At 36.4% G+C, this 72,089-nt stretch overlaps 1 protein-coding gene across 1 annotated transcript; it reads right to left on the reverse strand.

Moving 5' to 3' along the window:
- Window positions 1-17,436: 17,436 nt before the first annotated feature.
- Window positions 17,437-54,486, reverse strand: LOC115418436 (desmoglein-2-like). The gene is given in 16 exon segments (XM_030132914.1): window positions 17,437-21,514; window positions 22,053-22,334; window positions 25,236-25,363; window positions 30,292-30,534; window positions 31,833-32,054; window positions 32,676-32,818; window positions 32,921-33,507; window positions 36,811-36,999; window positions 37,738-37,872; window positions 38,682-38,728; window positions 38,731-38,841; window positions 42,033-42,174; window positions 44,790-44,921; window positions 44,924-44,947; window positions 45,932-46,036; window positions 54,357-54,486. Coding segments are annotated over 16 exon segments (3,888 nt in total). The 5' UTR covers window positions 54,402-54,486; the 3' UTR covers window positions 17,437-20,161.
- Between the last annotated feature and the right edge of the window lie 17,603 nt (window positions 54,487-72,089).

A 72,089-nucleotide genomic window follows, 5' to 3' on the forward strand; every position in this document is an offset into this window, starting at 1 on the left:
TTGTTGTGCACCTCATTTCCTTTCCCTTCTTACCTTCGGAAACTTGTATTTGAGGAGTTACGACGTTTGTTGCCCACACCAGAACCAACCCGGCGTTCACTCTGCCACTACATTCACAAGCGCAGCTAAGTAGCGTATCAAACATGCGACATTCCTGTAAATGATTCACATGCTGTGGACAAATGTTTGAGGATACTGGAGGGATTCCACCCTTTTGAAGACATGGAAGCTTTGCAAGTGTTCCAAGTAAGTGGACCTGGTGTCATCAGTTTCTGCCTCAACACCATGTTGGCTACGTTCTGACCAAAACAATGCAGCCTACACGTGACGTCATCACACATGCACAACGAAGGCGGAATCGATAAGCAGAATCGTTAAGCAGGCAGGCAAACGATTCCAAGGAATCAAGCTACTGGGAACCGGTTCTCAAAAAGAACCAGTTCTCGATTCCCATCCCTACTTCTGCCCCTGTAAACAAAGGACTAACATTTACACCGCTGACTTTCATACTTGCACTTGAACCAAACAGTCTCTAAACATTTAATGAACTTTTACAGCAGATTCTGTGAGGTCTAAATACAATACTGACCTGAAATACAGGAAAAAAAGGATGAGACAGGCAAACGTGGCTTGCTTCTGCAAAGTCTTCCACATTTATGAAGAAAACCGGCAGGACAGTCGTCTATAGAGGGTTTGCACATACGTTACCCCCCCCCAGGCCACGCCCCTCTAAGTCAGACTGAGTGGCAAAAACCAATGTGCTCAACATGACGGATAAACACAGCAAGACCAGGAAAATGTGAAATTTGAAATGAAATGAAGGACAATTGGACTGGACATGGATCTGTACGAGCTACCAAAGAACAAGTGGTCCACGAACACTGGGTGTAAAAATCCTGACATCCAGGGTGTAGGGGATCATCGCTGTTTTCACCTGAAACAAATATACATGGTTTCATCATCACTGACAACCAGGGTCCAAAACTAGGGCCCAGAACCAGCTGATCCAAAGTGCATTTACAGTAGACTGTGTACTGACTCCAGTGAATATGTGCACGATCTACTGGTACTGAGGAGATTTACCTCTAGTTCAGATCAAGTTTTCATAAATCAAGACAATATTATCTAAAGATTGTAGAATGTTAAAATTAGAATAGAATGCCAAAACAAGCAGAATACACTTGTTTATATATATATATATATATATATATATATATATATATATATATATATATATATGGTCCTTTGAAGATGTAATGACTTCATAGATATATATCGGCAGAACTGCATAAAACAAGTACAAATGTCTTGAGGGTAAATAGTATCTGTGTCCTCCATACTCATCCCCCAACAATGATGAGTTGGGGGATAAATGTTGCTTAAAATTAGTAGTAATATCTACGTGGGGTAGCTCAAGATGAAAATTATTGGAACAAGTCAAATAATCTGAACAAGATTAAGTCTCAATAAGTAAATAAATCTAAAAAATGATCTTTCAGGATAAATATTTGAAATTCAAGTCAGTTTATCTGAGTCAGATGTTTCTTTTTTGCAGTGTGGATGTTAGATATACAGTCAGCATTCACATTTAGTTGGAGTCTCAGTGTCCGTCTGCTTAAACTGTTAAATGCTCCATTGTTGTCATAAACTAATTTGCAATTGATGCTCAGCTGCGGTTCCCAGGGATTACATTTGTTTTCATTGAAGCCAAATACACCTTTCTGCCAGAGGCATTCTGATGTGAACAGTTACACCCACTATTATAAAATAGCACTGAAACCTTAACCATATTTATAGACTACACTGTTTCCCAGACAGAGAGCAGGAAATTGGTTACATTTCCCAAAGATGTCAGGTTTCAGGTCTGTTGTTCATATAGTACATAGCAAATTCTGGAAACTAAGATTAGAATTTTACCATTAATCTAAGTGGATAAAGTTAAATTGTAGAATTAGAATGGTCCCATTGGCTCTCACTGAAGCATCAGCTCTGTTGAAAATTATAATCTTTCAAAGATTGTAATGGTTGAGTGTGTGATGTTCAGTGGAATCTGGTGGTGAAGCAGCAAACCACAGACAACTGAATACCCCTCGTCTCACCCTTAACTATGGTGACCGCTAAGCACATGAGAGGTAAAGGAAATACTAACTCTGGCTGTAATACATCGAACAGGTAATGGTATGGTTATTACAGCTACAGCGATTTTGTTCAAACAGATGAGCAGAGTACCTTCAGTTTTCTCCTGAGTACAAACCAGGTTTGTGGAAATGCATTTTTATTCTATGATTGTGTTTAATTTTGTTGGATTATCCAGTGATGAAAACTAAAAGGACACTTTACTCAGTCGAGGCCCTAAAGTACAAGCACTACTGACAGATTCCCAATAACAACAGCTGACATTTCAGACGTCAGTTTCCAGAAGCTTACAACACTGTCACCTAGGACCACTGCCAAATACAATACAACAAAAATGACTGCAAACTCATACAAATAATTGGAAAAACATTGTTTCTGTTGAGCACAGATGACAGTGAAGATAATATGGACGTAGCAGACACAGAGGAGTTAATCTGTCATGAAGGTGAGCAGCAATGACAGGTTAAGTTAAAAGTTATGGTTCAGTTATCTTAAGTGTTGGTATAGATTTTCCAAGTGTGTTTTTTACATGATAACACTGGTCTGGTCCATCTCATAAAGGTATCTGTGCTGACCTCGATCTACTGCAGGTCATTTATACACCTGGATTCGATGTTTCAGGTGCAGGTTCATTGTACAAAGCAATACTACACATGCACAAAATGGAGTGTGGCACCATTGCTTTTCACACAAACCACAGAGTTCAATATATTCTTTTTAAAATTTCAGTTTTTGTAACATAAAACAAAAACAAAAAAAATATATATCTGTATTGCAAAAATATTTCAATATAAGCATCAGTGTGGACAGGGCATTGTTATATGTGAAGTTTTGACCCTATGAAACCACAAAAAAACAAAAAAAAAAAACAACTTAAACCAGAAAAGCACTCGGAGAGCGCAGACCTCCACCAAGGCTCAGGGCAGTGCCCCGCCCCCGATCACCACCAAAATTTAATAATTTGTTCCTTGTGCCAGTATCAACATTTACTGAAAATTTCATCCAAATCCGTCCATAACTTTTTGAGTTATTTTGCACACGGACAGACAGACAAACAAACCAAGGCCAGCAAAAACATAACCTCCTTGTCAGAGGTAAAAAACAAATAATCATCCTAAATGATTCTGAAATTTTTGGCAAAAACAAACACCTTCACCACATCAGAGGCTGCAGCGTCGGTAACTGATGAGACACAAATAAAGCGGAATTGTGAACTGACATTTCGTGTTTGGCCTTAGGGGGATTTGTCTTGTTAAACTATATAGCTTGAACTGTGTGGTTCACACAGGTGAGTAGTGCGGATTATCCCAAACTACATTTAATTCATTCAAATACAAATCGATGTGAAATATTAAACCTAATAAAATGACAAAGTCAATATATTTCATGTTGTCTTTACCCACATATTCATCCATCTTCAGTCATATCAACATTTTTTGGAGCATTAAAATATGGGATATTTTGTTACATATGCTATATTTTGTGGTTTTGTGTGGATTTACATTCAGAAAATTCATGCAATTTGTGTTTGTTTTTAGTTTTTTTTTCCATTACCTCTGCCAGGAGGTATTGTGATTGCTTTGCTTTGTGTGTTTGTGTGTTTGTTAGCAGGATAACTCAAAAAGTTATCAATGGATTTTCCTGAAATTTTCAGGAAATGTTGATACTGGCACAAGGAAGAAATGACTAAATTTTGGTGGTGATTGGGGGGGGGGGGGGGGGGCACACGACAGATCTGTCTTAGTGGAGGTCTGTGCTCTCTGAGTGCTTTTCTTGTTTCTCTTTTTATTAGGATTTTCCACGGTTCACATGTTTATTCATCTAACAATTCACCATTCTCATCCATTCATATGAAAATTACAAATGAATCACACAGCGATACCCCCGTGACTCCACAGACAGTAGAGATAAAGATGATTGATCCTCCCTCAGCAATACAAAGATGTAATTCATACAATACAAAATTAAGAACTAAAGTCCCTAGAACAGGAATGCTGGGGTGCACATTTGTGATATTAAAAAATTAAAAGAAAAAAACATAAATGCAAAATGGTTGAAAAGGGAAAAAGGGGTGAAATGGACGTAAGACATGGCCTTTGATAAACAATGGTTGAACTGGTGTGAGATATATATATATATATATATATATATATATATATAAACATTACGATGTTGGACTTCATTCTTTTTTGGACTTGTTCATTTTACATGCATACACTGGCCAAGAGGCTGCAACAACAACAATACAAACCATTTGGACACAATGATACAAACATTATAATACACTTTCAGCGAAGAATAGAATGTGCACATTTCTAATTCATTAAAAGAGCTTTTAATTCATCCAAGGAAATGAGTCCAGGAGGTTGTATCGAGTTTTGAATGTGGTTCCAGGATCTGAGATCAGCAGGAGAAAACTGTTCTGTATGTATCCTCTGGACTTTATCCAACATCCATGTGGAAGAGTGACAGATGTACACACTGAACAGAAGGCAACAGGCTGCACAGAGATGAGGGCAGTTTATCCATGACGGCTTTAAGACAGTTTCGAACATTTAAACATGCATCATCTCAATCTCTGCAAATATCTGTAACATTTACACATTTATATGTTTATAATTTATAAACACATTCACTACTGTGACAGTGTTTCGTTTGTTTTTTGCACAAATTGAATTAAATTTTGTGGACTGCAGTCTTCCTTTTTTTTTTTTTAATTTTTAAATATATATTTATTCACTTTAACAAAAAACAACACAACACAACCCCACCCCAACCCAAAAAAAAAAAAAAAAGAGGGCAATTTGTGTGTACTACAGGTTATGACAGATGAGCCCTGTTTACAGTTAGGGGAGCTAAAGACAAAGATCCTCTCTGGTACAGATGGGTACTCTGAGGAAAAGATCACATGTTTTAACCATGATCAGTGAGCTGTTGGCAGTACCTGCCCATGTCTTTTGTCTGTGCTGTTTTTAATCTGTCTCCTTTATGTGTCCTGTGTTTTAATGTTTGAGATGCCCTCTCTCTGGTTCGAAAGAAGAAACTCAACTGCGTGTAAAGATTCTGAAAGAGGATATGAGCACGTTTTTGGATATGAGTAAATACTGAAAGTTATTATTATTATTATAAATCAGGCTTGCTGTTACCACTGTGTCTGTTTACATGTGGTTTTTCTGTGTAATTAGGAGACAATGAAGTTCTAATATCGCCAGGATCAAACATGTCTCATTCAAAGCTTAATGGATAATGCTCTGTTATTACAGTAAATCATTAAGTCTGTCTTAATGACAGATGCCCAAATCCAAGCTGGCAGTCCTTCATGGTTTGTGGGACAGATCATAACTTCATAATGCAGTTAAACAAGACACATTACTGGTTCAGCTTGGGAGGCAGTGTGGTTGTTTACGCATGATTTGAGATTATGAATCCAGGTGTTTTTACTGACTTGATCTGTTACAGGAAAAAACAGCTACCGTACAAAAACATGTACAGCACCACTGAACCTGTTTCCAAAGAGAAGCTCAATGATAGTCAAGTGCAGTCGGACTTTTTTGGAGACAACACCTAGCATCTTGTAAGGTACTTATAGTGGGTTTGAATTTTAAGCTCCAAGTTCCTCCCAGAGGAGCACAGTGTAAATGTGAATGACTTTAAGTTTTATTTATATCACAGTAGATTCACCCCAATCTGTTCTGAATACAAACCTCAGTTCAAGTGAAGAGAAACTCCCCCTAAAAAAATCTTCAAGCAGAAAAAAATGGACTCCTTCCTCCATGAAAGACAGACAATCATACAATAAATAAGATAAAATGTGTATAGAAAATGTACAAATGTATATAAATAGGAAAGTAACACTATGGTAGAGGTTCTCTGGACTGTAGGTTTTCTCATTTTCCCTGTTGTTTCATTTGCAGGTGTATTACATATGCTGAACAACATGTTTTATGGGAAAAAAAACCCTGAATGCTATGCAGGGATGTGTTTAGTAAAAGAGCTGATGGTTCCTCAAACGCATCATGGAAGAGAAACTGAGAAGAGAAAGTGATAGAAGGAGCTTCTGTGGTTGCCTTCAGAGCAGTGGTGTAGTCTACGTCATACGCAGGTATACGCCGTATACCCTCTACAAAAGGTCCCAAATATCCGTATAACCACTGAAAATGCGCAAAAATACGTATTGGCACGGTTTTGTGACATAACTTTCACTTTACCGTTCATAAATTCCACTTCTCTGTGTTACAAAGCAGACACTTTTAGAACATATGGGGCTTTCGTCAAGCATGACGTTACCTGACGTGTACAACTAAGGAAGTAGTCCAACTGTACGGTGGGAACGACTGGTCTAACACTAGACAGTGAAGGATAGTGTTGAAAAAATGAAAAGAAAACAAAGCCAAATGACACTGTTTCAGTGTTTCAGTAAGTCCACCATTACTACTGCCGCTTCGGGGGACAGTCCAGCTGTGGGTAATGCTAATGCTAATGCTAGTATAACTGTAAGAGAGTCTGATACTGCAGAGGCCACAGCAGCTTTAGCTGATGGAACAGAAGGACAGTCTGATGACCACACCGTCCTACCTGTAAGTGTAACTGCTGTATGTTATTATAAAAGCAGTAACAGCAAGTGACTGGCACATTGAATTATATCGAACACTACGAGGGCTGTTCAATAAGTTCATGGCCTCACCCAGAAATACTGGTTGTTATAATACAGGATGTTACATTCTTTCGTGATGGGATAGTGATGCTTGAACATCGATGGACCAAGTGCATTGCTGTAAATGGAGATTATGTTGAAAAATAAAATATAAATTATCTGTGTTCTGTTCTGGGTGAGGCCATGAACTTATTGAACGGCCCTCGTAGCTAACTGGTGGTTTGGTTGAAATTAATGCAGAGGTGTGTGTGTGTGTGTGGATGTGAACTGGACCTGTCCATCCTTGTGCAGTGACAGTCAGACAAGGGAATTCTGAAACAGACATCCTTGGTTCGAGTGGAGAAATGGAAAGTTAGGTAAATATTAGACAACATATTAAGTGGAAGGAACCGCTGCCACCCACTTTTGTGCAATGGGTGCATGATTTACTTTTCTTTTTAAAGCTGGAAAAGATTAAGTTTTCTGTTCGTGGACAAATTAATTTTTTTTTATCACCAATGGAATCCTTTTTTCTCTACTGTCAACAAGAGTGTCCTGCTGTCACCTACTTCCTTTTGATGGAGAAATGTGTTGTTAGTTTGCATTGTATTGACTCAGCCCTGAGTATTGTAAAGAGAGGAGTTGATTATGTTATTTATCTTGTTGCTTTTTTTTTTTTTTTTCTTCTTTGCTTTTTTTTTTTTCTTTTTTTTTTTTTGGGGGGGGGGGGTACGTTGGTTGTGTGGTTTGTTTGTATATGTTATGTCTGTGTAGTTCCCTGTGTATGGGTACATGTTTGTGTAAATGTATAATTTGAAATGAAGAAAAAAAAAAAAAAAAAGACAACATATAAAGCTGGTAGAAACCATGTAAATGTACAAAGTTAATGCTATATTCAGATGTACATTTGTGTCATTTGTTTTCTTCTTTGGTTTATATATTTCCATATATTGTGTTTTTTGGATCTGGAATTTCTTTTACCTAATTATATTTGAGGTGAAGTCTATTTATCTATATGCATAATACAGCTATGAAATGGACAGAGTTTATTTTGATACGCATAATATTTTTGTGTTTCGTGCAGGATTGTTTAGAATTTAATTTGATGTGTAAGATTTGTCAAGTTACTTTGAGGAACTGACATGGGACTTTGTGATCAGTAGAAAAAGATGGAGTAAGGGGGCGGGTGTAAATAAGTTGTACTTCATCCTGCTCCTTTTCAAATGTTTTTTTCTACTTTAAAAAAAAAATGTCCCTGTTGTTTTGGGTTGGGTTTTTTTAATATTCAAAATAAAAATAAAATTAATAAATAAAATAAATGTTTGAAGTTATTATGTAGGAAAGCGGACGATGATGAGGTCATTAGTCTATCAGTTTGTTAAACTTAGTGAAGGTTTTCAGCCAATCTGAGATATGAGTTATATAACTTTACAACTGAGAGGGTGGTTCCCTCTACAGAAAAACCACAACAAATATGCATTAACAAAAAGCTGAGTTCAAAGCAAGTTTAGACTTTTTGTTTTTTTGGTTTTTCTTCTCGTTTTTGCTCTGGCCTTGTCCTGATTTAACCCTGCTCTGAAACTCTTTTTGTGTTACGAGAGGAGACTTATAATGATGTAAAACAAGCTCCAACAGATTTGGTTTACGATTGAGCAATATAGATTCATGTTTAGAGAACTTATATGACAGGAACAGAGCTGTATTGTGTGATTCAATGCAGAGGAATGCTGTCTTCAATTAATTACATGAGTAAGACGTTAAGGGAGTGGAGTAGCTGTTTACAACCTAACCTTTTACAGCCACTTATTTTATGTAACTGACTCATCTTTTCATTGTTTCTTTATGATTGTTACAGACAGTCTGTGCTGATTTTATGTTTCCCACCACCGCTGAACCGAACTCAGACAGAAATGTACTTTGGATGTACTGTTCTTAATCCTATGACTTGTTAAAACAAAGACATGTCACCTACAGCTATATGTTGAAGTCTGAAAATGGGAGTTAAAGTACAAGACAGATGGTGATGAGTTCTCATTTCATTTCATTTATTAAGATCCCCATTAGCAACGGATGATTCAGTTGCTATTCTTCCTGGGGTCTCCTCTACATTACAGGGTGGGGAAGCAAAATTTACAGTGAACATTTAGTTGTTCTTTCTCGGCAGGAACTACGTCAATTGTTTTGAAACCAAACATATATTGATGTCATAATCATACCTAACACTATTATCCATACCTTTTCAGAAACTTTTGCCCATATGAGTAATCAGGAAAGCAAATGTCAAAGAGTGTGTGATTTGCTGAATGCACTCGTCACACCAAAGGAGATTTCAAAAATAGTTGGAGTGTCCATAAAGACTGTTTATAATGGAAAGAAGATAACGACTATGAGCAAAACTATTACCAGAAAGTCTGGAAGATACTATTAAAGAAGAATGGGAGAAGTTGTCACCTGAATATTTGAGGAACACTTGCGCAAGTTTCAGGAAGTGTGTGAAGGCAGTTATTGAGAAAGAAGGAGGACACATAGAATAAAAACATTTTCTATTATGTCAATTTTCTTGTGGCAAATAAATTCTCATGACTTTCAATAACTAATTGGTCATACACTGTCTTTCAATCCCTGCCTCAAAATATTGTAAATTTTGCTTCCCCACCCTGTACATTACACTTTTAATTATTTTACATTAATCTTACATCATTCACACACACACACACACACACACACACACACAAACAGTACATATACAACAGCCCAATGCAATTAAAATAAACAAAATAAGTACTATATATTCATACTCCTTCACCAACCAATAGCTGTCTGATACAAATCATAACACATCTTTCAATATAAGCAATACTCATTCCATTTCATGCCTGCTGTGTAAACAAAAAAAGTTTTAATTTCTTTTGAAAAACATTTTCTATTATTTTCCAACAACAAAAACCCTGGCAATCCATTCCATGCAACCATGGCCCGATAAAAAACAGTTCTCTGTAACTGATGTGTTCTGCCTAAAGGCAGAGCACACCGTGTTTCAGTGGTTTGTCTTGTACAATAATTATGTTGATCAGCAAAAAACGACAGTTTTCTGTGAATAATTTCTGGAGTTTGTGTTGCTATAATGTTACGAATAAATGATAAAAAATATTTCAGTCTAGATTTTACAGTTAACCATGTCAAACTGTTGTGCATTGTGGTTCTATTAGTTCTGTAAGGGCAACCCAAAACAATTCATGCTGCTTTATTCTGTGTGACTTGCAATTTGTGTAAATTATTTTCATTAGTATTTGACCAAACAACTGAGGCATAATCCATATGAGATAATACTAATGACTGAGCTAATAGCTTGGTCAACCATTAATCAATCATCAGATGATGATGATCACAATGATGATAAATGCAATAATCCACTGATAAGCAGCTAAAGAAACAAATATTGATTGTTCTTACTGAGGTTGTCCTCCAGTTTCAGGCTTAAACATGTACAGATCGATCAGAAAACTCAACTGAATGAAGAATGAGACTGCTACTTTTACGTACCTTATGCTTAAAAAGGCCTGTGGGGGTAACTGATCACAATAGAGTGGGTGGAAGCAGAGCCAAAAAGGCCAGTTTCAGACAAGCACAAACCCCCAGGGCTGAAAAAACAAAACCAGTGCACAAGTACCAAAACTTACAGCATTTAGTGGCATCTTAGGGCAGGTTCCAAAAATGCGTTAACAGCCATAGACCTGTTCAAATATTCAAATGTCTGATTCTACAGCAGTAAAGTTGAGTACAGCCTGGAACCAGAAACAGTATTAGTGTTTAGAGATAATTATAGCAACAACGCTGTTTAAAAGTGTCTTTGAGTACTTAGAAAAGTGCTACATAAAACTGATGTATTATTATTATTATTGTTATTATTATTATTATTATTATTATTAAAAATGGGAAGAGTAGAAAGTATGTGTGAAAGTTAGGGATGAGAATCGTTAAGAATTTAACGATTCCGATTCCATTATTGATATTGCTTATCAATCCGATTCCTTATCGATTCTTATTGGGTGAGGGAATAAAAGAGTACAAACGGGTGTGTTTGCATTAACTGTCTTTTATATTTCTATCTCTGCACAGAAAGTATAACATATACAGTATGTACAAATAATAATAACAGATGCTGACATCACTATTATAAAATCTAACTGTACATGTTTTTATCGCTAACTGGAAAGGTTTGATGGCCTTTCACCCATAGAGACCCAGTGCTACTTTTGTCGCAGTTTCCAAATGAATTTTAGTCTCTACTTGACATTTCTCAAGTGATTTATCACCAATTATTATATTTTTTACCCTCTGTGTGTTGCATTTTTTAAGTGAACATCAGGTATTTTCTATATTTAATTCACTGATCATGTAGATGTTCATTAAAACTCAGATTAAAGTTGAGGATTGTTATATGAAAAACAGAGAAAACTGAGAAAAACAGTGACTTTTTCTGCAAAGACATCATTAACTGAATGTAAAAATAAGTCTCTCCATCACTGTCATTAATCAAACTCCATGGGTTTTACTGGTGAATCAATGTTGTAGAAGATGACAGTGTTTCCACGGTAACTATGGAGCCTCTGAATGTCCAAATGGGTCATATCTGATGACCATGAAAAGATGATAAACTGTATTTTCCACCAATTATTTACATGTATTGACAGTATTAGTGGATAAACAGGTATTAGAGAGTTTACATCAGTATTTTTTTTAACCCACCACCCCTCTTTGGAGGACAACTTTATTTTAACTAGACAATTTCCCACACGCGGAAATCGTGAGAGGGGGTCGGGGGGGGGGGGGGCACGCCGTCGGTTCCATTCCGAGGTCGTTCACGACAACAGGTCCCGCTTGCGATCGCAAGGTCGCGTCCACGTCCAGGCCCAAGTGGCGCACAGCCGAGAAAATTTCCAGGACCGCTAGATGGCGCTACGAATCGGATTCAATATCGCTGTGTCATTTGTCCGAGGCAGGAACAACATCAACCAGGTCAAGTTTGGTGCTGATCGGAAAAAAAAATGACCGAGTTACCGTGCAGGACACTAGGTGGCAGTGCTCAGCAAGGTTCAATGTTATTTCATTCAGGGAAGTACTAACATACACTAGGTCAAGTCTGGTGGAGATGGGACCAAAAATGACAGAGGTACCATGCAGGACCACTAGGTGGCAGTATGAGCCTGATTTAGTATCATTTCATTTAAGGCTAAACTAGCATCAACCAGGTCAAGTTTGGTGGAGATTGGATAAAAAATGACAGAGTTACCATAGGGGACCACTAGGTGGAAGCATCAGTCTAATTTAGTATCATTTCATTCAGTCAGTATTTACAGCTGCCCCCCCTTCTTAAATTCTACCTCTACCCCTGCACCAATGTACTGTGACTCCAATGACCCTTAATGACCTGTTGTTGCCACGGTGACGTTCAGGCTGTAGGGGGAGTGTGCTTGGAGTGTGCTCAGACTGCAGAGAGAAAGGCAGAAAGAGCTGTGGAATAGGTCCGAAACATCTGCTCATTACGGAAAACCGTCAAAGATAGGTGAAAACTAAAATGATCATGACTGGCACAAAGAGCTGTGCAACACACAGATGTGTTTTTCTTCCTTGTACTGTGAGAAATGTGTGAGTTACAGCAGTGGAAAAACAGTCAACTTATCAGGAAAACCACAATCTGTTTGTATTGATTTGAATAGGGGAAGAGGAGTGGATAGCCTCCATTCTACTGCCTGCCATTTCACTTTAGAAAGAGCTAGGTCTTCAAACTTAGGTTCATATGAAGCCCAGGAAGTGTGACTACATTTTTGGAAAGAATCATTTGCCTCCTATGTATCGTTTGGCCGGGAGGACGAGTTATCTACCAAATTTTGAGGTGATTTTAAGCCATTCTCACACTCTAATGAGATTGGTATGCCAGGAATGCGCACTCTGTTTTTGTGTTTTCTGACAAATCTGACCCTTTTCTAAGACCCATCTATCAAAACCGTAAACCTCATCCTCAAACAAGGTACATTTGTGCGGAGACGACAAAAATGCCTGCGTTTTAAAGTTTAAATGAAGTCTGTAGGTCAAAGTATGCTCGGGGCCTGTGGCCCCGAGCCCCTAATTACAGCTTGTGCTTAACAAGTGACAAATAACAATTTCAAGTTTTACACTCATATTGTCATCCATTCCTTGCTAGTACACATATACACAGAGGGAGGGGTTCGTATAGACAAAAGTGCGCAGGGACAGGACAGTTAACAAAGTGACAGACTGACACATGACAGTGGGACAGAACAGATTTAAGACAAGGCAGCTGGTACTTGGTTTTGGTCACCAGTGGTTGTTTGGGTCTTTATGGGTTAACACAGGGGTGTCAAACTAATTTTAGTTCAGGAGCCATATTCAGCTAAATTTGATCTGAAGTGGGCTGGACCAGAAAAATAATAACATAACAACCTATAAATAATGACAACTCCAAATTTTTGTCTTTGTTTTAGTGTAAAAAAAAACCCCATTAAATTATGAAAATACTTACTTTTATTAACTATCAAAAAAAAAAAAAAAAAATCCTGAAAAAAACAATGAAAAAAAAAAAAAAAAAAAAAGAAAGAAAATTCAGTGCAATTTTAACAATGTTATTCCTCACTTATCATTTCTACATGTGCATTATGGATCAGATCTACAAGACACTAAACACTTAGTAAAAGGCAAAATTGTTAAATTGTGCTTAATTTTCTTCAGACGTTTGTTCATATTTGTTCAGGTTATTCACATTTTAATGTTACAGGATAGTTTGGAAATGTAAATATTTCATAATTTAATGTTATTTTTTGCACTAAACAAAGAAAGAAAAATTTCAGTTGTTAATTCCAGATTTTTTTTTTTTTGGCGTCATTCAAGATTTTTTACTTAATTGAAGATTTTTTGGCTGAATTGAAGATTTTTTGCTAAATTTGCGATTTTTTTTTTTTTTTTTTGCTTAATTGATTTTTTTTTTTTTTACTTAACTGAAGATTTTTTTTGGGCTTAATTCAAGATTTTTTCCTTAATTCAAGCAAAATTTTTTTTTTTTTTTTGCTTTATTCAATTCAAGACTGTGGAATTTTTTTGCACTTGGTAAAAATATCCCAGGGCCGAACTGGACCCTTTGGCGGGCTGCATTTGGCCCCCGGGTTGCATGTTTGACACCCTGGGTTAACACAACAGTGTGGTTAATGGCCCTGTTGGTGTCAGTGATGTGGTGGTTTCACCTTCTACTCTATTCCAGAACCAGCCTCTCACCCTCATGTGACTCATCTCTGACTCCACAGTGGGAACGGCAAAATGCCAATCATGAGGTTAGTGCGACTTACATGATCATTTCTTTTTTCAGTAACACTTTATAATAAGTACACACTATGAAGCATTAGTTAAGCATTAATAAATACTGAATTAATCATTTTTAAAGCATATTTCTGACATGAATACTCCTTAATATATGGTTTAAAAGCACAGTTATAAATGTTTTACTAATCATTCATAATCATTCATCATTTAATTATGCAGTTTGTTTGATATTCCCATGTGCTTTGTCTTTCTTTTGTTAGAATAACTGAAACTTTGTGAGTCTTTAGGCATTGCCAGCCTTTAAATCTCATTTGTAAAGGCTTTAGATGGCGTACAGGGTGGGGAAGCAAAATTTACAATGAACATTTAGTTGTTTTTTCTCAGCAGGCACTACGTCAATTGTTTTGAAACCAAACATATATTGATGTCATAATCATACCTAACACTATTATCCATACCTTTTCAGAAACTTTTGCCCATATGAGTAATCAGGAAAGCAAAAGTCAAAGAGTGTTGATTTGCTGAATGCACTCGTCACACCAAAGGAGATTTCAAAAATAGTTGGAGTGTCCATAAAGGACTGTTTATAATGTAAAGAAGAGAATGACTATGAGCAAAACTATTACCAGAAAGTCTGGAAGTGGAGGAAGCAACAAAAAACGTACCAAAGCTCTTATTAAAGCTCTCAAATCCAAAATCCTAAAGGATCCAACCACATCCATGAGAAAATGGCAATTGAACTTGAGGTAGACAACAAGACCGTTAGAAATGCAGTAAAATATGATTTGAAGTTAAAATCTTACACAAGAACACCAAAACACTTGTTGACAACAGCAACAAATCCAACTTTAGCAATTTTTGGGAATCATGTTTATGGCCGCCTTCCAGCCCAGATCTAAACCCTCTGGATTATTATTGGGGGCGTTTTAGAACATGCTACCAATAGAACATCACACAGCAATGTCGACTTTCTTAAAGATACTATTAAAGAAGAATGGGAGAAGTTGTCACCCGAATATCTGAGGAACACTTGCGCAAGTTTCAGGAAGCATGTGAAGGCAGTTATTGAGAAAGAAGGAGGACACATAGAATAAAAACATTTTATTATGTCAATTTTCTTGTGGCAAATAAATTCTCATGACTTTCAATAACTAATTGGTCATACACTGTCTTTCAATACCCTGCCTCAAAATATTGTAAATTTTGTTTCCCCACCCTGTAGATAGTGCCACACTTTAGATGAGCTCACCCTTTCATGCATGAATTATGAGAACCTAGTCAATATTTTTTTCTTGAGTGATTTTATTCCTTTTTAAGCATGTGGAAAAAATATATATTTGAGATTTTTTTTAATGAACCTATTTTTTCATGGAGTTACAAAAATGTCCACTCAGATCGACACCATATGTTTAATTTTTAAAGCAAAGAAACATATGTTTAAACCCATCATCAGAAAGTGGTATACTGTGTGAAAAACCATGCAATAAAAACCTTTTTAATGCTGCTAATCTGATGTTTTCTCACATTTAACATACTCTAATACTAGTTATTACTCACTTCATGGAGATAATATGCAAAAAAAAAAAAAAAAAAAAAACTTTTTGTTTAAGAAAACTGTTAATTACCGTCTAATAACAATTAGTAAATGATTTTCACCAAACATGTTAGTGCAGATCAGGTTTATCAAAAACCGAAAAGTACAGTAATGGTATGGCTTGCAGTGTATGGGATGGTGCATAAGCGTCCACTGTGTTGGAAGATATGGAACTAAAACAATAAAACCCATGAATATACAAAAGAACAGCTGTAGAATAACTGTACACTGGAGTGACCACTATGCATGAAAGGATTAATTAATGAGTAGGAAGTGCTTTATAACAACCTGAAATAATGAATTCCTGTATTAATAACTGTTTATAAGACATCTATTGGGAAATTAATGTGTGAGTTTGTATAAAATACCCACTGAAATATTCACTAACCGTTAGTACATGTCTGAACAGTGTATGTGCGAGCATAAATGCACATCAAAACTGGTTTGTAAGTGATGCAATACTAAGTATTTAATACTGAATCCATAATTTATAAAGTATGAAAATACAATCATTAACCCTTTCATGCATAGTGGTCACTACAGTGGACAGTTATTCTACAGCTGTTCTCTTGTATATTCACAGGTTTTGTTGTTTTAATTCCATATCAGCTAACACAGTGGACGCTTATGCACCATCCCATAATACACTGACATTCAGACCATTACTGTAACTTTCCTGTTCTTGATAAACCTGATCTGCACTATCATATTTGGGTGTAGATCAATTGCCAGTTGTTATTAGACTGTAATTAACATGTTTTTTTTAGATTTTTTTTTTTTTTTTAAGTTTTTTTTTTCCATATTATTTGAGTGAATAATAACTATCATAAAATGTGTGAAAACATCAGATTAGCAGCATTAAAAATGTTTTTATATTTCATAATTTTCACACAGTGTATCAGTAAATACATGTTTCTTTGCTTCAAAAATTAAAATAATTAAATGGTGTCCAGCTAAGTGGACATTTTTGTAACTCCATGTAAAATAGGTTCATAAAAAAATTTCAATCACATTGTTTTTTTCATGCCTAAAGTTGACTAAAAACACTCAGGGAAAAAAATCTTGATTAAGGTTCTCATAATTCATACATGAAAGGGTTAAGCACATTGTAGATGAGCTTATTAATGATGAGTAAAACCATTATATCTGTGCTTATAAACCATATATTAATGAGTATTCATGTCAGAAATATGCTTTATAAATGATGAATTCAGTATTTGTTCATGCTTAACTAATGCTTCATAGTGTGCACTTATTATAAAGTGTTACCCTTTTTTTTTTTTTATTCTAGTAATATCATGAAAATATGGACCTGGAGAGGTTCCTGTGTAGGTTTAACAAATTTATATATGTTGTATATGTCAACTAAAAGTCACTAAGGCATTTGTATTTAATTTATAACTCGGTCCTGAACAAAGGCGGTATCATTAACGACATCTTCTGTAGATGTCAGCGAAAACATGTTGCGATAAAGGTGAAAAATGACTGCAGTCATCATGTGCTAATATGCAAATCATACACTTCCTATGAATTGTATTGTGACGAGACATGTTCTACCCGATGCGTGCTCCAACTCGTTCACCTTCATTCCTTGGAGATGTGGTGTTTTTACTGTGAAACACTCTCATGCTCTGCCAGTTTTTGGATGCCAAAACACACATTAGAAAACCTTTATGTTGGAACAGACACAACATTTTTACTGTAGATATGCACACATGGATGAAAATACATGTTAAGTGTACAAAAAGAGTTTTATTTAAGTAAAGGATGAGATACATGCTTTACATTAAACATTCCTGAGAACCAATATCACAAAAGTAAACAAATATATGAAAAGAAGAGTTATACATTCAGGATTTTTGTTTGTTTTTTTGTGTATAAAATGTTCAACTCTGTTAAACCATAAAATAGTGAGTTAAATTACTATTGTATATACTGGTAAATTACCCAAGAGAGATCAAACCAAACTGGGACCATGTTACCGACAGAAAAAAAGAAAGAAAAAAAGAACACTGCAGTGAACACGTCTTAGGTCACCTATAGGTTTGTAGTTTTTGTAGGGTTGAAATGACCTTACATATTATTTCTCATTCGTTTTTCCTTCAGATACAGGGAATATGTGCACAGCCTTAAAAGATATACCAAAACTGAACTAAATGGGTTCTCAAGGTTAAAGTCAGTATTTAATGTGACCCCTGACCCCATGACAACAAACAGCACAAACAATCAGAAACATCTGACATGTGTTGCATGAAACCTGGTCTGAAACAACTGAAAAATAATGTTCATATTGTCTGAACAAAAATAGTCAGACATGTTTAGTGCAAAAGGAGCTCACATTAAATACTTCGGTTTACAGAAGCTGTTCATTCCCTGAAACTTTTGTTTTTACTGCTGCACAGACTTCCCTTTTATCCAAACTGTATTTTAAAACAGAGACTGACAAATGCATATGTGTGGTCATTATAAGATATTTCTATATGAATATGGGCATATGTTCCTATTGCACGTGTGTCTTATTGCTCAGCTGCTCTGAAAGCTACAGGAGCATATCATAACTGTTATTTTAAAGTGCCTGTATTGTAACAGTATTAGCATAAGGACATGTATATTTCCTAAAACCAAGATTTGACAGCATTGCAAGTTCAATCGTACACCCATGTCACGCAGGATTACTCCCAAACCACATGCGTGCAATTACAATCAAAATTGAAATATGAAAGCTCATTAAGTCGTTCAAACCACAATTCTACTAATTATGTAACCTGGCTCTGTGACTAACGTGCTGCATTATTGTAAAGCCAAGAGTTGTACCAAGTCAGAGCTAAATAACACCAAGTGAACGTAATCAAATAATGCTTTATATTATATAAACCATTTGCCATTTGCCATAATAATTTAAAATATAACCAAACTGAATTAATTAAATGCAGTGAGTCACACGGTGATGTGTCACTGACACATGAATGGTACTGTCATGAGAAAAGGCACAGATCTAAATATCACTTAGTCATTCATTTTAACCTGAAGCTAAATGGAAAACTAATCCCTTTATAATCCACAGATTAGCCTCAGTCTGCACATTTATAACAGTCTGGATGAAACTAATTCCAGTTGCAGATTTTGTAACAAAGACATAACAGAACGCACATCTCATACACTAGAATGGAGTTAATGGGAAATGTTCAGTATGAAAACATTAACAAGCTAATCATAAAGCGAAATGTGTAACCTTGCTAGGGGAAAACAACCTATATTTATTTTATATGAAGTACAAGACATTAGCTTTGCTAGGATTGAATAAACCAAGGCCCGTGTTTGGCTGTGCTTTTAGCGATCCAATAATAAGGGGACAGCTCTGAAGGCACCAATGAGAATATGAAGCATATTGTATGGCAAGTCAATAAATAAGAATAAAATATCAGCATATAGTGGTAAGCCATGAATTTAATCACACATTACAGTAGCAACATATTTGTGTATGGAAAAAATCCATAGATGATGAGGAGGACGGGAATGTTGACCCAGATGTGGCTCAGAAAGAGAGCGACTTTGATGTCAATTCAGTAAAAAGGACTTGGGGAAAGTAATTTCAGCACACATGTATGCGTGTATTGAACTAATCAGTGCATTATTTCATGATGTGTCCTACCAGCTCAATAGTATGTTGTAGTAGTCGATCAACAGTGAGAAGGTAATCCTAAATTTTTTTTGTCAAATATTTGTCCCAGGCCACTTTTGGGTACAAAACCAGAACGAGGCCTCACTTTGGACTCTTTCACAGTGGTACATGGACCACCATTTTCACGCAGTGACCAAAGATACTGCCATGTGTTTCATGTTGGCCAACTTTTGTCCAAGATCACACAGTGTATACCCAGCTTCATATCTGGTGTGAGCACACACCCAAGACACACTGAGGACTGGGATATTACCAGTGCATTATTAGTTCTGTTCTGCCTGAACTAATCTTAAAGATACAGCACCATTTTTTATGCCCACAATCTGGTTGAAATTCATATTTATTTTCAGAGAGAAAGATAAAGACCTGGTAAAAAAAACAAAACAAAGTAATGGTCATAGTTGCATTTAAAGTATACTGACCTATTCACATCAGCAACTCATACAGTGAAAGATCAGAAGGCTCATCTGATGGTTTCTTTTGTAATGCATTTGCAAAGACACATTAAAAAACAATATTATTAAACTCAACAGCTTGCACCATATCCAAGATCCCTTGGGGAAAAGTGTGACGGTTTAGGCTATTGGATTAGCTGTTTATTTGAATATAGTGCATGAAAGGGAGGTCCAGCCATGAAAGATCATTTGAGACATGTGGAGACGGATTCTATACCAGGACTGAACTGACTACTTTGGGCCGTCCAACTGTAATTGGATCCTTTTCAGAAAGGAATTCCTCATGCCCAAAGTTAATTTGCCTAAATCAAAGACAAGCTTAATAGTTATTTTGATGTAAAAACTTGAAAATATTCGTTTCCAAACGAGGTTACAACCACAACAAGTTTCAAGCATTTTAGTGTGTATACGCTATTCAAGTCCATAGAAGTCAGCCCCCCCACCAACAAACAGACATGTACAGACATGTAGAAAGTCTCATAAAAATACTTAATCATTGCCAGATGTTTGAACTGTGTTAAAAAATTTTCGTTATCACAGCTCAGTGAATTCTCTTGCACTACCACTTTATTGTAGGTGGGGGCTGTGCTCAGTTTGGTGGTAGAGCCTGTGGACGTACTGCTCTTACGGTGGAGGGCCTTTTGAGAGCCTGATAAATCCTTCTTCAGACCTCCTACCTCCTGGACCAGTTGCCCTGTGCTGCTTGCTGGTCCTCCAACCACCAGAACTCTCTGAGTTCCTGCAAGTCCCCCTGACTGTAAAGTTCCTCCCTGCACGAGGAGCGTCTGACCACCCTTCACTGATTGTTTGGAGCCTGATGGGACTGCTCCATCCATGACCATCATAGCCTGGGGACCAGAGAGGCTACCAGCATGGACCAGGTTGGTCCCAAGCCCTTGGCCTCCACTGCTGTCAACCAACACCATGCTGGGCCCTGGAGCTTGTCCGGTGGCCATCATTGTCTGACCCTGGACAACGAGACCTTGTGTAGGGATGGTCCCCGCACCATTAACCAGCACCATTCCCTGAAGACTGGAGGCTGGTGCATCAGCCAAAAGCACAGTGTTTGGAACCTGTGGCTGGACTACATAGTGCATGGGCTGCAGCATAGGGGTGGTGGTGTAGTAGACAGGCTGCTGCTGCTGCAGCATTAGCACTTGGCCTTGGTTTGCCATGCCTCCCTTCACTTTAGCCATTCCATCTCTCGCTGTAGCTGTGCCATTCTTCATGATCTTAGATGTCTCCTTGACCACGGTCTGCTCTGTTTTAGAAACCATCGGCTGAGGCTTGGCTGGAGGGGGCAGCTGTTGGGTGGAAACCACATTGGACACTGAAGTTTGAGTGTTGATGGAGGCAGTGGGCAGAGGGGGGATTACTGGTTTGATCACAGTGTTTATGGTTTCTCTGGATATTGGAGGGATCACTGGTTTGATCTCAGTGTTGACAGAGGCATTGGACAGAGGAGTGATCACTGGTTTGACTTCAGTTGAGATCTTCTTGCCACCGCACACCTCAGCCAGAGTCTTAAACTTTGGTCCGAGATCATTGAGGAACTGCAGGTCGTTGTCGGTGCCCAGGCTGCTGCAGCAGCCCACTGAGCCAGCAGAGGAGCCCTGGCCCTCATAGTCATACACCAAGAGACTGTCCTTCACTCCAAGGTTTTCTTGTCCACTCAACTTCTGTTGGAAAAAAAATAATCAAGATAAGGAAACCATCATTCTGGGTACTATTTTTTTTTGGTACATTTTTCATATGTATTGTTTGTATTGATTGTTTACTTTGGTGATCAAGTGAACAGTTCAGCATCACTCAAAACCACATGTGAAAGTTCACACAGTGTATGGGTGGGAGGTGGGAATGAAAAAGTAATACAGAAAAGTAATGCAGAGATAAGGTTCATTCTGAATGACAGCAGCTTCTAGCCTCCACTGTTACTATAGAAACTGCTACAAGTTTTCATGTTTCATCATCATTCACTCCGTTGATCCGCTGGGAGGTATACCTAGTACTTGAGTCATATTCTCACTACAAACTAACCAGTGTAGAGTCTGTTTGGAGCTAAGACTACCTCACTCTAAAGGATGGGCTGACTGTTCACACCAAGGGGGACACTGGCTCAGATGGACTAAAAGCAGCTGGTGTGAAAACGCCCTTGAATACATTTTCCCAATAAACAGACTTAAGTGAATTAGTTTGTGTTTATCACCAAATTCATACCTGGTTGTAGTATTGCTCCAGAAATTCATCTGGCAGAGCTATGTCGTCAAACATTCCTCTTGATTCAGTGCCTCCAAACTCAGAGAAAACAGCTCGACTGCTTCCCATCCTCCCCCATGTCCCCTCCCTGTAGGCACTTCCAAAACCTTGCTGGATTCCATTCATTGCGTCCATGGAAGCAACAGAATTCTGGAATTCCACTGGAGCTCCTAACACTTTGCTTGCCATGCCCATTTCCAGATTTCCATCCACATGTGTTGGCATATTAACTAGTGGCACCGCCTGTAGAACCAAGAAAGCATCACGAGAGTTAATGATGTGTCTGAATCCAAGTTGCAGAAAATCACAACCAAATGCAGCTTATAAGTGAAAGTTCCCATGAAATCAATGTTTAAGTGCTGTTATATGATGTGTTAGCTTGACTTAATATTACAGCTTTGTAATAACATTATAATAGTTTAATAATACAGAGTTAATAATTAAGTAATATCATTTTATTGAAAAGATAATTAGGTAATAACTTGATGCTATAAAGGGTATATGTGGCCAACTGAAAATGATGTAATAGGGTAACAAATATCCAAAAACAAAATGTGACAAAAAGGAAACACATTTAACGTCAGTAACACAGTATTTGGAAGTATTTAGCAAACAATATCTGGTGGTAATCAAACATATATCAGTTCAATATTTAGACTAAGAAATAGTAATATGGTGACTGTAACCACCTGTTAAAAATAAGAAGGTACAGATGGAAGTTTAGTTTAATACTTTTAAGGTAAAGTTCTAAGAGGTACCCCCAGTAAACCCAGTTTGGAGCAGCAGGAGTACTGACATGGAACCAATGCACTGCTATGCATATATAAGTAAATACCACATTGGCTGCTTCAGCCCATTGCTGGGATATCAACATCTCTGCTATTTTGGACCAGTCGATCTGGTGTATAAAGTTCTTGCAGCAAACTTTTTTTTTTAATCTTTGTGTATATAGATCAGTTTTAATCAACCAATATCACTGATACATTGACGTACAATCCAGCAGTCAATGCAGCATAATGCCACCAAGAAAAAAAATAATTAGTCATAGAAAAAAAAATCCCATCTAAAAAATATCAGTTAGTGTAATCCTTAAAGACCTAGAACTATTTTTGTGTCAACTTCCAAATTAATTCTTCTCTACATTTAATGATAGTTAAATAGCTGCTCAGCCCTTTGAGAATGAAGTGTATGCTATATTTAGTTTATTTTTCACCTCATGTCCCATCACTACACAGCTTAAACAGAAACAGGTAACTCAGCATTTTGCAATGAATCATGGTTATCACATTGAACGTACCACGAGTATATCCAGGTAGTCACGATGCAGCTTAATGTTTCCTTTAATATAAGATTTCCATGGAGCAGAAATGGAAACAGGTAGCTCCACATTTTGCAGCCATTAATCATCTAATCATTTTGATTGTGGTTATGGAAGATACCACAAATGTTTTCAGTCACAAGTCAAAGATTTAAAGATGTATTTTGTACAGTAAAGGGTGGGGAAGCAAAATTTACAATATTTTGAGGCAGGGATTGAAAGACAGTGTATGACCAATTAGTTTATTGAAAGTCATGAGAATTTATTTGCCACAAGAAAATTGACATAATAGAAAATGTTTTTATTCTATGTGTCCTCCTTCTTTCTCAATAACTGCCTTCACACGCTTCCTGAAACATGCGCAAGTGTCCTCAAATATTCGGGTGACAACTTCTCCATCTTCTTTAATAGTATCTTCCAGACTTCCTCGTAATAGTTTTGCTCATAGTCCTTCTCTTCTTTACTTATAACAGTCTTAGGGACACTCCAAACTATTTTTTGAAATCTCCTTTGGTGTGACGCGTGTATTCAGCAAATCACACACTCTTTGACGTTTGCTTTTCCTGATTACTCATATGGCAAAGTTTCTGAACGAGGTATGGATACTAGTGTTAGGTATGATTATGACATCAATATATGTTTGGTTCAAAACAATTGACGTAGTGCCTGCTGAGAAAAAAACAAATGTTCATTGTAAATTTTGCTTCCCCACCCTGTATTACATTAACACATATTTGGAACATGTTGTTGAAAGTTTAATGTCTGTTTAGTATTGTAACATGATCATTTCCATTTTACAACTTATTAAGTATGTGCTCTTAAGTATCCCTGGTACAGGGGGCTGCCACAGTTCAATCTGTGTTGCCATGGTAATGCTACCTGACACTATATATACATTCTATACATCAACGTAACCAGAAGAATGTCAGTTAACAGCTCAATAAAGCCAGTTGTTGTTCAACAGAACACAATCCAATCAACAAGCACTGAAATGGGCAAATATGGAAAACAAGCAGTACGACATCAGTGTAATGTGAAAGTTCGTTAGTGGTTGATGATTCACTCCTTGTAAATGAGACAGCAGGATGGGGTGCTATAAGTACCTATAGTGCATGTAATGAAAGTGATTCAGAAAAGCAGATTTAACAGATTATCTTAGCTGCTTGTTATACTACAAATGGGAATATTTAAATGTATAAATGTGTAAATAATAATTATGTAAATAGTCATTGGGTAAACACTGTCAGTATAATTTTAAGAACTGAATTAAATACATGACCTTAACTATTTCCTGTAATATGAATTTACTTCACTGTTCAACCTTATGCTCCTCAACATAAATTATCTCACTTCTGAACCTTACATCAGTATACATTATGACTAATTTCGTAAAACACAAAAACAATGCAACAATTTTTTTTACCTCCAAGTTAACACTAAGCAGCTCCAGCAGTACAAGCATTATTTATCTACCGCTAAAATAAAGGAAAAATAAAGGTCGCATTATAAGTATTACATATTTTGTCTTACCATTCTGTTTTCTGATCATAATTGGTTTTATATGAATTAAACTTCTGCTATCTGCTACTATCGTTGAAATAATTCTAACTGGAGGCTTAACATGAAACCCCTCAGGAGAAGAAAATGCCTGGAGTGCAAAGAAAGGTGCTCTGCATGAACGTACATCTTTTACTACTTTAGCTTCCCTTTTCATAAATACACAGATGGAACTAATGCAGAATGTTAGCAGTGCACTACACTAACAATTTCCTGAGAGCTGTAATTATAAGCAGTGGTTTGTATATTTGGTAATATGTCAGGCTTACCGTATTCTCTCCCTGGCCTTCAGTGTGGTAGTTAATGAGATGTGACTTTGTGTCAAAAGGTATCTCAGCAAAGCCCGACAGACCCAAAGGTCCTCCACAGCCGCAGAAGAGCGCCAACAGAGGGATGACTGTGGAAATGCAAAGAATATGACATTAGTGTAGCAGCAGATTTATAGTACCTTAATGCTCACAAATGGTAGTCTGTGATCCTACAAAAATGTTTGTAATTTCAGTCTGAAATTACTCAGTGTTTTATGGTCTGCTGGTTTGGTCTTCACTATCTTTTATGGAGCAACAAGTGATCATATTTGGATACTGTTAACCCCTTAACGCCTGAATTTATATACAAGGATATTTAAAAGAAAAAAAAAAAAAAAAATTGTGTTCTTGCTTTCAAGCTAAATTAAGTGGAGATTGTTAATTGACTGTAGCACATAAACAGATATTCAATAGTAATGAAAAAGTAATAACTCAGATTTTCCCGTCTCAGGGGATGGTGGTGGAGTTATTGATACCACAAAATTATTTTTAGTGTCCTGACTAGGTACGTATTGAATATGTCCAAAATGGCATTGAAGGAATACATATGCTATCATTGCTGATTCAGTAAAAGAAACAGTTTGGAAATTTGCAATAGTGGACTGTAGCACCACATTATGTAATAACTGTGCAATATGTAATAATGTAATAATTTTCTCATTATGTTATAACTCTGCATTTTGTAATAAAATTTTTGAACACATTTTGTAATAAACTTTGCTGCATTTTGTCAGTAATACATCATTAGCGCAGCTTTTGTCTCTGGCTGGCAAACCACATTCTCCATTACAATGAATACAGTTACATTTGATTTAGGTTTGACCAATGAAACATTCCCACTATTTTTTTAAAATAATTGTAATTAAGATGGAATACTTAATGTTGTTCTGCTGTATGATGTTTTTTCTGATTAAGGCATCAATTTCAATGGTTTTTTTCCAAGGTTATTACAAAATGTGGCCAAGTTTATTACAAAATGCATTCAAGAATTTTATTACAAATGTGGCATGTTATTACAAAATTATAATGAGGTGACAGTTCACAGTACGGTTTGGACGCAGAGCCCGGCTGGTGTCCGACTGCGTGCCAAAATGTAACTGGGAGTTGATGGAGACCCTTAAGGCTCATTTATTTTCATTTTACGTATACTGAACAACAAAAGAAACGCAAGTATGTTTCGGTATTGGTTTATATGGGAGTTTTATTATGAATATTGGTTTCATATGAGATATTTATATCCAGCTGTGAAATTTACAGTGGGTCTCTCTTGCTGTCCTTGTAGCACTGAGTTGACGGTCACGGAGATGGGCCAAGCGAATATGGCGATCCTGATTACGGATGGTCACACGTGGTCTTCCGGATCTTGGTCTGTCCCAAGTGGTCCCTGTGTCACGGAATCATGTCCTCAGCCTACTGATGGTGGACTCGTGCACTTGCAGACGTCTGGCAACGTTGCGAGCCGTTAAACCAGCATCAAGCATACCAATGGCGCGTTCTCTCAGATTATTGCTAAGGCAAGGCATCGTGGTAATGCAGTAACTTTTGAATCTTACCATTTCTTTTTATAGCCCCCGGATAAACAAAGGGAATTGCCACTCCCATTTGTTGCTTCCACTACCATATCACTCAAAACGTACCGTACCTCCGATACTTTGTACATGTGCTCAACACCACTCGTGGTCGTGTTTGCCTGCAAACACACGCTCCAATGGTTACAACTCACTTATTGTAATGTGTATCTCAGTTGACAACTCAACAGGACAGCTGAACTCTTGCCTAAATTAACGACCAAAACTTGCGTTTCTTTTGTTGTTCAGTATAGTAAGGTTCATCCATTTCTAACAGTGTCATGCGTCACTGCCTTCATACTTCCATGGTCCAGCTCCAACTAATGACAGTAGAATTCCATAAGTCAGTGCAAAGTCGTCTTGCAAAGCTCTAGGCTAATATAAACAGGAATTGTCTGGAAATGTCATTTGAAAATGACAAATGAGCCGTACTGCAATACATGCTCATACCGAACGGTGAGGGAGGTACTGTTCGGTACAATGGTACAAGGTGTACTGTTGCACCCCTACAGGTTACACGACAGACTTTTGACACAGAATTTAGTGTACCATTACCTAAGGTAGTTCTAGCTGTTACATACAATGCTGTCATATTGTTAATCCTCCCTTGTAATTCGCTTTGTAAAAAAGCATCTGCCAAATCCAGAAACGTAAATGTACATAGCTCACCACACTATTGAGGTACAAAATTAGAATGTCTGGGGCAATTAGATACAGAGATAAAATCCTGTTTATGTTGTAGACTGTAAACATGTAGTATGTTGGTTTTAGACATGTCTCATACTGACAGGAGTGTCTGGAGAGTGTTGTCAGTTACAGCTTAGGGCCCTGTATGTAGTAAAGGGATGTTACAGTAGTCCTAAGGCCGTGTGACTGACAGGGGCTGTCAACAGTAAGAAGAACATTAGACATCTTCTCATTATCATTAATAGAATATGTAATTTGCAACATCTAATTACAATTGATATTTAGTTTTCTTGTTTGTGGCAAAAAGTTAACATTGTGGCGGCGAAGTAAGGACCCCAAGCAGACTCAAGGTGAAACAGGGAGATAGCAACTATAGGGTGTTGCTGACGAATACCTGGCTGACTGGAATCAGGTGAGGGGAGGCACAGATGAAACGAACTGAGTGAGACATGGAAACGAACCGACAAAGAGAGCAGGGGAGAGTGAAATAAAATAGTGTGGTGATTAGGGACAGGTGTATGAAGAAGGAGAGCGGCAGGTGAGGTGAGTGAGGAGTGATGAGAAAGGTAAATGTATGGGCGTGACAAACATGTAGAGTCCCTGTAAGGTGCAATCATCCAACCCCATCCTTTTTTCGTACATGAAATTGTCTGGGCTTGCCTACAAACCAAGTGCAAATGGGACTTGGCAATAATTGAAATATTACAAAGGAAGAGAGAGGACAGCATATAATTACAGCTTTCAATGAAAAGAAAGGAAAGAAAGAGCAGCAGTGATTCACAAAGACATGCTGATGTATTCTACAAATGGAGGAAATTAAGTGGTTTAAAAAAGCAGGAAAAAACAGGGTTTTTTTGTGTGTGCACAGTTTTAGCTCGAGGGTCCATAGAGAGTTCAAACATTGTCTACAGTGTAAAATAGATAAGTAACAGTAAGTAAAATTAGATTAGAAAATATATCAAAAGAAACAGTCTGGCAGAAATTCGTGCCACAAGCTGTAACACAACCATGACGAACCATAAATCAAACATGATAAAAATGTACAAAAAACCTGAGGGGTCCCTAAGGGTTAAGTTTTTAACAGTATTAAATTCAAACAAATCAAATGAAACGTCATAGAGCTTTTTGCTTTGTTAGGTTGAGAGAAGTGTAAGACCAAAATGGTTGCATTAAACTTTATTTGTAAGGGAACACAAAGTAATCTGTGTCAAAAGTATGCCACCTAGTGTCATAATGCAGAAGTCAGTGAAGTGTAACTCACCGGCGTGGGGATCCGTATAATTACATACAAAATTTCCCACAAAAACAACTATATGAGCATATTTTGTTTTTCAGGATAAGTATCATGTGTTTATACTTTTTTATTTTTTGCTACATTGATGTTCATGTCGTGTTGGTGGCAGGTAGTTTGTGCTATTATCATGACCAGACTGATTTTACTTTGTGCTTGGTGTAGATAAGACTCACATAAGAAACTAAACAAAAAATACCTGTTGCCTTTATCTTAAGCCTTGGTTGTTTTCTTACATGCTTATACAGTCGTGGTCAAAAGTTTTGGAAATGACACTACTGAATTCTTTGCTTAAATGCGATCTGATCATCAGTAAAATTCTTTGAAACCTGTACTTCTTTAATACTTCTAAATGTTCTTTAATATACTTCAGAAACACATGGAAATTAAAATAAATAAATAAACCTAGGCAAGCCAATTTTGTGAAAACAAAACTTGTGTCATTCCTTAAACGTCACCTGAAACTCTGCTGAAAGTCTGTGCCCCACCTGACAGCATTTTATTGTGAAAAATTCTACTTCATGGCAGGGGAGAGGTCACATATTTGTCTGTTTATTATCTCCTGTGCAGCATGAATTATTGTGGGTTGGGCGGAGAGTTGGGGGTAGGGTGTAGGGGTCAGGTTCAAGGTAAGACAGTGTTTTTCAACCTTGAGGTCAGGACTACACATGGGGTCCTCTAGAATTCAAATGGGGTTGCCTGAAATTTCTAGTAATTGATAAAAATAAAAACAAAAACTTACTAATAAAAATGTATGGTGAGTTGAGAGAGACAATCCCAATACATAAAAGACATGAGAAACTCTGAAGCTGAAACTGAAGCACTGTGGTTCTGTTTATCTTTCAAATGTTCATTGTGGTCAGTTTCAGATGCTGCAGCTCTTTCATAATTCATAGTTTGAGTTCTTGTTTGTTCAGTATTAACTGTCAGCCTTGTAAATCCAAGCTGGACTGACTGTACATATCCTGACCAAGGAAAATAAAATTCTCACTTTGTGCAGTAATCTACACCTGGCTTTTCTGCCTCCGTCCATAATAATATACATTATATAGACTAAATGTTGTCTAAACTAATGTTTATTTGCAACACAGTAAAGCAAACTATTACATGATCAAAAACAAATTAGTCCCAAAAAAAAAAGTCTCAGTTTTGAATGCCTAGGGTCGCCAGAAATTTGTGATGTTAAAATGGGGTCACGAGACAAAAAAGGCTGGAAACCACTGAGGTAAGAGCTGGAGGTCAAGGTTAGGGTTCAGTGGTAGTTTTAGGGTTAAAAGTTAGGATCTTAATTTGTCAGCTACAAATTTTGGATCCTTCAGACCAACACAAAAAGTGATTAAATCTGAGATAGTATTGATCTCAGTTACTTTACACATAAAAAAACAACAAAAAAACCAAAACACCAGTGCTCCCTAGTGGACAAACTATGTAATGGAATACAGATGTACACAAACTGAACATCTCCACTTACGCAGTAACAGCAGCAGTCCCAGGAACAGCATTCCGATGCCTGCGGGTCCTAGCTGGGTGCTTTTGGTGGACTGTCCCAGACCCCCCTTTTTGCCACACTTCACCCCGTCCTCACAGGTACAGACCGGAACCTTCACTTTCTGCGGTTCAGGACAGCTTAGTCCTTGCATGTCTGTCACCTCAAATACCACTTCGTATTCTCCTGGCCACAACTTCTCATGGACCCTCAGGATAGCAGCCGTGTCTGATGGTAACAAACCACCGATTAATACACTTAGAATGTAATGGAATAGAATAGAATAGAATAGAATAGAATAGAATAGAATAGAATAGAATAGAATTTTTTTCTGCTTAAATATCAAATCAATCAATATCAAACCAATACCAAATGTTCAATAATTTTTAATCCTTTAAATGTCAGTTTGAACATATGATGCCACTATTGTTATTTATGAAAAAATAATATGGATCAAAAAGTGGCAATGTTGATTTCATTGATTTAGTATTTTTTAAGTGAGATTTAAAACAAATGTGGTTTCAATGTACATCAATGAGGCTTTGAAACATTTTTGCTGAAAAGTGTAAAAATGTGCACATCAATACTCATAGAATAGAATAGAATAGAATAGAATAGAATAGAATAGAATAGAATCTTTATTGTCATTGTACATTGTTAAACGAAATATAAAAATGCAACAATCTTGAAGGTTTATCAAAGTTATAAAACAGAACACTAATCAAATTTTCACTAAAAGATAATGCTAAGTTATTTTATTCAATTTGGCAGTTTTTTATAGATTACTTTTATATTAAGAAAGTAGGCAGATTGCCCCCCCCCCCCCCCCTTTTTATGCGTGTGTGTGTGTATACATGTGAGTGCAGGTGTAGTGTTTTTGTTCTGACATCACATATTGGATACTGCACATCACTTTTTATATTGTCATTGTTCTAATTTCAATAAAAACAGTTAAAAAAAAAGTTATAAAAACAGCATAAAAATAAATAAATAAAAAGCACGCATATAAATAAGAGCATACAAATAGATTGAGTAAAAAGTGCTAAACCCCTAAAAACGACAATTCACATTCCAATATTTAAGCTGGAATTATAAATAGTCATGCCTTATACCACACAATACAGTAGTGGAAAAACCTTCTCCAACACCCTTAAAATGGTCTCACATTTTATCATAAAGGTTGCAAACAAATGCAAATTATATATATTTTTTGGTTTATTGTAAACAAGAAAAACTAAGAAAAATATATTCTTGACAGTTTCAAAATGCCATGCCTTGGATGTGTTTCATTATTTTTGCTGAAACATCCAGTTTTGACCTTGATGGAACAGAGCATGTGCAGAAGGGAGCACGTGGGTTTAGAGAATGGAACAATATTTGGGAGAGCAATATACCACAAATGCATGGTCGTCCAAAACATTGTTTCACCACTGTATATGAAGTTATGCAGGTCAAATTTATTAAGTGAGACCAATATAGTGGTGTTATGATATTTTTGTGTAACACTTCCTGTTTATTGTGCTCACCATTAAGATGTTCCGCCTGCCATTTGCCCTGAGTTCTCTCTGGGATGACGGTAAAGTGGAAAGGAGCTCCGTTAGGGAAATCATCCTCATCCTTAGCGTTTACAATAATGGCGTCTTCCGTGGTACAAATACTCTGGATGCTACTGGTCAGGGTGGGGCAGTGGTCATTAAAGTCCTCGACCTGTATCGCTATGGTACCGGTGGCTGTTTTACCGGGCATGTCTGTGTGTAGAAAAACAGAAAAAAAGATCGAGTCATCCTCCCCTGTCCATTTAAAGGGTTCACAGAAAACAAATGATGTCCTACTAGTGCACAACAGTTGCATTTCTGATCGTTTCTGATGCATTTATTGTGGATGTGTATTAATCCTAATGCTGTAATTATATAAATGCTGAGCAATTTAGTAGAAACTCCCAGAATTTTAAAAAGCTTATTTGACTTTTATATTTTATGACTTTTTTGATTCAAAACTCACTGTAACAACTGTCACTCTGTTTATTTAAGTATCATGTCAGGTAACCTACTGGCATGTGGACAATTATTTGAAGCCATGAAATTGTGCTTTTTGGTACCAACAGTGGCCATAGTTTGCAAAGAGAATGGAGGCAGGAAACAGCAAGGTATGACGAATGAAACTTGTGACGCTAACGCTAGTTCTAAGACACTTATGAATACTGACAGCTTCAGTTAGGTAAGCTATATGCAAACCAAAGCAACACTTGTTAGAAGGTCTACATGACATAAATTGGAGCTTGTCCATCCATCCATCCATCCATCCATCCATCCAATAACAAATTTCACACTGAGAAATCTAGTCTGAAATGAAACATCTGCTGCTAGTACCTTGTGAGATACAGAGTATTTGAGCGGTGTAAGTCCCGTTGACCAGGTATGGAGACTCTCTGTCAGGTTTTTTGTTCAGTTTGATCTCAGCTGTGTTTGGGTCGATGATCAGCCAGTTGGCAGGGTCCAAGCCCTTTACGTACCTACAGCAAGAACCACTTATTATTGTCGAGCGCACCAAGTAAAATACACAAACTTTTAACTGCACAGGACTTGTGTTCATTTGTTAATGTTGTTGCACATACTGGACTTTCTCAGCTGGTTTCCCGGTATCTCCATCAATCGCAGGGTAATTTGCAATAACGTCATGAACTTCAGTGTCTCCTCCCTCAGAGATTGGAATAGCTTTGACTGCAGGTTCAAAACGTGGCCCTTCAGGCTGGTTCTTCACATTTATTTTGACTGGGTAGGTTTTAAGTGGGGTCCCTCCGGGCCCAACTGGAATTCCAGGTCCACCACCTGTTCCAGGTCTACCTCCTGTACCAGGTCCACCTCCTGTTCCAGATCCACCTCCTGTTCCAGGTCCACCTCCTGTTCCAGGTCCACCTCCTGTACCAGATCCACCTCCTGTACCAGGTCCACCTCCTGTTCCAGGTCCACCTCCTGTACCAGGTCCACCTCCTGTTCCAGGTCCACCTCCTGTTCCCGGTGCACCTCCCCCTCCACCTGCACCACCTCCTCCACCTGCACCACCTCCACCTCCTCCTCCACCTGCACCTCCTCCAAAACCAATCCCAGCTCCACTTACGACTGGAGATCCATCATGGGGTGGAGCCACGTTACTCACAGTTATACCAAGGTCTAAGTCCTTCACATCTTCATAGTCCACAGGCTGTGGAATAACATGCAGACACACAAAATAATAAACATTAACCTGTTTTCAAGTACAGACCAATTCTAATGTTGTGTTTTAGTTACAACATGAAGAAGCCATTCTCACTTTCTTCCATGTAAAACAATAGTTTTTGATGAACAGGAGCACTGTCACCTCCTTATGCGGCCATTATAATGTCATACAGATAGATGTATTTTCTAATGACTGTGTGTGCTATGTTAGCACAATAAATCCTGCAGATCTTGATCTCAATAGGTCTTTACCTGGTCAAATAAATAATAAATAAATAAATACATAAGTAAATATTACAATAAGACTGTAACATAGAACACAGACGAGATGTAGCCGCCAAGCTGTCCCAACTTTATTTATTTTTTCTTGGCATCGAGTGTTGCATTTGGGCACTACAGCCTGGACTTTTGCAGCCAGACTAGAGGGTGGAGCTTGGTGAATGCAAGGGGTGATGTGTATGCTGATAATACCGCTAACTTATTGACACAATAGAACACTAAACTTGATGAAGCATTTGCATAAAAAAAACCCAAACCACAAATCCTGGTGATTTTGCAGGTGATTGCAGCGTTTCTGCTGGTAAGGTTTTGTCGTGGCTCCTTGGCGCCACACCACACATTTGATACAAAAAATCATCACCATCATATTAGATTTATTATACATATGTATAATATATATACACCTACTATTTTCTACAACAAGTCACGTGCACTCTGTGCCGCTGTATAATTTTTATTCCCGTGTTGTTTTTTTACCCCCTAAGAGTTATGCACACGCTCCAAACCATCGGGCATGCGCAACTCCATTCTTTTCGATGTAAACATCCGGTAGTGAAACCTGTTGTACTGCATTTGCCATGCTTATTTATCATTTACTATTGTAAATTTCACTTTATTTGGAGATTAAAAACTATACAGTTAATGGGGGTAAAAATAATAAACCAGCATGCTGCATGTGGTACCAAATTTACACACGTAGTGCGCATGTGCGAAAACACTGGAAGTACAAAAATAATGTGGGGGAAAAATTGTATGTGACATCACACCTTTCTGGTGTGAAGATCAAAATGTGAAGAGATTTTTCTTCTACACTAAGTAGGTGTACTTACTGAATAAGAAGAACAGAAAAAGGTCGATCCATGCCCCCCCCCCCAGATGACCCCCCACCACACCAAGAGGTCAGTTCCACAGGGAACACTGTGATTGTGATGTTCAACACCAGAAAATGCTCTACCTCCATGATTGTATATAATGTCTTAAATATGTTATAATGTCTGGATTGAGGTCAAACCTCCTACCCCTAACCCTAACACCTGTCAGGGGACATTCAGGCATTTGACTCTGATACCTCATGGTCACCTCTATGTGGAGTTTTTTTTACATATATGCAACTATGAGTCACAAATACCACATTGACGTAGTCATAACATCCTTGAGGGACTTGTTTGGCCCAGAAATGCCTCAGGAGAATGTGGTTGGAGAATAAGGTCTGCCCAATAAAACACAAATATTGTGTAAATACTGCTATCTACCTATTAGCTTTGACCCAACAGAGTCTTTGAAGAATAACTTTACTGAATTCAGTACATTCAGTTGTTTATTTGTAGTATTAGAAAGCCAGCTACCCGGTGGCATGGACATATACTTTGTTGAGTGGGTTGTAGAGCAAATACAGTGGAGCGACTAGTTATTCTAAATGTCTCCGTTTATTTGGACTAAGTCATTTTTGCTACTGTTCTTGTTCTGAAGCTCAGACCCAATTACTGGAAAAGTGCAAATGCTCTCAAGTTGATTCAAAGGACACAACCCTCAGTGTGAACATGATTCAGATTGACATGTGTTTTTATTCATCACTATGAAACAAGTTTGAAGTCACTGTGGGGCATAATGAGTTTAATCCAGTGGCATCTAGGAGTAGAAATGGCTGCAAACATATGTTGATTGCAATGTCACAGTCATGAGGAAAATCCTGCATCGGGATTCTGTCCATAGATTATACTGCAGGAGATTGTGGAATTCATCTTCATGTAGTGACAACATGTTACCTCTAGAGGGCAGACTTGATGTAACATTGGCTCTGACACCTCATCTGAGGCCTTGAATTGATTTACAGGGAGCCACTATGAGTTAACTTTTTAAACCCAAAGCCTAAAATGGTCCACCTGGACTTTTTTTTCTTATTTTGACTATAAGCAGGTTAGGAAATATGCTGTGAGTGAGTCTGTTTACCCATTTTTCCAGAGCCCTTTTTTCCAGATCGTTCAAAATCTAGAAATCATTTGCAATTTACTGCTTGTTATAATACTGTTAAAACAGCTTCTTCTCCAGCTTCTAGTAAAGGCATGAGTGAAGTTACCGTAATGACCCAATAAAACTATAAAGTGCAACGTCTCAGGTTTCAGAAACCGTTGGAATTTTTCCAATTGCACAATTGGTGAAAGAGTTACAGCCATTCAAAGTGCATAAGCGCAGGGTGTCAACGATGACACGATAAGTTTCAAAGGTTTTTAACAACTCATAGGGAAGAAAACCCTATAACAGAAAACTTTTAACTTATCTGTCTGGTTATTTGTACTGACTCATTATATAACAACAAAAGAAAATAAATATCCTAAAATAACTCCATTTATCCACACATATAGGAAATTAAATTTATTAGAATAAACCTGAGATGTACCATATCGCCAACTTCCTAAAATAATTGCTTAAGTCATTTCTTAACAAAATTACTTTTTGCCTAAATCATCAAATACTCATAGTCCTAATATACACCACACAAAACAGCAACAGTGAAGTGACAAACTAAAAAGCAAATAAACAAAGAGAAAAAGAATAGAAGGAATACATAAAATAAAAAATGATTTTTTTAATTATTGACAATTATTGACACAATATCCACCAATATAAATGATATAGCTTCATTTGAATAGAGTTTTTATTCATCAGTTCAGACCTGCACTTTCTTTTAAGCTAAAAGTTTTTGTCTGTTTTATCTGCTTATCAGTTTTATCTGTTTATCTGTTTTATTTAATTATCTGATTTTGTTTTTGTCATTTGTTTTGTCTCATGCCTATACTTTTTATTGCTTCCATGCTGTAATGCTTTTAATGTTTTGTTGTAAAGCACTTTGAATTGTCTTGTACATGAAATGTGCTATATAAATTAACCTGCCTTGCCTATAGTTTGAATTGATTACCAACTACAATGTAAACAGCAAAAAGTTTACTGATAACAAGAACATTCCAGCTTAAAGTAAAAAGACAAAACATACATACATTGCAATCCACACATACCTTTTCAGTATTAGGATGCCCTCATTGGTTTTGGGGTCCGTCTTGATGCTGAAGTACCCGGCCTCGTTGCCCTTGACGATATCAAATACAGCTTCCCAGTTGGGCGTTCCCTTCAGATCCAGATCCTCTGCTTTGAGTCTCATCACCTCAACGCCATGTGTGTTCTCCTCGATACTGCCATCGTACTGCAAGTAAAGCATATTATGAGAGCGTATAGTGGAAAAATTTTCACACACCCCTCACATTTTACATTAATTATCAAATATTACCTACTATGTTCATTCTTAGCAACAACACATTCATAGCGAAAGAGCTGTCTTATTTTATTGGCGTTTGAAACCATAGAAACAGATAAAACAGAGAAAACAAAATCACCACTTACTTGAAAACATCTTAGACATTGTGACAATTATACTAGTACTAGTTTAAATCAATTATCATATGCGACATTATACAGTAGTGGAAAATGGTTTTCAGACACCGTTAAAATTTTACACAATCTCAAATAATATTATGAAATATATGTGGAAAAATATGTTGTGTTTCAAAAGGTACTGCTGCCATGTCTGTTCAGAAAAATATATACAGTTGAAAAGTGTAAAAATGTATAGAATAGAATAGAATAGAATAGAATAGAATAGAATAGAATAGAATAGAAAAATAAAAAAATCAATACTATTTAGGGTGCAACATAGTTACAAAACACATACATATAAATTAGAGTACAAATAGATTAAATAAAAAGTGCTAAAACCCTAAAAAACACATTCTACATTATAACATTTAAGCTAGAATAAGTGTCATTTCTAAGCACCCAACATTGTAAATAGTCATGAACTGTAAAAACTAAAAAAATATGTATAAAATATTTACACTTTAAAATATACACCAATGTTCATAGAAGTGTGTGAGAAATTAGCAACCTCTTCTTTTTCCAGAGTTGGAGGATTGTCATTCACATCTCGGATGTTGATGGTAACAGTTCCAGTTCCGGTGTTTCCTTTGGGGTCACCGTCTAAGTCTGGACCTTTCACTATCAGAACGTACTGATCTGTTTTCTGAAACAAAAACAAAAAAAAAAAAAAATACATACTTTGAGTTGGTTGCCTGTTTAACACAGTGTACTTTAGCTGCCAGTGCAGTGAAGACTGAATGAGTCCAAACAGACTGAAAATCACGGGCTTCCCTAATCCAAATGGCAAATGGCATGGAGTAACGAATGACCTAACCCTAACCCTAACCCTAGTGGTCATTCGTTATTCCATGCCATTTGTCATTCGGATTAGGGAAGCCCGAAAATCACAACCTTTTTCAAAATCAAATTGTATCTTGGAATGGCTGCCTATTTACTTTACTCTAAAAACTGCTGAATATTAATGCATTTTTAAAAATCCAAATAGTGACTTTCTAAAATCAAAGACTCACATTTGTGCTTCAAATAGCTAGATAGGAGGTGTAATCAAATGAAATTTATTGTACATTATAATTTTTGTTTGATTACAGATTTCCTACAGTTTCAATGATTATAATATTTCTCTATTTGCCTACTTTTTAAAGCGTACAAGAGCACATGATCAAATGTACTTCACAATTCACATGGTTCTAATTTTTCCATTAGTTTCATGACATTGTGGTGGTTTAACAAGTGGTGGCAGTGAGAAGAAAGGCAATAAACAGTAAAGTTCATACATTAAATATATTACAATAGGCCACAAACAAACTAGGATCTTATCCTTCTCAGACATGACTGGAATGATGTTATCCAATTAAAAAATGGATCTGTAAAGTCATGTCATCTGACTGACTGCTACAATACTATAATACACAACAATGTGCTATATCAGTAGTGTGTGGGTGTTTGACGTACCTCTCTGTCTAAGTCAGGACCTTTGAGAACGATGGTTCCATCTCGTTCATAGAGAACATATCCTCAGGTGGTTTCTGTTCTACAATTGTGTAAGCAATCTTTGAGTTCTTATTATTTGGTTCATCAGCATCAGTTGCAGTGATTTTCATCACTGTGGTACCTGTAAAAGAATTGTATGGTAAAAAAAAAAATCAAATAAAAAAATCCAATGAGGAACATGAATCACTTTAATTTAGCCCCAAAAACAATGATAGATATCACTGTGGACATATTCAAGGTCCCAAATGTTTGATAGCAACTAGGGCTGTGCAATTAATCGAAATTCAATTACGATTTCGATTATTACACGCAACGATTACAAAAATTATGTAATCGAGAAAAACGATATAATTTTGAGTTGTTTTAATTCGCGCGCACGCAAGCTACCAGAGCTGCTCTGCCCCGCCCCCCCTCTAAGCTACTGCTGCCTGCTAGCCGGCAGGTCCACCCCAAGAGGAAAGTTGTACCTAGCGGTCTGGACAAATGGCAGGAGAATCACAGCAGAAGTGCTTGGTAAACAAAAAAGGCAAGTCAAATTCAATTGTATGGAATCACTTTGGGTTTGATGAAGAAGACGAAGAGCAAAAACACATCACGGGCAAAAAGTGTTTCATAGTGTGTCCGCACCGACCGCTAACACAACAAACCTTTTTAACCATCTAAGTTAACCACCGCCACCTTATCATATTCTTTATCTTATGAAAAACTAAAACACATAAAAACAACTTCATCCGCAATGCAGTCTTCAGTCTCCGAATCTCTTTACGCTGCAACTCCCCTATTAACCTAACCCTAACCCGTATAACCCTAACGTGCGTATTCTAGATGGCTGATGTATACAGAAGGCCTGAACTGAAACCTCACAGCACGCCACTGAATTTACTATGTTTCATACTACATTGAACATATTTGAATTTATAATTTGCACTTTACGTGAGTTTTTTTTTTTTTTTTTATTGCTACAGTTCTATGGCAAGTCTATAGCAGTTTAATTACAGTGCACTATTTATATACAAAAGGAAACATACTTGAATTTACAGTACACTTATTTGCATTCAAAGATTTTTTTGTTTCATACAAAAGTGAACATACTTTGTTTTAGTGGTTAAAAGCTTCATTTATGTTTAAAGAGTATATTTTACATTGCTTTGCAAGAAAAAAATAAACAACTTTAAGGTTAAAAAATAATCGTTTTAATAATCGTGATTTCAATTATTGCTAAAATAATCGTTGATTATTTTTTTTTCCTATAATCGAGCAGCCCCTAATAGCAACAATCAAGAGAGTTATCCACACTGGGTTACATACATAGATGATATCATAGTATAAAATGGCCATAACAGCATAATATATGAACAGAATCGGGTGTCCATACTATATATATGTATATATGTATATTATATATATATATATATATATATATATATATATATATATACAGGGTGACACAAAAAACGGGAACTTTTTAACAATCAATAAAACCAAGAGTGATGAAGAAAAATCTTTTATTCATAGTAATTGAACCTTAAAAACATGCCATTTAAGAAACAATGATGGAATTTTCATTTTTTAAAAATTACTTCCTGTAGATGGCGTCCTCCTGTACGAATGCATTCTTGAAATCTGCTGTTGAGATTCCTCATTGACCGCTGCAACATCTCAGCTGGGATACTGTGAATTTCTTCCTGAATTCTCTGTTTTAACTCATCCAGAGTTCTTGGTCGAGTCGTGTACACTTTACTCTTGAGATAGCCCCACAAGAAAAAATCACAAACGGACAAATCTGGCGATCTAGGGGGCCAGGGAACGTTATCGAATCTTGAGATCACACGGCTACCGAACAATTCTCGCACAGCCGCCAATGGTTACTAAAATGGGGGTGTGTTTACTTGCTCAAGGTCACTGTCTCGCAGTGCTGCCACTTGCTCATGTCTGCCAATATGCACTTCAAAAATTCCGGTTTTTTGGGTCAGCCTGTAATTTTAAAAAAAATGAAAATTCCATCATTGTTTCTTAAATGGCATGTTTTAAGGTTTCAATTACTATGAATAAAATATTTTTCTTCCATCACTCTTGGTTTTATTGGATTGTTAAAAAGTTCCCGTTTTTTTGTGTCACCCTGTATATATATATTCAGCACACAGACTATGATATTAAAACAGAGAAAACTGAAGAAAAAGTGACTTTTTCAGTAAATATATCGATAACTGAAAATGAAAACAAGCTTCTCCATCCACTGTCATTTGTCAGACTACACAGGATTTTTTGATGAATCAAAGATGCAGAAGATTATAGGTTTTCACATTCAGTATTGAGCCTCAGAGCCTCCAAATGAGTCTGAGCTGATGGACACAAAAAACTGAGAAACTGCAGTTTACTTCAATTATATGCATGTATTGATAGGATTAGTGCAAGGGTGTCCAACTCATTTTCTTTCAGGGGCCACATTCAGCTCAATTTGATCTCCAGTGGGCCGGACCAGTCAAATAATAGCATAATAACCTATAAATAATAACAACTGCAAATTTTTTATATGGAAAAAATAACATTAAATTATGAAAACATTTACATTTTACAAACTATCCAAACATAAAAGATGTGAATAACCTGAAAAAACTGAAATTTCTAAAGAAAAATAAGAAGAAATAATAAGAAAAATCTGATCAATATTATGCCTCAACTTATGATTTCTACATGTGCATTACAGATCAGATCTACCAAGACACAAAACAGGCAGAATATTGTTAAAATTGCACTTATTTTTCTTTAGGCATTTCAGGTTGTTCATATTTGTTCAGGTTGTTGACGTTTTATTATTAAAGGATATCAGAATTTAATGTTCTTTGCAGTAAATCAAAGAGAAAAAATTGGTGTTGCCATTATTTATAGGCATGATGTCATATTATTTTTTTCCCATGAAACCAAGAAGAAAATTTGGAGTCATTATTTCTAGGTTATTATGCTATTATTTTCCATGTTTGACAGCCTTGACTGTTAATATCGTCTGTACTTTGCAAATTCATCCTGCGGGCCAGATTGGAACCTTTGGCGGGCCGGTTTTGGCCCCCGGGCCGCATGTTTGACACCTGTGGATTAGTGGATCAACAGGTATTAAACATTTTAGATCACTTGACGCTTTTGTTTGCAGATGGCTGTTTGGGTCTTTAGGGTAAAACTAGTCTTTATGGCAGCACAAGACAAGCATTTTAATGTTATTTCAACAATTTTATGTAATTTTTTAATAAGAACAAAGATATACATTTTTTTTTTTTTCAATTTATTTCACTCCATGACTGAAGTGGAGACACTTACCTACTGGACTTTCCTCATTCACCGTCACAGGATTGATGACACCAAATACTGGAGCGTTGTCGTTCTCATCTATAACCTTAAATCGGATGCTTACATCACGTTCTGCCAGTGTCCCATTTTTGTACCTCGCCACACCGGATAGCTGAATCAACAAACATAAAAACCCAAACATTATTATCATTTTTATTAGGGTGTGTTACATACATTATGAATATTTAAATATATGCATTGCCACAATTCCATGAAAATCATTACTGAAACAGAAAAATCTGCATGTTAATTTTATTATAGTAATAAGATTATGATAATAATATATGATTTTATTTTCTATTTATATCAGGGGTCTCAAACTCATTTTCTGTCAGGGGCCACATTCAGCCCAATTTGATCTCCAGTGGGCCGGACCAGTAAAATAATAAATAATTACAACTCCAAATTTTTGTCTTTGTTTTAGTGCAAAAAAAAAAAAGCATTAAATTATGAAAATACTTACTTATAAACTATCCAAACAAAAAAGATGTGAATAACCTGAAAAACAAAAATTTCTTAAAAAAAAAAAAAAAAGTGCAATTTTAACAATATTATGCCTCAACTTAATCATATTTGTGCATGACAGATCAGATCTAAAAAGACACTGAACACTTAATAACAGGCAGAAAATTGTTAAAATTGTGCTTAATTTTCTTAAACATTTCAGATTATTCACATTTATCATTAAATGATAGTTTGTAAATGTAAATATTTTCATAATTTAATGTTATTTTTTGCACTAAAACAAAAACAAAAATTTGAAGTTGTCATTATTTATAATCATGATGTAATATTATTTTTTTCACATTAAACTGAGAATATAGAGTCATTATTTTCTGTAGGTTATTATGCTGTTATTATTTTACTGTAGATCATATTGGTCTGTATGTGGAACCTGAACTAAAATGAGTTCCACAGCCTTGAATGTGGAATTTTTGCCCTTTGCAAATTCATCCCATGGGCTGCATTTGAACCTTTGGCGGGCCGCATTTGGCCCCCGGGCCGCATGTTTGAGACCCCTGATTTATATGCTCCCACTCGGTGAGATTTTTAAGCGCCACAATGTCTCTTTCCATTGCTACGCGGACGACACACAGATATACCTGTCCCAGAGACCAGATGACCCGAGAAGCCCAGCTGCTGTGTCTGACTGCCTCTATGATGTAAACTGTTGGATGGCCCAGAACTTCCTTCAGTTAAACAACTCTAAATCAGAAGTTATACTGTTCAGTCCACCAAATTCCACCATTGTCATAAAAAATAGCCTTGGTCCTCTCTCTTCAAACATCACACCCACTGCAAGAAATCTTGTGGTAATATTTGATTCAGACCTCTCCCTCCAAGCACACATAAAGTTATCCAGTCCTGTTTTTTCCAGCTACGAATCATTTTAAAAATCAAACCAATTGTCCCACACTCTGACCTGGAAACAGTCATCCATTCATCCATATTCACCAGACTCAATTACTACAACATACTTCTGTCCGGCATCAACCAAAAATCATTGTCCCGCCTCCAACTGGTACAGAAGACAGCAGCGAGGCTTCTCACTGGTTTTAACAGGCAACATCATATCATCCCTCCCTTGGCTCCCTGTGTGTTTTAGAGTTGATTTTAAGATTTCACTCATCACTTTTAAAGCCCGAATGGGTCTGGCCCCAAGCTATATAGATGAGATGCTAGTTGACCACGAGCCAGTACACAGCCTTAGCTCCTCGGGCGGAGGGCTCCTGGCTGTTCCAAAGTCGAGGCTTAAATCTAAGGCTGACCAGGCCATTTCCATCAGGGCCCCTCGACTTTGGAACGGCCTGCCCGAGGAGATAAGGCTTGCGGAATCAGTGACATCTTTTAAATCACTTCTTAAAACACATTTTTATAGACTTGCTTTTATGTGATGTCTGTCCATTTTTAATTTTTAAATTTGAATTTTATCCTGTTTATTAATTTATATTCTCATACATGATGTTGTTTTATCTCATTTATTCATTTTTGCATTGATTTAACAGCATCATGTTACTTTATCCCTGCCCTATTTATTCCGATTCACTTAATTTATTTGACGTGCCATATTTTTTGCATTTGTTATACACATCTCTCTTATTGTGCTGCTTCTGTTTTAGTGTTTTTACTTGCTTCTTGTATCCTGCTGTTGTGCCCTCTGTCAAAGCACTTTGTAAACTTTGTTTTTAAAGGTGCTATACAAATAAAGCTATTATTATTATCACTATTATTAAAAGCTATTATAATAAAATGGGTAAATAAATAAATGCATCAAAAAATAAATTGATTGATTGATTGATAGATAGAAAGAAAGAAGGGAATATAGATGCACTTAACGTGTTTATTAAACACCTCCAACAGCTTCAACAAAACAACTTGAAAAAAGTGTTCCATCTTGGGTTTTTTTGTCCTCATATTTCCATCCAGAGGGCCAATGTCCTGTTTAGTGTCTTCCATCTTTATGGGTTGGATCTGCTGCCTGTCACTATCGGATCAATTGCACATTTGCAGATGTGCAATGGTAATTCTACTTGGACAAACTGCCCCTAATGCGTTGCCAGAGACGTTCAGAGTCTTCTTGCGCTGCAGATGGGTTAATTCCGTTACAGTTTTTAATCAGATTAATCATGATGGTGGATTAATCCACATTAACCCATTAATTTTGACAGCCCTAATATACATTTAATCAAATAAAAATAAATAAAAGAATGGTTTGGTGTAACTCACATTGTACATGCTATGGACCTCTCTGTCCAGTATGGCATTCACACGAATATCTCCGGTTTTAGAATCAACTCTAAACACGTTGAAGGGATATTCACTTGCACCAGCACCTTCTAGGGAGTAGTAGATATTTCCAGAGCGATCATCAAATCTGAAAAAATCTAAAATGCAGGACAGAGCAGAGCAGTTCATCACATTACGACCATTTCAGTACACACAAAAGAAACACAAAATTTACACACAAAGACCAACCATGAAATTTTGACCCAAAATCCATCAAGTCATTTTTATTGTTTTATGTCTGTTGACATTATCTTAACAAAAAAGCCTTGGTTAAATAAAAAAAATAAAAGAAATACAAATGTATTAGGTGTGTGTATGTGTGTGTTGTGAATATATGCATACAGTGCTGAGCAAAAGTCTACTCAACCTGTAGGTTTATTGTTTTTACAGGGTTGAAAAGTGCATATGTATTAATTTGTCATTCTCTTTTCTCCTTCAGTTACAACTAGAAAATACACAACACATTTGCACAGCCTTAAAAGACACAAAATGGAACTAAGAGGGTTCTAAAGGATAAAGTCAGTATTTAATGTGACCCCCTGACCCCATGACAACATAAACAGTTAGAAAAATCTGACACATGTTGAATGAAACCTGGTGTAAAACATCAGAAAATTAATGAATTAAATCTCATATTGTTTGAACAAATGGATTAAAGACATACTTCCCATATATCTAGATTGGCTCTTAATACACAGACTGAGAAATGAAATGCATATGTGTATAACTTTAAAACAGCAAACCTGGTGTTGGCTGAGGACTTTTGTATATTTGTGTGTGTGTGTGTGTACATATATATATATATATAGATATATATATATATATATATATATATATATATATATATATATATATACACACACACATATGGGGATGCATGTATATGACAATAACTTAGGGTAGTGAAGGGGTGGACTAAATAGGTGTTTACTTACTTGTGTAGAAAAACTGTATATACATTGATTTCTATTGTGTTTGTGTTGTGTTTCTTTATTGATTGAATTCTGATTGAATTCTTGTGCACCACGTCATTTCCTACATGTTCAAATTAAATTACTAATTGCAAATTACCAATGACTCACCTTGGCCTTAACCTGTCCTCTATAGTCCACATTCTCTGTAAGTTCCTTTGGAGGAGGGAGCCAAACTCGTTTGTGTCTGACCAGATTCACCTCAGAATTGGCAGCCTGGAGCCATAAAACAACAAACAAACAACAACAAAACAGTCACAACTCATTAAATAGGTCTCTAGTAATCTCAGCCACCTGTCAGGTTGGTGTATCAGGAACATCATCTTCTTACCTGAAAATACCCTTGAATACACATCTTGAATCATGATATGCGCCAGGTTTGTTACACTAAAGAAATCCATTAGATGTCGCTGTACCATCAAATAGTTTCCCTTCTCAGTTCACCTTCCAACACAGTCCACACATGACTATACTGTTTTTGTGGACTTTTCTCAGAAATTTTTTATTTACTTTTGACATAATATATTTCCAGAGATTTTAAAGAACAGAATTGTAAAACAACAACATACAGTCTGTTAGGGGTCATGTCATTTTCTCAAAACACGCTCTAAGGTCATGAAGTTAAGCTATTGTAATTAAAATTGACTGTTTTTCATGATAATCAGCCATTGTTGCTAATGATGCATGTTGTTCGATTGTATATACATAATAATTTCAAGTATGAGGTTAATTTTTTCTGTCTAAAAATATACAGAAACATTTGACTGAATTACAACAAATCTAAAAGCTATACAATACATAGAAATAACAATACATATGAATACTTACAATTTTTACATCATGTATCACATATAACACTGTATATCAAAACTGTATTTGTATGATTTCTCACCTTCTCTAATATCTGTTAAAGTAAATTTTGCAAAAACATTTAGGATTTTTACCTCCGCCAAGGAGGTTATGTTTTGCGGGTGTTGGTTTATCTGTCTGTCTGTCTGTCCGTGTGCAAGATAACTCAAAAAGTTATGAAACGGATTTGGATGAAAATTTCAGGAAATGTTGATACTGGCACAAGGACCAAATGATTAAATTTGGTGGTGATCAGGGGTGGGGAGGGGCACAGGGGCCCACTGATCTGCCTTAGCGAAGGTCTGCGCTCTCCGAGTGCTTTTCTAGTTTTATATTTCTTTTTAAATCTATCTTATATTTATTGTAACTGCAACTTGATTTTAAATGACTTAGTTTTTAGTTTTTAGGGCACTGCCAATATGTATATTTATTACAACTGACCTATTTATTATGTTTTTTTGTGCAGATCTGCCTGTCGGTCTGCATTGTTGTGCCTTTGTTGTGTAGTATGTTAGTGGTCCTGCTGCAAAAAAATTGTCTGCTTGGGACAAAGAATAAAACTGGTTCTGACTGATTAAATTGTAGTTTTAGACATACTTCAACCATGTAACATTTGTATTTAATAGGACAGCTCCAATTCTATTTTCTGTATCCATTTGTTGAGCATCTTGTGTTTGTGCAGCACAGCAGCTCCATCTGTTTTTACTTTGTGCATTTGGTTAACAAATGTAGTTAATGTAGACGTTCAGCTCTGTGTAATAACTCTGTAATAACTCTGCAGTTGCATCATGAGTCTGTTGACATTTCAATTCAGGTTTCTGCACCAAAGCCGTATCTGTCATCTGACCACTAGACTCACCTTAAATAGGAATCAGTGGAAAAGCTTTACTGCTGTGGGCACATACGTTTCTGGTATGTGATATTTATCGTCATGGTTAAGGTTAATCAGGTTACTTACAACGTGAGTGGAAACGCTGAGCCACAGAATTCATCAGTGACAAATAACAAACAGAACTACTCCAAATTACTTTAAAATGTATCTCAAAGCCTCGATCAGTTTTGTTCACCTGTGCCATCTACACCTGAAACCTGAAAATGTCAAATGACCACCATTTAATATTAATATTCCAGCACCTTGAAATTGATCTAACATAGTGTACAGATTGTGCTTTTTCTTTATTTATTCATTTATTGCAATGTACACATTTTGGTGCCACAGAGGACCTTCAACCTCCACTGAATTTAAATGCACGAAGGAATCAGCATGGATTTTTAAATCAATTCCACAACAAGTTTGGTTTGGTATAAATGCAAACATATAAGTATAGAGCATTGAATTTTTGTGAAAACTTTTAAAAGTGATTTTTTTTTATACACAAACATATCCTAAGTTGCATTTTTTCTTGAGTTATATTTTTTTCCCTTCCCTCTCCCTCTCTTTAATTTAATGAATAAATTTAATTATTTCATGGTGTCTTTATTTCTCTTTTGGCATGACCATTCAGTCTGCTCGGTCTCCTTATTTAAGCCAGAATGCTAATGGTAAATTTCAATATTACTTCAATCCAATCCAACTTCATTTGTAAAGCACTTGAAGACAACCACAGTGGACCAAAGTGCTGTACATAAAAATAAATAAAAAACAAAACATCAGTGTAAAATACAAGAATAGATTAAAAGACACAGAACAACTGTAAAAATAAATAAATAAATAAATATTACAAAAGAACGGATAAAACCTAAATAAATGAATAAAATACAAGAATAGATTAAAACATAAAAGCTGTACAATTTAAAAACAACAAAAAAAATAAGAACAATAAACCAATACCAAAAAAAACAACTGAATAAAAATAATACATTCAAACATCTCACTTGGTTTCAAAAGCCAAGGAGAAAACTTTCCTGTTTGTATGTTTTTACATTTCTAAGTGAAAAAAGAGAACATCTGAGAACATTGATCTGAATACAGATTTGAAATGAAAATCATTTAGATCAAACAACAAAACGTCTTTATACTTTAAAAAAAAACATATATATACAGTATATACTGTAAATTTTGCAAACAGAAAAAAAAGAAACCCTCAGCTGCTTCTGTATCTACAATTCAGACGGATGAAATAAATTTGCAAATTTAGCATCAAGAATAGTATTATCTAGAGCTGACTGTTAACATTATTTTCACTGAATAAGTTTCCAGTTATGTGCACACAGAGCTTTTCTGCCTTCTGATAATGATTAAATAAAATACATAGAAACATCTGAAGTTGTGTTGCTTCTCTTTCTCTCAAACCTGAAGGAGACAAAATGCAGGAAAGTATTGAATGTAATAAGGAGGCCGTACTTCTGCCATAAATCAGCACTCAGCTAAGTACATTCAGCTGCAGCCCTACAATCACCAGTTAAAATCACTATAATTCAAAACAAAACAGCATCTTGTGGCAAATCCCAAACACTTACTTGTAAAATGTGCCAAAATAAAAAGTGTTATATCCAACTATGAGGAATTCCTAATTTAAAACACACACAAAAAAAATAAATTCTAAAAACATGAAACTCACAATTTACAGCTGTAGTGACAAACACTGTAGATGGATTTAGCTGAACCACAGAGGCTCCATTAATATCCGCTGAAAACACTCCATCGGTACAAATGTGTCGTAATCACGAATAAGAAACAAGATTAGAGCTGCAACTGATTAATCGACTCAAAGTGATCCAAAAAAATCATTCAACCACAATTCTCCTGAATCAAAGCTTTGTTTCCTTCATTTCTCTTCTGTTAAACATTGGTTCTACTGTTGTGTTTCACACAGACGCTTATTGTGATGCACAAAGAAGCTTCAATTCAGGAAACTGCAATCAATTCGAGTTAATCGAATTAGACTTTTTGCATTGACTTCAAGCACCTAGTCGATTAATCGGTTTGCAGCTGTAAACAAGATCAGCAGCAAATTGAATTTATCAAGGTGATAGTTAACGTGGAGGAAAGAGTTCAGGTGGTGTTCACGGCACATCAGCATAAAACCACTGAGAAACCTGAATGAACAGAGGATGTGTGAACTTTTATCACCGTGCACATTGTGTTTTCAACTATAATGTAACAGTAATTCACCTGCAGTCAGCCAAGCATTATGATAGGGCTTGTTGTTGCAGAGTTGTTTCTGCCTGCAGGATGAAACGTGTCTTATTTGAGTATAAAACTGATGAATTTTCAGCAGTTTTCGTGAATACAAAAATACAAGTTCTAGCATTTAATAAGAAATTATTAGATATTTTACCAGCCCGGCCAAGTACAAATGCTAAAACATGTGTCTGTTACTGTTCTTATTTTACGCATACATTGTTTTTTTTACCTTTGAAACCATGTGTGCTGTACCTTTATGGCATAATGTACAACATTTAGATGTTTTTACATTCACATGCTTTACATTAATGAATGATGACTGTAGTGAAATGGGATGTTTTGGTCTGTTTTTCAGGTTAAGGAAGTGACGCTTAGTTTTTATTCTTTAAATACATGTGTCTGAGGTACTGGAATTCTCTTGTAATTGCCAGAAATGCATCATACGTCTTTCAGTTTTAATGTGGACTAGGGTTACCTGGGGACAAAATAACTTAACTGCTAACCCTGTGAACGATTGAGAAATCTTCATAACCACATGCTGTCATGATCATCATCCATCTTTGGGTGAGTTGAAAAAAATCTTCTTTAATCCTTTATCTCTGCAATTATGGGTGTTACACAATATTTTGATTTAACGAATGAGTGTGCAACATTTATGCCAGACCTGCTCTATCAAATGAAAATCTCATAAAAGGTCATTGGCAAACACCTTGAGAAGGTCTATGAATCAGTCAACAATAAGAATTTATTGGCCAGGCACATTGTCTGTGACTTCTGTAATGTTCTGATCAGCAAATACATAATCCTGCCACTGTAAAACTGGCAATACCGGGTTGCAGGACCAAACAAGGTGAGACTGAGGTACTCTTTTGAGGACTAGTCAACCCTGAAACTGAATACGAAGCTTAATCCTAAATGGAATGTACAAACTACATCGCAGCCGTTGAATATTATTTCATATGATTGTACTGTTACTGTCTTTTGTACAAATGTGTTATTTTTGGTTGAAATTTTTACTTTTCATTCACATGACATTAATATCACACATCATCAGAGATCTAGTAGTTCCATGCAAATAGGACTTAACCCATAAGACCCAGTGCTACTTCTGTGGCAGATCTAAAATAGTTTTTTTTCTCTATATTTAACTTTTCTTAAGTGATTAACTCCATTTCTTATATTATCCTCCGCATTTTGTGGTTTTTCAGTGAAAATCATGTATTTTCATCTATTTAATTCACTGATCATGTCGATGTTCATAAAAGCTCATATTAAAGTTGAGGGTTATTATATCAGAAAACTTAGGAGAAAGTTACTTTTTCAGCAAAGATGTCATTGACTGAACATAAACCAAGTGTGTCCATCCACTGTTATTGATCCAACTCCAAGTTTGGACATATTTTCAGTATGGACTACAACCACTGCTGCTGATAAACAATTATGTCGTACTTCGAGAAACGTTCGTCAGAAGTCTTGTCGTTATATGTGTTAGTTATAGTTAGATATAAAACCTAACAAATTAGGAAGGAATTAAAAGGGGTTGAAGAAATCCACCCAATTTTTGCCAAAATAAATATAAAGATACAATATAATACACAAATAAATGTACCAAAGATGAATAAAAGTGGGTTTTGTAAAATATGACCCCTTTAAAACACAATCCTCACATATTGCGCTGCACAAACACAGATGTAACAGTGACTGGTGAAGTCCAAAGTCATAGTCTATACAATCTGATATTACAATATTTCATAGCAACAATATTATATCAGCATTTCCTTCCAGTGAAAGTTTAGACGTACTGTGCAACTGGATGCTTGGGGCAGAACCGAGCCACCACACCTGCCCCTCCCTGGATGTTTAACTAAGTCTGCTCTATTCAGACAGTGTATGGGCATGTCTGGATAACATCACAGGCATGAACAGAAGGGAGTTGTCTAAAAACTAAAAGAAAGAAGACCAAGGTCTGACTCACCTAAGATTTATGAGAAACTGCTGAGTACAAAAACACTGTTGAATCAGAACTTCAGATGTGATGTTTGTCACCATGGTTAAAAAATGGCCGTAGGGTCAATTTGACATTTTTTTTTCCCCACTTGTTTAACTGCACGTGACAAATTCAAGAAAAAATCTGATGGGAGTGGTCTGCTCCAAGATACCAATGCCCTGATCCTTATAGCACAAGGAAACACACTGGTGAGAATGGATATTATATGACTTATATGCTACTGCATCATTTCCCAAACACTGGGTCATGATCCATAGGTGGGTCATAGGTGATTTAATTTGGGTCACAACTTCCAGCAAGAAGAATGTTTTAATGGCACTGAATGTTGGTATTGTTCTCATAATTGTTCTTGGCTCACTGTGTAGCATTCAATCTAGTCTGAATAAAGATTATATTTAAGGTCATATTTGAGCCATATATGAGCTGATATACTTGCAGTGATAAAAGGTTAACATGGCACATATATGTGTTTTCAATAGTAAACCAACTTAACCCATAAAGACCCAAATATCCACTTGTGACCAAAAGCATCTTCTGATCTAATCTGTTTTATACCTGTTGATCCACTAATCCTATCAATACATGTAAATAACTGGTGTAAAAGAAGTTTGTCATCTGTCATGGTCATCAGATATGACCCATTTGGACGTTCAGAGGCTCTGTAGTTATCGTGGAAACACCGTCATCCTCTACAACATTGATTCCCAAGTAAAACCTATGGAGTTGAATCAATTACAGCGGATGGAGACACTTGGTTTAAGTTCAATTAATAATAGATTTTACTGAAAAAGTCACTTTTGCTAAAGTTTTATCTGTTTTTGATAAAATAACCCTAAAATGTAATCTCAGCATGACGATTTAAAATACATGATCAGTGAATTAAACATAGGAAAATACTTGATTTTCACAAAAAAAAAAAAAAAAAAAAAACACGAAATACAGAAGATAATATTATGGTAAGTGGTGATAAATCATTTAAGAAAGGTTGAATATATAGAACAATTAATGTGGGAACTGCCACAAAATTAGCACTGGGTCTTTATGGGTTAAACCAAGGCCATGTTTGTAAGTAGCTGGGTATTTTCTAGAAATGGATATATCCCGACCTCTGTTTTCAGTATTAATATCATACACACCAGAATTTTTTCTGAAAAGTTTTCATCTACATGGACCAGCATAAATACACCGTAGAACGTTATCATGGGTTTAGGGTTAGGATAAAGCAAAGGACACACACATGATGTTGATGCATTTTTTGTCGTATACTGTGACCTTCAGGACCATGAACCTCTACCTCCCCCTGTACAAATGCAGGGAGTTTTCAGAAATAATCATTCTCACTGATCTAAACCGCAGTTTTCATGTGGGTGAAAGGAAAAAAACTCACAGGAAAATATAATTTTTTCTAGTTATCCAGCTATGTGTATACATAGCATAAAATACATCACTAGAGTTTGTAGCATGTTTTTGAAAGCATCCTAGCTGGATAGTTAACGAACAAAATCATCACATTTTTATAACATATTTTAGAATTAGTTGCCCGTTTGCCCATGTGTGGTACAGCTGACTTTTTGAGAGAAAAACCAACAGTTCACTACATGACAGTTCAATGTCTCCTACTTATTCACACAAACTCTGCACAGATAAAGAAATACAAAACATGACAGACGAAAACTCCTGTCCTCAGATAAACATATAGAGTCTGGATGACTTTAGTATATATGTGTTTTTAATAACACATGTACCAGCACATGGTAGAAGGTGTGATGAACCATTATCTTATGTTATACATAGTATTTCCTTTTTCCTAATTAGTCACCCATTTATGTTTTGCTCACAGGCTTCACTTCTTATGCATCAGATTGTGTAACTACTCCCAAACTGTTTAGGGTCATATCAGTTTACGCTGCAGTAGGTGACATCAAAAATTACTTACATCAAAGAAGACGGAAAAAAAAAAGTTGTAAGTCAGTCAAACAAAAAAAAAAATACTAAAATGCCTGGGGGAATCAGACTGTTTAAACTTGTTTTGTCCTTATAAAAGTGGGTCTGAGTCTGTTGAGTCTGATCCTGCAAAGAATTTGTGATGATTTGATGATTGAAATTCATCAGAGAAATACAACAAAACATGCAGTAACGCTTGGCTGTTCATACTTCTCTATTATGCGTTTTGCTCTGAAATACTTGGATGAATGCGCAGGATGTCTCTGCTTTCTTTGTGAAACTAAAGAAGCAGCAGCCCTCACCTGTGTTGTCATGGTTACCAATGACGTTGACTTAAGTTAAACAAGACAACCAAACGAAGGAGTGAACAAATAATCCAATGCATTCACTAGAGTTTTAAAGCATCCTAGATGGATGATTTAAAAGCAAAATCATCATATTTGTTTGTTATAAAAACATACGACATGGTTAATTACTTCTCTTCCTGTTTCCTGTCTGTCCAGCAGTGTATAACCCAGCCACATCTGACTTTCACAGCTTAAAAACCAATAATTTACTATGTGATAGTTCAGTGCAGTCGTACTTATTCACATAAACTCTGTACTCACCGTGCACAGCAGCAGTAATAACACAGGTAAAGAAATCCGAGCCATGACTGATGAAAAGTCCTGTGTCGGACAAGCATAAAGAGTCTGAATGAGTCAGTCTGGAATTTGGAGGGACAAAACAGGGAGGAGGTTTATAAGAGAGGGAGTGATCATAGTAGGTAACACACCCACCTTGACCCCGAAGGGCCTATAATTAACTTTAACATCCACCTCTTTTGTAGAAACACTGAACCTAAACATAAATTTCATTCAGTTTTAATTGAAGGTACAAAACGAAAACGCATGTATGTATATATTACAAGTCATTTGAAAAGGAATTTCTCATAGTTTCTTTGTTTAGCATTTAGCTAGAATATAACCGAAACTACAAATGTTCTAACATTGCTCAAATCCAACCCTAACCTTTAAATGGGTCAACAGTAACCAAATCACAATCTTTGACATCTTAATATTGTATCAAAGTGACAAACCACTCCAACAGTTGGTGTTCTGATGTACAGTTTGTACATGGTGTGGGATATTCTCTAGTTTTAGAGAAGCACCAGCTCAAACAAGAGCTAAACAAAAGAACTGCAAACAACTAATTGTCATGTGAAAGCAGCTTAAGTCTGAATAATGACCAGACTATGAGACAGCATAGTCTGTACATGTCTACATTCCTCTTCACACAAGCACTAGGATACACCCATTTACACACAACAGACTGTTTACGTGCGGATTTACATTACTTTAAAAAGTTAATAGCAAAATTACATTCATATTCATGAATGAAGAAAAAACTAAAACAATGATCACTGCATTACAGCAACAAGGTCCTGGGTTTAACCCCAGCATAACACAGTTTGGGTCTTACTGTGTGGGTTCTCTCCAGGTTCTCCAGGTTCTCCAGGTTCCTCCCACCATCCCAAGACATGCACTTTAATAGGTTAAAAGTTTGTTTATGTCAACCCTGTCTTGAGAGAAAACAGCATGATGCAACATTTCTTCTCATATATATATATATATATATATATATATATATATATATATATATATATATATATATATACACACATACACACACACACACACACACACACACACACAGTAAGCAATAGTATATTATAAGTTAAAAGGTCTTAGGTAGCTGTTATACTTATTCTTCTGTTTTGTTATTCTTTAGTCTGCTTTGCAGGATGCATTCTGTTTGGGTATGTGCAATTTGTAATCATGTGGTACTATTGTTCTATTACTGTTTTGTAAGTCCCCCATGCTATGTGAAAGAATAAGACACTTAAGGCTGCAACTATACTCTGAAAAAGACCTGTTTTAACAAAAACTTGTTGTTTTATTTTCTGGGCAATTACACTTCTTCATGAGTGTATATTCCACTGAAACAACTTCCAATGCTATATTGAAAAAGCACTGTTGCTGAATCATGTATTCTTTTTTTAGCTAAAATAAGTGTGATTAGCTTAACTTGCTAAACAACCCAAATAACTTTTACAGTATTTTACACAACTATGGTACCACTGGCCCAGAACTAACTAAATGTGGAGATAAATCTGTCTATGTAAGACTAGTACCTCTTAACAGTTTGTCAATGGTAAAAGTGTTTGGCTTGTTGCAGGAGTCTGTGTAACTTGTTTTGGTCCTGTCATGTGTTTGGTCAGTCATGAAATAACATCATAAAGCACATAGATTCATTCTCCATTCAGTACTCTTGACCATGGTACTGATGTAGATCTGGAGCTGGTCTCTGAGCACCTCCATTTACACCTAACTGCTTCTAATATGCTAATGCTAAGCCTAATGCTAATTGCCAATGCTAATGCTAGGTGCTGTGTATATTGAATTGAGTAGAATGCAAAGGCTGAATTTCTCTACAGGGATAATAATATGAGCTAATCTTAAATCTTCAACATTAGATGTCAATTTTTGAAGATGCAGTAAATTTTAGTGTGTATTTTGGGGAAGTCCCAGTCTGGCTAGTTACGGTCATTAGCCAAACTGTTGTGCATGTTTTGCCATGTTAATTTGTTTTACGTTCTGTAATGTCGTGTTTACAGTTCGGTTATCATGTAAGTGTAAAACTCAAGGGGTTGTTGAGCTGAAGATGACCCCTGTGTTAACTTAAATGTGAAGAATAAATGCAAAGCTTTGTGTAAACAGATCTCCACTGTACCATCACACAACAGTGTTCTTGGTTCATTATGAAACTACTGTAATTCAGATTAGGCTATAGTGTGTCACACTACGTAACCTTCTTAGTGGAGTTGAGAATGTTAAAATAAATCACAGAATACACTTTGCCAACAATTAAAATACCTGGGCTACTCACCAATGTAAAGTCTCTGTCCATGTACACATACAGGACAGTGTAACCCTGCCCTATATGTGTCTCATTAGTACTGTCTGATTTTTTACACTTCCTCTCTGTTGTAAATATGTATATAGTCTGTATAGTTCATTATTACTATTATTAGGGTTTTTTTTTTATATTTTATATTGTTTGTTTTTGCATTATCTTGTTTTTTCTTATACTATCTTTATGCATGTACACTTTTTTCTATCTAATCTAATCTAATCTAATCTCATTTTTCTTGTTGATTTTTTTACCAGCAGTGTTTCATGGCCAGTGATACTGTTAACATCAGTATAGTTAATGTCCTTGGTAATGCCAGAAAAACATCTGATTGAAGCAGCTGTGTGTGATTTGGGGGAAGTGGAACATGAATCCCATTTTCTTTTGTATTGTCCTCTATATGATGAACTGAGAGCCTCTTTGTTTAATGACATGTTAATCCGAAACCCTGATATGTTCTGGAGCACTGATGATGACAAGATGAAATGGTTTAGTTCAAAGGTATATAAATTAGCCTTATTTGTTTGTAAAGCCTGGAAAAAGCCGCAGATGTGTTTCTTTAAATAGGTCAGTACATTGTCTTGTTCATATCTATTGTGCCTGTTGTCTGATATTTGGTCTTTGGTTAATATTTTTGGTGCCCATGGAAAGGCTGGGCATATTTTTACATAGGATATAATAAAAAAAAAATCTTTCATTTATTCATTAATTCTAAAGTGACAGTCAGCCATGTTTTTAAAATATACCTGCAGTTGTTTGATCCTCTGTAAATGGATCAAACTGGATAGATGAAGGAGGCACTCTTTTTTCATTTTGGACAGTCAGGAGTCATCAAAATAGAAAATGAAAGAAAGTGGAAGGTCTTGTTTGTCGGGTATTTTGTAACACTGCTTCATAGATTTAATCTTGTTGTTTATGTCTGAATGGACCTCTCCCTGATACCATTTGTCATCAGAACGTCAACATGTGTGTCAGACTGGCTAAATAAACTGGAAAGTTATTTTCAATCACAGTTTAACTAAAGATTCTTATGGTCTTGCATAATGCATGAATTTGTTTCACTTTATTAGATGGAAAACATTTATTCATGCGTAACAAACATTAGAGGCGAGATTATAACGTCACACTTGGTTGAATTTCATGAAAGAAAGCAGGATTCAGAAAACACAAAGATGTGGTTGAAAGAAAGACTAAGACCGTTTCTCAATATCAAGTTCACCGAGTACAGTCTTGCCGACTATGAACTATGACCGTAAGACTCTGTATTTGGAATGGCTGCGTATTTATGAACTTTGTTCCCTAGTTCTGCTGTATCAGCTCCCTAACATGTTTCCCTCAAATCCCCACAGCATCTTACAATTTGAATAGAATACATTTATACTACTATTTACACATCAATAATATTTTTTTATGCAATTTGAATATTCTTCACCACTCGAACTAATTTTGTTGAATACATCTACATGAGTCACCAACCAGTGCACCCTTGGTTTAAGCTAGCAGACAAGAACAACATCTGGGTATTCCATGTATTCTTGGTTTGTGTGAACTTTGAAGCATACAGTACTTGGGCCCCGACTGATGATGTTTCACTAGATCGTGAAAATGGAAGAACAGACAAGAACGCATATTGAGAAATGGCCTAAAAAAGTAATTTGACATTAACATCCAGTCTTTTTATTGGACCCTAACTCTAATGGAATTTCAACTTTTGCATAGTTTTAGGGTCAGGTTTGAAGTTTGTTAGAGTCATAACAGAAGCAACATTAGAACTAGGGATGCACTGATACCACTTTTTTCCAGACCGAGTACAAGTACTTACATTTGAGTACTTGCCGATACCGAGTACCAATATGAGTACTTAATAATCCCATTCCAGTTCTTAGTTCCTTTTGTAAATGTGCTTTATTGTCGTTGTCATTAGTCTGACTGGAACAAAGTGCTGCTACTGACATTTAATGTGTTGGAATGAGTGTTTCTCAATTAATCCACCAGGGGGCGCCACTTTTAATTAACCATACTGGACAAATACCACAAAGAAGAGTAAAGTTTTTTGAGAAGAAGAAAGTCAATAATAACAAACATGGAGACAACAGAGGTAACACTAATGTGACACTAATATTGCAGCGTTTTCACTGGTAAGGTTTAAAAGCGAATCTTCAGCAGGTAGAGAAAAGGGAAATGAGTGATAAGTTTCATTTTCACTTCTGTTGGCGGCATGGTCTGCACTGCTCCGTACACCAGCTGGTATTCTCATTCTGTTTACGCATCCGCCAGCACTTGGAAAATGGATGGAATGTACGCAGAGGACGGACAGAACGCAGGGTCCAACTCTGTCTGTGTCTTTAACGTTACTTGCAGTCAGCGTTACTTTTATCACCGTCATTTATTTTGAAAAATCTCCACACTCTTCACACTCCCCACACATTATTCCACCTCCTTGTACCTGCTGCACTGAACTGTGAATGTCACACGGCCGTAAGTGGTATCGGTGCATTTGTATCGGATATCTTTTACGAGTACGAGTACACACACTGAGTATCGGAGCCGATGCCGATACTTGTATCGGTATCGGTGCACCCCTAATTAAAACTAAAACTTATGTGACTCAGGGTGTGATTTGGTTCTGGATTTAGTAAATCCACCATTCATCGCATCTATTGAAGAAAGAACAGAATGTACCAGATCCTACCGAGCGAACTTACGTTAAGATTACATACATATATAACAAATCATTTCTAGAAACAACAAACAATGACAGTGTTAAACCACGTTAAACTATTACAGTATATACTGTTCCCGTGAAAAACAGATCATGTTGTGTTTGAAATGCAGATGACAACCATCTTTTTCCTGTCAGCATTTGAACCTTAAAACTACTCCACCAAGTTTCTGTTATTCCAAGAACCATCCATCCTCAAACACTGCCTGAGTTGTCTTTCTGACATTACAGAACTCTATGTACTGTATGTGATTCTCTGGAATTCCTGTTAAGTTGAAAGCTAGCAGTCGGATTAAAAACCTGTTCTGTCATTACAATAGAGATTAATTCCTCCTAATTAGCCTTAATGATAGAAAAAAGACGACTGAAATAAGAGATGAGGTGTCAATAAAGGGTGTGGTGTTTTCCAGTAACAGGTGTGTCAGCCTGTAGGCCTTGTGAGTGGGATGTGCTTTGGTGAAATGAAAATGTCTCAAGTGTCTCATGTGACTCTGCAGACTGTTAGTGCCATCAGGGTTTTGGCATCTGCATAAGTGAAGAGGTTTGGCTGGACAAAAATGCATGTTTGGTGTGGAGACTGGAACACACTGTAATACTTCTTTTGCCATATTCACATTCTGACAACACCACAATCACATGTTGTTGCATAATTGGAAAATGTGAATATGGTCCACGGAACAGACTTTTTGAAACTGTTTCAGTGTTTTCAGTTTGATGAGAATATCTTAAAGCACAACTCCCTGTGTTCATTCTTCAGACTCTATAAAACATGTGCATGGGCCACTGTTTTAAAGTCTTGAGTTTAGTAATTTAAGTAATTTTATTCATTGAGTCTTCATCTTGTTTTTCGGAGGTAGAAGAGAACACACTTGGATAAAAGGAGCAGAGGAAGATCAACAGGTGAAAGTGGACCTGGACTGGATTGGCTTGGTTTTTGCAGCAGTCATATCCGCAATGTGCAGCTGGTCGTCATGGTGACAAAGTGTAAATTACTGTGGTGTTGACTTCAGTGCAACTACAAAAAAAATGAGTGGAGGATGAAATTTATAAATTTAACCTCTAAAATAAAAGATTTTTGTTAGAGAATATAGTTGTTTGGACGTTAGGGATGTAAACAGTTAATTGACTATCAATTAATTGTCAATGAGAATTTGCTCGATTAAATTATTTGTCGGTTAATATCCGGCATTTCCATTGAAATCTCTCTCCATCATGTCAGTGATGCAAAGTCAGAAATGCCCAGTTCTTCTAAACTGCCCCTCTTCAGATCCATTTATTTTATTGAATTTCTCTGTGTAATTTCTTTAGTTCTATTCCATAAATGTCATTGCCTGTTCTGTATCCAATGGTACAATAAATCAATCATTAAGGAATATGACATGTTTTTTCATGAAGTATATAAACAGTATTTAGCTTTTATTCTTAAAGACCTGATCAAAAGAGAAATTCAGGTTCCCAGGAAAATCGCTGCTTATCAGTTAATCGCTAATCGATCGATAAGGTCAACCAATTAATGATTAATCGATAATTTGCATCCCTATTGGACATAGATTATGCTATCAAAACAAAGCCAACTTGAAAATTAGTCCAACTCTGAGGTCCTTACACCGGCTGCCTGTCCATCAGAGGATAGACTTTAAAGTTCTGTTGCTGGTCTATAAAGCCCTGAATGGTTTAGGACCAAAATACATCAGTATGACCCAGTATGAACCCACCAGACCCCTCAGGTCATCTGGACCTGGTCTGTTGTCAGTTCCCAGAGTCAGAACCAGACATGGAAAAGCTGCGTTCAGCTTCTATGCTCCACATGTCTGGAACAAAATTCCAGAAAGCCTCAGATCAGCTGAAACACTCAGTTTATTTAAACCCAGGTTAAAGACCCACCTGTTCTCAGCTGCATTTGAATAGAGTTTATATTAATCAGTTCAGATCTGCACTGTTTCTTTCAAGCTTCAAGTTTTCATCTGTTTTATGTGTTTATCTGTTTTATCTATTTATCTGTTTGTTTTTTTGTTTTTTGTTTTCTTTTTTTCTCATGCCTATACTTTTTATTGCTTCTGCTGTAATGCTTTTAATGCTTTATGTAAAGCACTTTGAATTGTCTTGTACATAAAATGTGCTATATAAATAAACCTGTCTTGCCTTGCCTTGCAACCTTTCAGAGATTTCCCAGTAGTTTGGCTTGGTGCACCACATCATGGCATGATGCCACACATAGTTACTGATGCACGCCATTCTGTGTGATTGTTTGTTACATTTAACATCACTGTGGTTCGCTTTGAAGCTCAGAAAAAATTATACAAGAAACGGTACCTCGTGGTTCCTGCCAACTGTGAAAACACCAAAAAGATATCAACGGAAAAGTATTTTAGTGCTCTACACTGTGTGATTCAGGGGGTGGAGTGGGATTTACACACAATACAGAGTGTTACATTATTGAGCCAGACAGTGAACCCCTAGTTTCACTGTTTCACTGTTTCGCTTTAGGCCCTGTCAATACAAAGACCGTTTCATTCGTATCCACAAAAGTTTTGTATCAGATAGACCTTTCATCCACACGAAACCGATGTTTTCAGTCACAGAAACTGCAGCTTTTTGAAACCGGGTCCCAGAGTGGATAAATTTGAAAATGGTGGTTTCTAAAACAATGATGTTATAGCCCCACCTCTCTAACCTTTCACCCCGGGAGCAGACACCTCTTCACAACAACAATAACAACAACAACAATAACAACAACAACAACAACAACAACAACAACGGTAGACTTCATAGTAGTGCTCATGCTACAACAGCTATTGAACTTATTGGAAATATTGAATCAAAATCTTCGGCTACACTTTCATTACAATGAGCAACAAACAACCATAGCTAACAATATTCACTAGATGCTCTTGGATTTACTGCAGAGAGGGGCAACCAGAAGGAAATATTAGACCCAGTAGAACCAAGCAAGCTTAATGCACATGCTGCACGTATTCTCCGTTTTTTTGCGAGAGAATTACAACACCACATACAGGCCCGGCAATTGTACTACATTGTTTTTAGTCGTTTTCAGTGGTTTCATGTTGACGCGTTGATGCAGATATTTCCTGAAACGACTCCATGTTTACAGAGCGCTTTTTTGAAAACAACAAAAAAAGATTGGATAAGAAAAGACGCGGTTTCGTGTGGACATGACCTTAATGTGTGAGCTTGTGTACAAATGGCTCAATGTGAGAAGATGTAGGGCACTTTGAGTACCATCAAGAAAAAGAAGGAAAGCACCATAGAAATGGAAGTCCATTTACCAACTACATTATGTTAGAATAAAGCAATCCATTCAATCATTCATTCATTTGCTGAGTTACCAGGTCATCACAGAGCTTCTGAGTAATTTCACCAACTAATTATAAATGTTAACACATCCATAATGACTGTAGCATCAATTTTACAAAATGCCTAAACACATTAAAGGGCAATATCTGGTTGAATTAGAAGGTTAGTGAGAGACCATATAATCAGCACTATATTAAAGCTAACATTAGCTCATGTGGCAAAGCTCCTGAAACCTGTTATTAAATGACAGAATCCTTGATGGTCTTATAACCACAACTACAGGGAATAACATGATCGACATCAGAGCATCAGAATCGTATTAGCACAGGACACCACTATAGGTATTATTAGAGGGGCTAAATAAACTTGAGAAAATCATTCTCCTTTTAGTAAGCTGTAAATCAGAATCCTCTGTCAGCCTAAACAGCCCAGCCCAAAGCTATAGAAATTAGCTTTAGACAGATTTATTTTTTTGTGCCATGTCCAAAACATATTTAATGGCTTTATTTTTCAGCTCAGTAATAGTGTGTTTATGCGCAGACAGAACAGAGCAAGAGGAAAAGTGCTCAAACACGAGAGTAGGAGAATTAAAAAGCTGATTATTTCAGCATAAACAGCAGAGTCAATACTCTAACTGGGAAGAATTAGAACGGAAATGTACCTCTGAAGGCTTTAGTTTTAAATCAGCATGACATGCTTTTAATGGTTTTAATACCACAAAGCATTGATGCACAAAACCACACGTTATCACAACATGACAGATCCCTGCAAGATTAAGAATGTGGATAAGAACTGTGTGGCTGGACTTGTGCAGTGGTATATAGGCTGTTTAATAGCCCAGATTAATAGACAAATGAATGACATAATAACAAATGTGTATTGAAATAGTTTGTTGCTATAGCATTTATTGTTGGAGAATCTTTGCCAGAATACATCTGTTTTACATGAATAATGCAACGTGATATCATGACTTCATGTAAATATACACGCCAGTTTTAATTGCTGTGTTATCTGTGTGCATGTTCATGCCGTGCCAAATATCACACACTGAAGTTTAGGGTTAGGGTTATGTGAACCGGAGATCTTGGCGTAAATTGACACACGATCAAACAGCACTGAATAACACACGAAAGGTCGAAAATGCATACATATAGCACGCCAAATGCCATAAGAACTGGCATGACATACAATGCAATTTCATGAGATCAGTCTCCAGAAATGAGTGCATGTAAGTTGTGAAATGTTCATTGCTTCTGGCAACATAAATATCTGATCTTGTTCTGCAGTTTTTAGGGGATGTGTCCATAACCTTATCACAGTGTTCGGTTTTATGATTAGAAACAGCAGTTGGTTAGAATAAGGTTTTTCCACTATGATTATTGATGATATTGTTTAACCCACAATGACCAAGTGCTACTTTTGTGTTTCTTCCCAAATGAGTTTTTGTCTATATTGGGACCAAAACCTGGGACCAAAAAAAAAAAAATATCCTTAACTTTTTGTTTGTAGTGTATATGCACTTAACATGTTTGTCGCAGGGCGACACAGTGGTGCAGTGGTTAGCACTCACAGCAAGAAGGTCCTGGGTTCGATTCCAACACCAGTTGATAGGGGTTGGACCTTTCTGTGTGGAGTTTACATGTTCTCTCCAGGTACTCCAGCTTCCTCCCACCATCCAAAGACATGCACTGATAGGTTCATTGGTTAATCTAAATTGCCCATAGGTGTGAATGTAAGAGTGACTGGTTGTCTCTATATGTCAGCCCTGCGATGAACTGGCGACGTGTCCAGGGTGTACCCTACCTTTGCCCATAAGTACCTGGGATAGGCTCCAAGCGACCCCCGTGACCCTAGTAGGATAAAGTGGGTTCAGAAAATGAATGAATAAAAATTTGTCACAAGCTGGGCGACGCGTTTGCCGAAGTGCTAGCAGAATCCCAGATTAATGTATGCTTCGTGTTAATGTGATATTTGAAGTTGGAAGTCCTTCAGTGACAAGAAAACTCCTTCCTGCACAGTGTGTATATACTTCATGTTGATTGACTGTTCTGTCTTGGTTTTTTTGTTCTCATATTTCCATCCAGAGGATCAACGTACTGTTATGTTATGGGTTGGTTCTGCTGCCTGTCACTACTGGATCAACTGACCATTTGTTCATGCGTGACGCTAACTCTACTCGGACAAACGGCCCAAAATGTGTTGGCAGAGACATTCAGAGTCATTCTGCGCTGCAGATGAGTTAATTGCATAAAATTTTTAATCAGATTAATCATGACGATGGATTAATCTGTGTTAACGTGTTAATTTTAACAAGCCTAATTATAAATCAATTAGTGTATCCTCTAATTAAAAACAGATATACTGCTTTACACTATCACTAGGCCACACCAAAAGGCTGGGCAGGCTGTGACACACACCTTATTTTTCACATTGAGTCAAGAATCTCTAAGACAGTTCAAACAAGCTTCACATTGTTTCATGATCCGGAAATGTCACCTGTGGAAATGGTCATGTTCCATGTTCCTGTCCAAAACTGGATCAAACCACTATTGCTACTGCTTGATAACATTTTCTCTTCTCAAAGTAACAATGTTTTGTTGTTTGAGGAAAAGGGAAAATGGCTACACAGAAAATCTGCAGATATTTCTTGGTTTTCCACACCTTATTCCACTGATTCCTCTGGTGTGAAGCAGCTTTAACTTGTGTCTACTATGAATATAAAGCTCCTCCCCTGAAGAACCAGCACCTGATCTGGGGTCAGGAGGTAGAAAATGTGTTTTTAGGATCTGACTCTGACAATAGTGAGCCTGAACCATCACTAAAGGGTGTCAGGGACAGGGTTCCCACACATCCTGGAAAACCTGGAAAATGATTGGCCAATTTTTCAGTCATGGAAAACGTGGAAAATAAGAAAAAAGGTAAAATGTCCTAGAAACAGTTATATTATCCTGGAATATTATTTATCCTCCCCCTGCTTTGTGACCTTGTGTCCCTAAACTAAGATGAAACAAAGGAAATTGCTTTTCAATGATTTATTGAAAGTATACAAATATTTTTAGAGGACGTGCAGGAGAGAAAGTAAGAGAGAAGAGAAAGTTGAGTTGGGAATTTCCCAATTGAACATTGTAACTCCAGTTTGTCAGGCTAATGAAGTGCTACGTTGTAATCTGTGGGTGTGTTTGCATTATTCTATCATACATTTGTCATAGTTATTTTTCAAAGATAAATTATAGCAGGGGTGTCAAACTCATTTTGGTTCAGGGGCCATATTTAGCCCAATTTGATCTCAAGCGGGCCAGACCAGTAAAATAATGACTTCATAACCTATAAATAATGACAAATCCAAGTTTTTCATTTTGTTTTAGTACAAAAAAAAAACAATTATAAAGATATTTACATTTTACAAAAAGGATGTGAATAACCTGAAAAGACAGAAATTTCATTTGAAAAATTTGTGCAATTTTAACAATATTATGTCTCGACTTATTATTTATACATGTACACATTGTACACAATGTTACATAAACATTTGGTAACAGGCAGAATATTGTTAAAATTTTGGAGTTTGGAACTAAAATTTGAACAATTTCTACAATATTACATCTCTTATTATGAACACAACTTACAGATCACAGTGGATCCATAAATGCACAAAACATTTAGTAACAGGCAAAATATTGTTTAAATTGCACATTTCAAGTTGTTAATCTTTGTTTTTATTTATGTATTTATTTGCATTTTATTGTGAAAGAATAGTTTTGTAAATGTAAATATTTTCACAGTGTAATCTTTTTTCCACTTAAATTTTTTCCACATAATTTTTCACAAAGAAAATTTGTCGTTATCATTATTTATGGGTTATTGTGTTGTTATTTTTACTGTAGATCACATTGGTCTATATGGAACCTGAACCAAAATGATCTGGACAACCTGGACTGTTCAGGTTAATTTTTGCACTTTCATCCTGCAGGGCCGGAATGGAACCTTTGGCGGGCCAGATTTGGCCCCCAGGCCACATGTTTGACACCTGTGAATTATAGCCATAGACTACACATGAAATGTCTGAGTAATAAACATAGAAAAAATCTGGGTAAATGCATGTTACAGCTGTAGAACAGAACACTTCCAAAGAATGGGGGGGGGGGGGGGGGGGTGTATTAGTGTATGACGTGATAACTTGTAACTGAAGCAGCTGAAAATGTCCTGGAAACATCCTAGAAAATAATTTGAGGGTAAGAGTGGGAACCCTGAAAGAACTACCCATAATCCAAATACCAAAAGATACACTGACCCCATAGTAATAGTGCTGTGAAGTGCCTTTTTTGCAGTTAATCCTCATCACAAAATGCAGTTTGTACCCTCTGTTTTTACATTAAATGTAAGAAATAACAGATTACACACTTTATTTGAAGTATGCAACATAGGGGAAATCGGTGACTCCTTTTATTTTACAATAGTCATTAAACAATAACCTCGATTTCAAGAATATTATATATTTTAATTTTGTAACTACTGTTTTTGCTCATAATGTATTCTAAAAAATATCTTTCTCCACTTCCCAGCATAAATTGCTGATAGAACTATGTAAGAAAGGGCAGGGACCATTTAACTTCTTCAGTGTGGTGTGTTTGGTGTGCAAAAAAAAAAAAAAAAAAGACGTGTTAGTCAGTGTTGCTGAGACGGGTGGGGTTCAATGTATGTCGGATAAAAACCGGTTCTACCGAAAACTGTGCATTACCTACCAGCAGTGATAGAGGCTCAAACATGTCCACAATGTTTACTCAACAACTCATCTAGCCTGAGAACCAGTGTGAGTGGAGACACACCCTACACATCATCATCAGTCCAGGACCACACCCACATGTGTCCCTTCATTTGTTACATATTCACATGGTCTATCTGCAGACATTAGCCTTCTGTTCTACATTCCTTATTAAGCTCTAGTATAGGTTTGCGGACCAGACGTCTCACATAATGATCTTTTGTTCAACACGTCCAGGGTGTACGTCGCCTTCACCCATTGGTAGCTGGGATAAGATTCAGCGTCCCCACAAACTCAGTCAAAAATCAATGGAGTTCAATCACAATTAAATACAGGTTCATTTTCAGATCTGACATTATGTTCGACACCTGTGCTTTAGTCTCATCTGATGTCTTCTCTTCTCTCATCTCACCTCTTTTCATTTAGTCTCATTTTCTCCCATTTCATTTCATCTTGCCTCATCTCATCTGAACTCCCTTCATTTGGTCTCGTTTCTTCTCGTCTTATTTCATTTAATCGGAGTTCATTTAGTTTCACGCCATCTCTTCTCATCTCATTATGTTTCATCTTATCACATTACTCCTCATCCCATCTTACTTTTTCTCATTTCATCTCATTTAATTTCATTCTGTCTCTTTTTTTTTCTCATTTGGGTTTGTCTTGCTTTCATTTATCTGATCTGATTTCATTTCATCCCATTTTAATTCATTTGGTCTAATTGGATTTCATCTAATTTCTCTCCTCCAGTTCTATCTCATCTTGTGCCCTTTCACTTCATTTCCTTTCATCTGATTTCTTCTTTCCTATCATCTCTTTTCATTTAGCCTCATTTTCTCACATTTCATTTCATCCTGCCTTGTCTTTTTTCATCTCATCTCATTTTGTTTCATCTCCCTTCATTTTGTCTCATTTCTTCTCATCTTTTCAATTCATTTGATCTGATTTCATTTAGTTTCACGTCATCTCCTCTCATCTCATTATGTTTCATCTTGTCACATTACTCCTCAACCTATGTTAGTTTTTCTCATTTCATCTAATTTAATTGTATTCTATCTCTTCTTGTCTCATTTGGGTTTGTCTTGCCTTCATCTGATCTCATCTCATGACTCAGCATATGTATAGATCAAGGTTTTAAAAATTTTGGATTTTTCATTTTTTAGTTTAATTCAGGTAGTTTAAATTCGTTTTAGAGCAGGTTTGCTAGTTTTTATTAGTTTTAGTTTTTTTTCTAAATGCTTAGTTTTAGTATTAGTTTCAATTTTTTCATATCTTTTCTCTTCTTCGCCGTCGTATTCAAATAAATCCCAGACGGGACTCTGCTGCTTTCTCCCTACTTTATTCTCCATGTTTCCAGGTAGAGTGGGGACCAGAAGACTCCTCTAAATGACAAGTGACGAAAAGTGGCGAACCATGGAGTGTTGTATGGAGCCACCAACTAAAATTGCTCGAGTGAAATAAATCAATTTCATATCAATCCGACATTGATAAAGATGAAAACAAAGGGAATTTGTCCATAACTTTTATACGTTTTAATTAGTTTTGTAAGCACACAATACATTTTTAGCTAGTTATTGTTTTTTTCTTTTAATCATAGTTTTTATTTATTTCAGTTAAAAAAAATGTTTTTTCAATTCTAGTTTTAATCATTTCGTTAGTTTTTGTTAACGATAACCTTGGTAGTGACGCAGACTCTTTGATTTGTCCAGTTACCTGGGCTGCGACGGACTGATCCCTGACCCCGTACAGCAGACTCCAGACTAAGACGACACATTATCGACCAGTGCTGGGTTGTGTCCCTAGGACAATGGCAGAGTGTAACGCTTACAGCTGCACAAACAACAAGTGCAGAAATTCCACAAATCCACTCAGCCTTGCCCACTGACTACTGCTTGTTTACTCACACTTGATCACCCAGAATCAACAATGGTACGTCCCTTTCAGCCGGTGATGGCTGCTCCCCATAGATTGTGCCCCCCGCCTGTAATTCACATAATAAAAAGGTGCAGTGTGGTGCATTTATGGTGATTTTTTTTACTGAATTTGCACCTCTCTTGCTTTTAAGTGAAACACAAATCACAATTAATGTTGCAAGTGTGACCAGTACAGGTACACTTAAACTCAGGGGTGTCAAACTCATTTTAGTTCAGTTCCACATTCACCCCAATATGAACTCAAGTGGGCCGGACCAGTAAAATAATACCAGTGAAAAAAGTAAAATTATATTATGATAATGTTTGTATCTATATGGTTTCCTTAAAAATCTGAATAACATGAACAACTTGAAATGTCTTAAGAAAAACAAGTGCAGTTTTAACAATATTCTGCACTAGTTTATCATTTACACATGTGCATTACAACTTACATTACAATTACAAATACACAAAACATTTAGTAAGGCAAGGCAAGGCAAGTTTATTTGTATAGCACATTTCAGCAACAAGGCAATTCAAGGTGCTTCACACAGGACATTGAAATAAAACAAACAAAAAGAAACACATTTAAAACATTATAAAAGAAACATATAAAAGGTGATTAAAAACAGCGAGTAAGAAAACAACACATAAAATCAAAATAAAATAAAATAAAATAAAAATAAAAACACACACATATTAAAGTAAAAGTTGCAGTGCAGAGTTTCAAAGAGAATATAAAATTTAAAAAGTCAAAAGCCTTTTAGTCAAAGGCAGCAGTGAACAGGTGAGTCTTTAACCTGGACTTAAAAGAACTCAGACTCTCAGCAGACCTGATATTTTCTGGTAGTTTGTTCCAGATATACGGAGCATAGAAACTGAACGCTGATTCTCCATGTTTAGTTCTGACTTTGGGAACACAGAGCAGACCTGCACCAGATGACCTGAGTGGTCTGGATGGTTCATACTGGACTAGAAGGTCTCTAATGTATTTTGGGCCTAAACCATTCTGTGCTTTATATGCTAATAAGAGAATTTTGAAGTCTATTCTCTGAGAGACAGGGAGCCAGTGTAGAGACCTCAGAACTGGACTGATGTGGTCCACTCTCTTGGTCTTAGTGAGGACTCGAGCAGCAGCATTCTGGATCAGTTGCAGTCGTCGAATAGACTTTTTAGGCAGTAACAGGTATAATATTGATAAAATTGCATTTACAAGGCATTTCATGTTGTTCACATTTGTTCAGGTTATTCACATTTTTTGTAAAAGGATAGTTTGTTAATGTAAACATTTTCATGTAATTTTACTTTTTTTACACTAAAACAAAGATAAAATCTGCAGTTATTATTTATAGGTTATTATGACAGTATTTTTCTGGTCTGACCCAACTGAGATCTAATTGGTTTACATGTGTATGAATAGAACCTGAAATAAAATGATTTTTATACTATTGATTGTTAATACCGTCAGTGTAATTTTTGTATTTGACAAATTCATCCTACGGGCCAGACTGGACCCTTTGGTGGGCTGGATTTGGCCCCCGGGCCGCATGTCTGTGCTTTAACTGATTTATCTACCTTTTTATTAGAGTCCGAATTACCCCTCCATAATTGGGGGGTACTCCCTTTACTACTTTTATGATCATTATGGTCCACTACCTCATCAACACGAAGAGCTGTACTTGCCATCACATTTAGTGTTAAAGTGTAAGATAAGTGAGGCTAACACATACTCAAGGTCAAGACAAGAGCCAAAATGAGAAACAGTCGGCTCCATTATCTACAATCCAAAAAGTGAGGAGTTCAGTGCACTGAAATACAAAGTAATACATTTACAAACAGCCTACATCCTACTTCATCAAATAGGTTTAGTTTGAGATTAAATTTGAAGATTTTAAGAACATATTTATGACTAAAGAACTTGAACCAGTTCAGACTTTTTGTGGGATTCTGAATGTTTTACGTCCAGATAAAATCTTGGTAGTATGGGGTTAGTCCCTCAGCCGGGATCAGTGAAATGGCTGTAAATAATTGTGGAAGCCAATAATGTAATAACAACCGATAACATAATAACTGCCGATAACGTAATAAATTTGTCATTTTTAAAATGAATAGGCCAATAATGTAATAAAAGTCCTGAACCGATAATGTAATAGCTTTTGGTCAGTAACGTTATAACTTATTACCTTATTGGCTCAGTTATTACATTTATAAAGATTTTTTTTTTTTTTTTTTAAATGAGGCCAATAACGTAATAACCAGCCAATAAGTAATAACGTTATTGACCAAAAGTTATTCCATTATCAGTTCAGGACTTTATTACGTTGTTGGCCAAATATTACATTATTGGCTTACTACATTTTAAAATTGGCAAATTTATTATGTTATTGGCTGTTATTACATTATTGGCTTCTACAATAATACTCACAACACTTGGGGATAGTAGAGATGGGTAATAACATGAAGAGGGTTTATTTGGAAAGATAAGCACAGAAATACTCAGTTTTTCTTCACTTTAAAATTTTTTTTTTAATGAACTGAACATTAACTAGTTCTCAGTTGAGATGGTGAACTATGGAGGTGAATGAATTTATTTTCTTCTGTATGAACTGAACTTTGAACCAGTTCATGTGAACTGTAAACTTGTACAACACTATCACCAATTGGACTTTATTATTCACCA

Source organism: Sphaeramia orbicularis, chromosome 4 (assembly GCF_902148855.1).
Source record: "Sphaeramia orbicularis chromosome 4, fSphaOr1.1, whole genome shotgun sequence".
NCBI classification, from domain to species: domain Eukaryota; kingdom Metazoa; phylum Chordata; class Actinopteri; order Kurtiformes; family Apogonidae; genus Sphaeramia; species Sphaeramia orbicularis.